This window comes from Gadus morhua, chromosome 10, assembly GCF_902167405.1.
Source record: "Gadus morhua chromosome 10, gadMor3.0, whole genome shotgun sequence".
Taxonomy (NCBI): domain Eukaryota; kingdom Metazoa; phylum Chordata; class Actinopteri; order Gadiformes; family Gadidae; genus Gadus; species Gadus morhua.
Window position 1 is genome coordinate 10,256,169 of NC_044057.1, and position 72,089 is coordinate 10,328,257.

The following is a 72,089-nucleotide window of genomic DNA, read 5'->3' on the forward strand; positions in this document are numbered from 1 at the left end:
ATGGCCACTACCTAAAAAATCATCCAGAATCATAACCTATGTACGGTATGTTAATTGAACCAACATACATTCATTTCATGTTTTCCATGCTCAAACAGCCACATGAATGGTCAGTATTTTTATCAGTGCAAAGGGCTCACATACATCATCATTCAATGAAGTCAAAAAACTGAAAAACAGTGGCCCAACATTAAGTGCAACAACTCAATGAACTCAAACCCAACAAGCAGTTGTAGTAGTTGTAGTGGCGACTTAAGTGGATATCTTTAATGACTGATATCGCTTCTAAGCAAACTAGACGCATGGGTTTGCCTTCGAATTCTATGAATTCTTCTCATCTTTCTTGACCGAGTTTTCTGTAACTCGATCAATTATTATTATTATTTTATTTTATTTTTTTATTATGTGCGGGCCTGACTGAGTGAGGATGCGGGCCGCACTGAGTGAGGATGCGGGCCGCCAGTTGCCCATCCCTGGGCTATATATTGAGATGGCAGTGTGTGAAATACCCGTCAATATTCGGGGATGTCCTCATCCCCAGATTGTTCTCGATATGCAGTAGCCAGCTAGGCCATAACATTACAATATTTCATGGATGCAAGCAAGCCAAGACAATCAATCTATATCTATAGCCTACATGAAAACACACACACACACGCACACACACACACACACACACACACACACACACACACACTTCACTGATTGGTTAGACAGCCTTCAAACTTAGTGGTCAAGCAAAGAAGAGGGAGGGGCTCGTTCTGCATTCCTAATGGCCGGAGCGAATAACCAACAGCCGGAGTGAATAACTTATAGCCGCGGTTTTGCACTTTTACCGCGCCATTCTAGGGCCAGTTAGTGGCCTTCTCGGCTTTCCATAGCCAACGGCCACGGCCAGATGGCCTAGTGTGAGAGTGCAGGCCAGAGAACAATGGGGCCATTTGAGCACGGTTGGGTGTGAAAACGGCCAACGGCCACGGCCAGATGGCCTAGTGTGAGTGCACCCTGAATGTACAAAAATTACAGAGGTCACTGATCGGATGTGCTGTTCAAAAATAAATGCACTATTAAACTATGCCTTGTGCTCCGTCTCTATTGTTTTGTGTGATTTGACCGGCAGTGTATACAGGAGCGATTTGCTTCCGCGTTATGGGGCCAAGACACGGCCTAGTCCGTGACGTACCGGATGCAGAAATATAGAACTGATACCGTAATGCACCGCTTCTTTGTCTTTGGATCTTTTGAATAAATGGATCAATACATGATGAATCACAATGATCGCAAGCAGAGGACCGTGAGAGTTATTGAGCAGCAGATGAACCAGTCCAAAAATCGGACACGTTAACGGAGCACTGAACTAGGCCCTCTCGGATGCCATTTGTTTCACTACGACTCCTTTCAGCTGCACACCCCTCTTCCCCAGCGAGATAACGGCTAATAAAACGTTTGAGGTGGCGTTTTGGAAAGAAAAAACGCACATTTTTTTAGGACATGGCATGAAGGTAATTATGAGCCTTTGATTGATATCCAGACATTTTTTGCGGAGACACAATCCTGTTCCCCACTTGTATTGGAGTGGACGGCAATATCTACTTCTGGGCCACATGAAATGACGGACCCCCGTCCACAGCCATCTTTAACAGCTGCAATACCAGGCTTGGCCTCTGAGCACTGGTGGATTGCGGAAGTATGCGCCGGTCCTGGGGGCCTGGTAGACACACACATGTGTTCGAAATCGTTCCCTATACACTCGTTCCCTATTCCCTATATAGTGTACATGATATAGTGCACTATATAGGGAATAGGGAACGAGAAATCGGACACTACGCTGAACATTTCTAAACGTCATTTGCGTCAGTAAATGCGCCTGGTATTTGTGTGACGTGATGCGCCGACATCATCTAAACCAGGGGTTTTCAAAGTGTGAGAGAGTGAGCCCCCCCTCAAAGAAAAAAATTCAGCTGAGCCCCCTATCTTAATTATTTTACACATTTTAAACATCTCTGATCATAATTTTAAAACATTTGAAACATACTTTTTAAACATATTTTTTAAACATTTTAAACATATTTCTGAAACATTACAACATCTTTGTGCGTTTTTAAACACATTTCTTAACACAATTTAACAACTTTATCTAAGCATGTTTTAGCTTAACCTTTTTTAAATACATTTAAACATCTTAATCTGTGTAAACTGCCAGTTTACACAGATTCCTTCAGGGTCCCCGACTGAATTTTCAGAGTCTAATCAGATCTGCTTTTTCTGTCCAGAGATTCGACTCTCGGCGGGGTTTGTTTACCGGCGTTGCTATGGTGACCTAAATTATTATAAGCAACTGAAAACGATGCCGGTTTGAAACTAAAACTGTGATTCTGAAAAAAGTATAAATGCTATCACCGTTTGGATAGTATTGAAGATACAAGTGTGTAGATTTGTTCAATGGTTTGAACGATGGTAAACGGTTGAAAAATGAATGAGTTACGATGTCTAGAAGTAGGTGTATCAGAATGGGCAGACGTCTTCCATGAAAACAGCTGAAAACGAAGCGGTATGAAACTAAAACGGTGGTTCTGAAGAAATTTTAAATGATATCGAAATTCTGTTTGGATATTATTGAAGATACAAGTGTGTAGATTTGTTAAATGGTTTGCACGAAGATAAACGGTTGAAAATTGATTTAGTTAGGTTACTTCTACAGTTGAAGTACGACTGATGATTTGAATCATCGACTTTCAGGTTTTTCTTCGGGTTTATTTTTTTCTCACGTCGCGCCCCCCCTGAAGAACTCTGGCGCCCCCCAGGGGGGGCGCGCCCCACAGTTTGAAAACCACTGATCTAAACAAACCGGGCTGGAGTTTGTATTGATGTTGAATGTTACATTTCCTTGTTCAAGTTTTTTTTAATTAAATTTGAATGTTAAATATTCTATGTTAAATCCCAAATAAATTGTTGACATTTCTTAACACAAGCCGGAGACTCCATCATTAAATGTATTCGTTTTCGCGGTTATTCAGCTTCTTCTTCTCCCCTGGAAAAATACAACCGCATTGCATTGTGGTATACGGGAGTAACATGTAGGGAACATCGTATGTACCCTATTTTAAGTCCACTATATAGTGCCCTATATAGTGGACCGCTGAGAATTCGAACACCCTACAAAATGGCGTGCACCCTATTTAGTGCACTACATCCATGATAGGGAACGATTTCGAACACAGCTACCGCTCGCTCTCCTCGCTCGTACACTCACTCGCTGACGTCACTCACACACACACATACGCACACTGCCATTCTCGCGCACACGCATACGCTACTCGTAACACATGCCTCGTTATTGCGACGCTCATGTTTTTTTCCATCTATTTAAAGTTAGGCTATTAAACATGTTGCATTCTATACGGCCTGATTATGTCATTATTTAAGCTACATAGCCTAATAAGAAGCGCTAATAGGATATTTGACTAAACCAACCAAACTTGTTGAGGGGTTTTGCCTACCGGCAAGCATCCTCCAACTGCAATCTTTGGTTATTTATTTATTTATTAATTTAGCTATACTTTAATAGTATTCTTTCTGTTCAAATGTGTTCAGTGTTCCAAATTATTTGCTATTAAATGTTACTTTAAAGGGGTCCTTTATGCTTTTCGTTTTTTTCCTTCTCCTGTTGCGCTTATTATGTTTTGGGGTATATAAATGGTTGGCAAAGTTACAGTACCATAAAATTCCCACAAGGGGGAGTAAATGACTACCGCAAATCACTGTTACCGAGCTGCCTAGAAACGGCTCGTTGGGATTCTCTGCCATGGTTTACATAGGAATGAAGAGGCGCCATTTTTTAATCCGTTGTCCATTTTATCCCAGTAGATGGAGGTACTGCAACTTCAGACCAGTAGGGGGAGGTACGGCACCTTTTGGGTGGTTGTAGCATAACGTGAAGAAGAACGAGGAGACCAATGGAAATGTGACAGGAATCTCTGCATATAATCTATCTGTGTGCTGTTTGACCGACGGCGGTGAAGATGTTTTCTAGTTTTGTATTTCCATTGCTTTTGCTCTTTAGTTTTTATGATATGCCTTCTGATGCGCAGAAGAAAAAAGAGGTAAGGTTTACTTTTTTTGTAATGAATTCGAAACGTTCAATCGTAACCCAGCGAATTCGATTATATATTCCGGATATAGATTACTTCCAACTACTGCACATCAGAGCGCGACCGTGTGTAGTTAATATATAATCTATAATATCATTAGTTATGGAATTCAAGTCAACTTCATGTTTGTGTTCAGATAACACTGACCTATCTGTATATTTAGTGGTCTAACTCAGTTTATATTTGATCTACTCGAGTCCGAGCCTAGATTATTGATACACACATTCTGAGGAATGCAAAGCAGGTTTTGAATAATTTAGCCCTATCCTTGGTGATATGAAGATGTGTTTTTACGTAAGGTTACCATTAATGTTCATTCCAGGTGAGGCATGACGCTTGGCCGACTTTACCACCGCGGTGAAGTTAGTTTGATGTTGATTATTCGACAGATATTCAACAGATATTCGGCCATTCATTTCCTATGGGAAATTGCTTTTTGCTCAATAGCTTCCGAGTTATTTTATCTGAATTTTTTAAAAATCCCATTCATATCCTATGGAAAACGGCTTTTTGCTCAATAGCTTCCGAGTTATGGAACCATGAGGCCCCAGACCAATGTTGACCTGTCCTACTATGTGGTACTAATGACACACACCTCACTAAAAATTAATATTTTGCACCTCCAATTTTATTTAAATATTTTAAGAATCCCATTAATTTCCTATGGGAAATTGCTTTTTGCTCAATAGCTTCCGAGTTATGGGACCCAGAGGCCCCAGACCAATGTTGACCTGTCCTACTATGTGGTACTAACAACATACACCTCACTAAAAAAAAATATTTTGCACCTCCTATTTTATTTAAATATTTTAAGAATCCCATTAATTTCATATGGAAAACGGCTTTTTGCTCAATAGCTTCCGAGTTATGGGACCAAGAGGCCCCAGACCAATGTGGACCTGTCCTACAATGTGGTAATAACAACACACACCTCACTAAAAAATAATATTTTGCACCTCCAATTTTATTTGAATTTTCTAAAAATCCCATTAATTTCCTATGGAAAACTGCTTTTTGCTCAATAGCTTCCGAGTTATGTGACCCAGAGGCCCCAGACCAATGTAGACCTGTCCGAATATGTGGTACTAATAACACGCACCTCACTAAAAAATAATATTTTGCACCTCCAATTTTATTTGAATTTTTTAAAAATCCCATTAATTTCCTATGGAAAACGGCTTTTTGCTCAATAGCTTCCGAGTTATGGCCCCAGACCAATGTGGACCTGTCCTACAATGTGGTAATAACAACACACACCTCACTAAAAATTGATATTTTGTAACTCCTATTTTATTTAAATATTTTAAGAATCCCATTAAATTCCTCCAAAAAAACATCCAATAGGAAAGATGCTCACAGCGTCTATTGGAGACGTAGTCGGGTTAATACAGGAGTGAATCGGCTGCTGGAGCACCCCCTTTCCGTCTGCAGACGACGCCGAAGGGTACCTTTCCCGTCTGCCACCGACGTTCAAGTGCCTTGGCCAACCGTCGGTATTTGATTATTCTCGGAGTGAGACTGTGTTGGTCTGCATTGGTCTGGGGTTTCTGGGTCCCATAACTCGGAAGCTATTGAGCAAAAAGCAATTTCCCTTAGGAAATGAATGGGATTCTTCTTAAAATATTTTAATAAAATAGGAGGTACAAAATATAAATTTTTAGTGAGGTGTGTATTGTTAGTACCACATAGTAGGACAGGTCCACGTTGGTCTGGGGCCTCTTGGTCCCATAACTCGGAAGCTATTGAGCAAAAAGCCGTTTTCCATAGGAAATTAATGGGATTTTTAAAAAATTCTAATAAAATTGGAGGTGCAAAATATTATTTTTTGGTGAGGTGTGTGTTATTAGTACCACATATTCGGACAGGTCTACATTTGTCTGGGGTGTCTGGGTCCCATAATTCGGAAGCTATTGAGCAAAAAGACATTATCCATAGGAAATTATTGGGATTTTTAAAGAATTCAAATAAAATTGGAGGTGCAAAATATTTATTTTTATTGAGGTGTGTGTTGTTATTACCACATTGTAGGACAGGTCCACATTGGTCTGGGGCCTCATGGTCCCATAACTCGGAAGCTATTGAGCAAAAGGCAATTTCCCATAGGAAATGAATGGGATTCTTAAAATATTTAAATAAAATAGGAGGTGCAAAATATTAATTTTTTGTGAGGTGTGTGTTGTTAGTACCACAAAGTAGGACAGGTCCACATTGGTCTGGGGCCTCTGGGTCTCATAACTCGGAAGCTATTGAGCAAAAAGCCGTTTTCCATAGGAAATGAATGGGATTTTTAAAAAATTCAAATAAAATAGGAGGTGCAAAATATTTATTGTTAGTGAGGTGTGTGTTGTTAGTACCATATAGTAGAACAGGGCCTCTTGGTCCCATAACTCGGAAGCTATTGAGCAAAAAGCCGTTTGGAAATTAATGGGATTTTTAAAAAATTCAAATAAAATAGGAGGTGCAAAATATTTATTGTTAGTGAGGTGTGTGTTGTTAGTACCATATAGTAGAACAGGTCTAAATTGGTCTGGGGCCTCTGGGTCCCATAACTCGGAAGCTATTGAGCAAAAAGCAATTTCCCATAGGATATGAATGGGATTCTTAAAATATTTAAATAAAATAGGAGGTGCAAAATATTAATTTTTAGTGAGGTGTGTGTTGTTAGTACTACATAGTAGGACAGGTCTAAATTGGTCTGGGGCCTCTGGGTCCCATAACTCGGAAGCTATTGAGCAAAAAAACGTTTTCCATAGGAAATTAATGGGATTCTTAAAATACTTAAATAAAATAGGAGGTGCAAAATATCAATTTTTAGTGAGGTGTGTGTGTTGTTATTACCACATTGTAGGACAGGTCCACATTGGTCTGGGGCCTCATGGTTCCATAACTCGGAAGCTATTGAGCAAAAAGCCGTTTTCCGTAGGATATGAATGGGATTTTTAAAAAATTCAGATAAAATAGGAGGTGCAAAATATTTATTTTTAGTGAGGTGTGTGTTGTTAGTACCATATAGTAGAACAGGTCTAAATTGGTCTGGGGCCTCTGGGTCCCATAACTCGAAAGCTATTGAGCAAAAAGCCGTTTTCCATAGGAAATGAATGGGATTTTTAAAAAATTCAAATAAAATTGGAGGTGCAAAATATTATTTTTTAGTGAGGTGTGTGTTATTAGTACCACATATTCGGACAGGTCTACATTGGTCTGGGGCCTCATGGTCCCATAACTCGGAAGCTATTGAGCAAAAAGCAGTTTTCCATAGGAAATGAATGGGATTTTTAAAAAATTCAAATAAAATTGGAGGTGCAAAATATTAATTTTTATTGAGGTGTGTGTTGTTAGTAGTACCACATAGTAGGACAGGTCTACATTGGTCTGGGGTGTCTGGGTCCAATACCTGGGAAGCTATTGAGCCAAAAGCAATTTTCCATAGGAAATGAATGGCCGAATATCTGTAGAATATCCAACATCATACTAACTTCACCACGGTGACTTTACCCAGGTTTTGAATGTGCATTAGCGACGGGTACCATTGTGGGACACTTGTCAGGCTAGATACATTTTAATTTCCCCGGATTTTCATATGGTTGAAGGTCACCATTTATATTCAGTTTTCTAATAAGACAGTTAGGCTACACATATTATGCAGGGCTCTCAAGTCTCACGCATTCGGCGTGAGACACTCGCAATTCAACCCATGCACACGCTCGCACGCCACACTTCGTATTTCTCACGCAGAAAAATTGCCAGTATAGCGCCCACCAATTTGCGTCGCTATTTAACAGTGGAACAGGTAGGAATCAAATGGATTCCCTGTACGTAGGGTAACCAGACGTCCTCTTTTGCCCGGACAAGCCCTCTTTTTGTGACATTTTTTTTAAAAAAAGTGTCCGGGAGGAATTTCAAAATCGTATTTGTAATGAAATCGGATTTCATTACAAAGCCTCATGCATGTTCGTTCACATTGAATTTGCGTTGCGTTTCTCTGGGTCGTTCACAAACTAGTGAGGCTACACCCTCCCCTACTCAGTTCTGTTCACTTTGCATTGTTGGAAGTGAGTAGGGGGAGTGGTTAAGTAGAGCCTTCAGATTGGACGGTTTGACTTTAGAGATACCGTATTGTTTCATAGGGACAAACGATAACAAATTTCTCCTACAGGGGATTGATGAAGTTCTATTTATTGAACAGAAAGAAACACTTGTTCATACTTTACACACTTTACCACAGCATTGGCCTACTGAATGCAACAGATATATTTTAAGCGTTGGACTGAATGCCACATAAATATAAATGTATGTTTTTGCACGTTTGCAATGTTTAAAATTTCAGGGAAAATGATATGCCTCTACTGGTGTTGCTTAGGCCAATAGCCTTTTGAGGCAGTGTTGTTTCTGAATATTAGTGTTAAGGGCCAATTATGCTTACTATCCTACATTAGTCAACATGTCTCTGGACACATTGTATGCAGTCACATGTTAATATCCCACACATGTTAATTCATTTTGCTCTCAGAAAGTTGCAAGACACTGACCGATATGTTGCGGAAAAAGGTTGTCCAAAGGAATTGTTATAAACACAATATGCATTGTTGGATAATGGCCAGCACATTAAACATGTATTTAAATATAAAGTACACATCTTTACGTTAGAAATTAGCCGTTTTGGACTCACCTGGTCAGAAGCTCAGATTACCCCCCAGTAGATTTGTTGATACTGAGAAGAGTAGTAGCTAAAATAAACCACAAATGTAGGTCAGAATCTATCACTAGTAGAAACCATTTCTATTTAATTGTTTGTTTCCCGCAGACGTTGCTGTCTGAGAAGGTTGGTCAGATGATGGAGTGGGCGTCGAAGCGCTCCATCATCAAACTGAATGGAGACAAGTTCCGTCGTTTTGTCAAAGCTCCTCCCAGGAACTACTCTGTAGTCATCATGTTTACAGCCCTACAACCTCAGAGACAGTGCGGGGTCTGCAGGTAAGACATGAGTACTGAAGTAAATAATGGGATTGCTGATAACTAACACTTAAAGTAATATTGTGTTTTAAATTGATCAGACAGGCTGATGAGGAGTTTCATATATTGGCCAACTCTTGGCGTTACTCCTCTGCCTTCACCAACAAAGTTTTCTTTGCATCTGTTGACTTCGACGAAGGATCGGACGTCTTTCAGATGGTAAGTCGATGTTCAATCAACCACTATATATAATTTACTCTTAACAGTGTTACCAACATGGTACTGAAGGGCTGCTTTGCAAATGGTATACAAGTACACTGGGAATGGACAGTATAAAACAGTGACATCATATTTTTGAGGCAGTAGCAGCAGTAGTAGTAGGAGTAGTAGCAATATATATTTCCCTAATCTCTGAATGTATGTTTAATCCTAATTTCGATATTTCTTTTATAGTTGAGTATGAATTCTGCGCCCACCTTCCTTCACTTCCCGGCCAAAGGGAAACAGCGGAAGACGGACAACTACGAGCTGCAGGTCAGAGGGTTCGCAGCGGAGCAGCTCGCCCGCTGGGTGGCCGACAGGACCGACGTGCACGTGAGTGGAGAAACTGAAATCATGTGGATTCACATGAATTGGACTAAATTAGTTTGGCGACACAATATTCAGAAATGCATTGCTTGGTAGGTACACAATTCTCAATTAGGAATGTGAAGGCTTTGTAGATAGATAGATGGACAGATCTTTATTTTCCCCTTTTAGTAGCTACTGTGGCTATCCAAGTGGCTAACATTACGTTGTCTTGCATTTATTTAACATTCTAATTCGACCTTACGGTGAACTCACACCGAAAAAGGCACTCCGCAAATCCATACGAAGTCAAGACGCGTTTAGAGGCCAATCTTCATTCATAAATTCTCGTGGAATTTCGCTTAATGCTTTGTTGTGAGAGCCAATCAGCGTCCGGAGTGAACCGCAACATTGAGGAGAAAGTGATTGTTGCCATATACTGACGCTCTATAATATAATATATATATATAAGGGGTGTGATGATACACTCAGCTCACGAGGACGAGACGAGATTTTAAGAAAACTACAATGACAAAATATATGACTGGACCAACAGACTTTTATTTAACCGAGTTGCACAAGCATTTTGAAAGGTTTTATTATAACTCTTTACATACATGAAATTGAAACTAAAACTAAAATTTATAAAAGAGTAAAATCAATTTAATTAAATAATTCTCTTTTTTTCAAGTGCAAACAATATTATGTGCGAAACCAAATCAAATTTCTACTCCATCAATACAGAGAGCAAATAGTGCAAACAGAGTCTGACCAAGTATGTCACTGACAACTTGGTATTGTCCGTGTCATAGATGTATATATTAACTAGATGCCTCGTCCGCGGTGCTGGCCAATGGAGTCGAACGTCACCACTGCTGGCGGCCATCTTACCACAGTAAGCTGCTCACCAATAACATTGGGTTGGTAGTGATTCATGTACTTTTTAAATAACCATAGCTTGCTCAATTTTCGACCGATTTTCAAACGGTTTGGTTTGTTATCAACGTCAGAGATGTAGGTATGACAGTACATACTTATGAATAATTGTTAGTTTCTAAGAAAAATAGAATAATGTTCTAAAATGGGTACAAGATTTCCCTTTACAAATATATATCAAGAAAGGCTGCATGTTGAAATCCCCACCCTGTACAGAGATGTATTTATGTAATTATATATAACCATGTGTTTTCATATGAAATGAACATTAAACAGAACAGATAGTTGCAATAAATACACACATGCACAAGGTATTCATGTTATTTATGTTAAATCAATATATGGTCTACTAAAACTCAAAAAAAGCTAAAGTTTGTAAGAAACCAAACCGTTTGTAAATTCATCAAGATAAGAGTATTAGCGTTTGTGCAGATCACTGATTTACGTCCACTACAACAGATTCCACCAGAAAGCTTTACTGTGGTAAGATGGCGGCCTATGGTGACGTTCTAGACGCCGCCGTAGGGCATCTAGTTTATATATATATATATATATATATATATATATATATATTGTCCGTGTCTTATCAGTCACTCTACTGCCATTCATCATTTCCGCCGGGTACCCAAAATGTTGCCAAACAAATGATTTAAAAGTGGCGGGGGCATCTTCGACGGTAATGCGGGTATTTTCCGACGTCATTATGGCTGCTTCCCCTCCTTCTCCTCGTGTGTGTGTGTGTGTGTTGACAATCAATATTGACCTTGTATCATATAACGTTCACCCAAGAACATCCGGTTTGGGTTCACTGGCTCTTGAATGATTAATTAAACTAACCCAGTGGTGATAGATGGAACCCAATGGAGATAGTACCCAGGGGTTTCCCAGTTGTCTAATTTTGTTGACACTATCTTCCAGAGATGTGGACTCGAGTCACATGACTTGGACTCAATCCATGATTTTGATGACTTCAGACTCGACGTGAAAAAATTACGCATGACTTGTGACTAGGGTTGCCGCGGTATACGGTATTACCGGTGTTGAGGCCAACACCGTTTACTCGGTGTTGCACACCGGCAACACCGAGTTTTTTTTTTATTTTTTTTTTTTCGGTAATAAAAAACTAATTCAGTAAAAATGAATAATATATAATTATAATTAAGAAAATTAAAATGTAGAATAGGCCACAGTTCTGCTCTGTGCAGGAGAATTGTAGCGCCGAGAATTGACGTGCTTTCTTACAAGACCGGTAACCATAGCAACGCTGGTAAACAAACCCCGCGAAGCCCAAACCCTACGTGAGCTCCCCGCGCTACGGCCATCCGGAGGCGCACAGAGCTTTTGGCCGTGATATTATGATGTATACAATTATATTATACTATTATATATTTAAGCAATAGATCACGCCAGGCTGTGGTATGTGCTCATTATACCACTGTTAAGGGGCGTTGTCCGGCCCCGACGCGCAGCGGAGGGCCGGCGACCCCCTTCACAGTGGTATAATGAGCACATGCCACGGACTGAAGTGATCTATTGCTTTTATACAACGGTTACTATTATGGCGAAACGAAAGTCATAGACACACTACATTTAAAAAGAAACCAAGAAAGTCAAAATAGCCGTTTAATTAAAGAATACAAAAAAGTAGTCCCTCCTGGCTGCCGCTATGCGTCGACGGTCGCTATGCCACACACTTTAGCGTCCCTCCGAGAGAAGGCTCCGATAGAGCGGTTCGCCGGCAATTTATCCTATGGAGCAGTTCCCTCGCCGTGTGCCTAAGCTTTGGTTAGTCTCTCCATCGCCTTGCTCACTCCCGGAGTAACAACATTTAGACGCTCTCCATCATCCAACATATGTTTTACTTTGTAACTGTTTCTACTTCCAGGCGTGGAGTGATATGCAAACTTTCACAAAATGATCGGGCGTCATAGCAGTTATGTATACGCTCATTATACAACAGTTGGGAACCAATCAGATCGCTGGATTTAGGTCCCCCGTTGTATAAAGAACGTTATAAGACGCCGAGAATTGGCGCGCTGCCAGCCGCTGTCATCGAGTGTGAGAGGAGAGTTGACGGAGAAGATGGCGGTTGACCTATAGTTTAAAAGTTAATACCGTTTATACCGGTAATAGGGCTGTCACTTTTTCCAAAAATGAAATTCGAACGAATTTCGAATGTCCATAATTAATTTGAATACATTCGAATACATTTGACCCGAATAACACCAGTTTCGAACCGCGCCTGCTGCCTGCTATTTCGTAACTCTGCTTATGTCTCTTCCGCTCTGCCTCCGGCTCACACACAGTCTCTGCCTGCCCCCCCCCCCCCCTCCCTCCACTGACTCACGTCACTTTTTGAAACATGAGCCGTGTTCGAAATCGTTCACTATTCATTGGGTATTTAAAGTGCACTATATTGTGCATGAAATTAACCACTGAGAATTCGAACACCACTACAAAATGGCGAGCACCCTATATAGTGCACTATATCCGTGATAGGGAACGATTTCGAACACAGCTATGGAGTCCGCCTGCGCATGCAGCTCCGAGGAGCTTGTTTGCAAGCGAAAGTCCAACGGCTCCATAGTATGGAAATGGTTTGGATATAAGTTGTCTGACGAATTACAAAATCACGTAATTTGTGGAGAGTGCTTAAAAACTGTCGCAACCAAAGGGTTGCAATTCTGTCCATAATATTCCGGAGGTGCACACAGCTTTTGGCCGTGATATTATATATTATAATGTTCTCAAATACGAGGCGGAGGCAGTGTCTAGTCCACGGTTTATTCAACCATCAAACTGTATTCAATTCTGAACGGTAGGAATAGTAATTGTAAATCGAAACGGTAGGTAGGTATAGTAATAACGGTAACTCCACAGTAACTTCAAGGTTTCTCACTCCGCGAGACCCAAACATAAAACATTAAAGGTCCCATGACATGAAAATCTCACTTTATGAGGTTTTCTAACATAAATATGAGTTCCCCTAGCCTGCCTATGTTCCCCCAGTGGCTAAAACTTGCGTTTGGTGTAAAACGAGCACTAGCTGTTCTGCTCGCCTTTGAAAAAACGGAGGCTCAAGCGCGCTGATTTGGAATGTCTTGGTCTGTCACAAAGCATCTAAGCTCCTCCCCTTACTCTTCCTGGCCCGCCCAGAGACGTTGGCCCGCCAATGAGACACGACCGTGCGAGCGCCACATGTGTGTGTGAACACACACACTGTAACGCAAGTGTTTCTTGTCGGTTCTTTGACGTCTCTTGTATTTCCACAACGAGACTGTATTGGGGGTTATCTGAGCCATGGTTGAGAAGGAATTGGGGGAAAGGAACTTTGGCTTTGACTCGCTGAAGTACATGAACTGCGAAATGCCTCCCGTGTTTTCTAGAATATTTACAGAACACGGCTAAAGGCTATGTGCGCCACGCCATTGCGATACATCCACTGTAAACAACGCATGGTACAGTGGCTGCACGGCAGAATTTCGGGAACGTCTTTGAATACTGTGTTAGTTGCCCACTAATACCTATATTAAAGAATACATAAAATAGCATGTCATGTCCGCCCCCCCCACGCAGTCGTTACGGTTCATAATATTTCGGAGGCGCACAAAGCTTTTGGCCGTGATGTTATATATTATAATGTTCTCAAATACGAGGAGGAGGCAGTGTCTAGTCCACGGTTTATTCAACCATCAAACTGTATTCAATTCCGAACGGTAGAAATAGTAATATCAAATCTGCGCACGGAGCGCGCACCCCCCCCCCCCCTTCGACAAATATCGATATTTATCTTATATCGATATTGTGCTTGAAGATATCGAGATATGACTTTCGGTCCATATCGCCAAGCCCTACCCCCCCGCCCCCCCCCCCATAGAACACGACAAAAGTCTTGATTTTTGATGTTGCTCTTTTTATTTCTTGTGGAAATCACGTATACCTACTGAATTCATAACAGCACAGGATAAAACACATCTTTGATAACACATTTGTAAACACAACAAGAGGAAGCTCCGACACACAAGTGCGGCTGTCTTTTACACATTAACAATAACTGCTCGGAGCGCGATATGCGGAGCGCATGTCGACCATGTGAGGCCTGTGAGGCCGACTGTGAGGCCGACCTCCAACACGGCATGCTGCTCTTTTTATTCCTTACGGAAAGAAAATGAGACTTTCACATGCCTCTGAATTCATGTAGGCTAACATAGGAGTTTAAAGAAAAAAACTCAAATAGAACATTTTTAAATAAAGAAAGGAGTGCGCCGATTTTAGCTAGAACAAGGCAGCATGGCCTGACTTAATTTCTTAGATTATTGGCCAGAAAAACAGGTCTGTCGACTTGGTCTGGATCGAGTGCAGCTCTCTTTTTATTTACAATATTTCCTGCTGAGGAGAACACGCGCTCGGAGCGCACAGACGTTCCTGGCACACAAAGGTACTTACGCGCCAACTTTGAAAGCTGTGGGTACAGTTGACAACCTGTATCTCTCCACCAACTGAGCGGGTTTTTATCTGCGGAGAGAGTCTCCTTCAAGTAGTCTCGCAGCTCTCCGTTACCGCTGCAGTTGCTTCTGTCAGCCGTGCTGTATAAGTCCCCAAACAGGCTGCCCATCGCGCCCAGCGCAGCAGCTGACTTTTCTCCCTGTCGTGTGCGATCCGTGTCGGTCTCCGTTTCAGTGAGCTCGTGTGAGAGGCTTTCAGTCACAAGATGTTTCTGTGCAGGGGAAAGGTGGACTAACCGGGAGAAGCGGGGATCCAGGAGGGCCGCTTTATTGAGGAGAAGCCGCTCGCCGCTCTCTTCTTTATAGCGCATTTTTACAGTTTGAATGGAGAATTACACTTCGAATTCGAACTTTTCACCCCACCTTCGAACGAATATTCGAACTTTGAATAAAAAGTGACAGACCTAACCGGTAATACCAGTGTTGACACGAGCGTATTACTCGGTGTGAAAATGTCCACACCGCGGCAACCCTACTTGTGACTCGACTTAGACTTGACTGCTATTGACGCGAGACCTGACTCGGACTTCGCCTCCTTGACTTGTATTGACTCGACATGTCTTGACAGGGCTGTACAGTGCGACAGTTTTGATCGCATTTGCTATTGTAATATTTAGCGTGCGAAGATAAATACAAGTCCACTCGCACCGGTGCGAAAGGGTGAGAAGGACCCGTGCCGAAAAAAAATACGTCTTTCTGTACGGCTTTCAATGGCACCACTAAGCACGAGTGTGTGGGAGCATGATGGGAGCGTTGAATGTTGGGAAATGTATTTTGAGTTATAGGCTCGTCTGTTCCGCTCGACTACTAAAAAACGACATTTCCCGAACATTCACACGTTGAGGAAGAGGCTTTGTAACGGTCGCGGGAAATTCACTTTTTAAGCAAAACAGAAAAATGAAAAGGTATTTCCCTGTATTCGGAAGTTCTTCTTCATCAAATAAAGATGGAAACTTATAAAAAGAATCCATGTATGGAAGAGATTGACTCGGCGACCACAAGCACGGAACCGGCACCTTCGGACGAAGCCGACTCCACCCATGACTCCGGCTGAATCCGAATACTTAGTACATACTATTTCTGTTCAGTGTCTACTACTTGAAGGTACTACACTTCACAGTGTAGTACGGTCTACAGCTATGCGTAGAACGCCTCTGAACGCTTCCGAACATCGCCGAAACTCCACCGGATGTTTGGAGTTGACGTATCTCCCCTCAGATGCCGGCAAAATTACCTTGATAAGTTACCTGTTTTCCGTCTTGTCATCGTTGCTATTAAATAAAAAATGTCTCTTTTTACTTAATTACTTACTTTACTATTTTACTCTTTTAAATGTCTCTTTTTTTCGCCGCTTTCTACGACATCTTTCTGGTTGTGTCGGATCAGCCATCTCTTCTTCGTTCGTTACCAGACTCCGGTTGCATTGTGGGATAGCGTAGTGAACTCCGTGGTTTACTTTGGCGGTAGTACGCATTCGGAAACGTCTTCCGTACTACACAATGCGTACTGAGCTTTCGGACGCGCTATATTTTTGGCGTACTACAAAATGCATACTATATAGTAGTCAAGTATGAGTATTCGGATTCAGCCTTCGTTTTGTAAATATTGCCTCGAGGTAGGGGAAAGGACATCAGAGGTTAATAAATAAGTGTTTGTTAAATTTGTAATAATTACTTAATTTTGTTGAATGTGTTCACCACTTCTGGCTGCCGATGTGGTGAACACATTCAACATAGTCACTTTACTATTTAATATGTTCATTGTCACTTTACTGTTGTTAAATTTGTTCATATAGTGTTACTTTTGTATATACGTCCTATTCTGTTCATATAGTATTTTTTATTTTTTTGACTGTAGTATACGTGCTACCAAAATTATTTTTGTGCTACTGAATTTTTTCACTTGCTAGCACCAGTGCTACCATTTTAAAAAGTAAGCGTACAGCCCTGCTTGAGTCAAAAACGTGTATTGTTTTAGATATATAACATATTTCCCGCCTGGAGGGCTAGACACCCAAGAGGCATTCACATCCGTGAAGATGAAAAGAAAACAGCGAGTGAAGACAAATCTACACTTCTGTGTTTCCCCTATGGTGCTGAAATATGGCCGCCGCTGCTGAACTTCTTTTTTTTAACAAGAGGAGAGGAGAGCTTCAGCTTATCTCTTTAAAATACGAATGTTATATTATTTTGCGCTACGCAAAATAATATATCATTCCGTGCGCTACGGACGCTGGATATGCGCTTCATAACCAGGTCAATTCACACACTTGTGAGTAAAGCATATAAAAGGAGAGGAGAGCTCCGTCTTAGCTCTTTAAAAAACGAATGTTATATTATTTTGCGCTACTGACGCTTCATATCCAGGTCAATTCACACACCTGTGGTTAAAGCATACCTATAAACGGAGAGGAACTTCCGTAATGTTACAAATAAAATGGCAGATTCTGCAGTGAAACATCGTTGCGACCAGGCCCGGTTCTACGGGGGTGCATAGAGGGTGCAAACAAAAAAATTGTTTGCACCCTCAATTGAAAAAAGGAGGGATTGAAGTTATTTTTTATAAATATGATAAAATTAATAAAATACTTTGAAAAAACAAATTGTAATTAATCTTGTGACAATTTCCATTGAATACTGTTCATTTTGTTCACTAAACCGATAACGTTATTATTATTATGACAGGTGCGCGTGAACTGTGGCCCGGCCAGCGGCCGGCGTCGTGTGCAAAATGCGCGAATCCATGCATATAGTATACCTATGGCGCGCACGGCAGTGACATCAAACTTCTTCGACAGCAACAATTAAGCATTTAGCAATGGATATCCGAAAATGGCTCAAAAAGAGTACCGTAGAAGTATCAACATCAGACATTAACCAGTCCAGAGCAGGGAGGAGGATGGATCCTGTGCCCCCCGGTGGATCAAGTATGCCACTCTCTTGGAACCTCCTACAGTCTCCACTTTCCAGCTTGTTGTTCGTGAATACTGGACGACATGGGACAGTTTGAGAAAATGGCTGCTGAAAGCCTGTTGTCTACATACTGGTAGGCTGCACAAGTTACAATTTGAATGACATTGTAAAATCATTTGTTCTCACAAAGCTATGTCAACAACAGCTTATTTTATTAATGGATTAAATGTATTCTGTTCATAAGAACCCATATTTGCCAGTTCTGTTTTTATTGTATTTATTTACAATCTTGTGAACTTTAAGAAAGGCACTATGTATTACTGATTACTTTTTGTGAAAAGAACATTACTAATTGGGTTTTATCTGTCAGCATTAAAAGTTTTGGGCAGCAGAATAAGCACTTATTGACATTAAGTGGTTCACATACAGGTGCATCTCATAATATTTGAATATCAGGGACATTTTTGTAATTTAATTCAAAAGGGAAAAGTTCCATATAATCTAGATGTATTAGACATAAAGTGATATATTTCAAGCATTATCTTGTGATTGATAATGTACAATTATTTGATATTTAGTGGTTCACTTATATAAATACAGAGAATGTTTTATTGTTAAGTTACAATGTGGATGACAATGTTACATTATTTGGTCTCACAAGGCTACAGTGCTGCTTGAAAGTATTTTAACCTCTTGAGCCTTTTCGAATTTGATTTAATTTAACCATTATTAATTCATTTTTATCAATACCAGTATTTTTTTTATATGAAATAACAGATGTGTGTTTATAAATTCTATATTTTTATTTTCTGAAAATCAATTGTTAAAACAAATTATTTGCCAACTTTTGTATGTGCAAAAGTAAGTGAATCCTGCACTGCATTGCTTAAATCGAGCAGGTAAACACAATCAGGTGGGACAAATGGAGTGATGAAATGGACCAATGTAATGAGAGATCTTTAGGGAAGCAATTGGGCGGCACTAGATAAAACAGGTCAAACCAGGTAGGTTTAGGCTCACCAAAGTGAACCCATTCAGGTTAATCACTAAATGTGTCCCACCGGATTGTGTTTACCTGCTCGATTTAAGCAATGCAGCACAGGGTTCTCTAACTTTTGCGCACACAAAAGTAAGCAAATTGCAATTTGTTTTATTTGAATCTTTAACTACAAAATTAATTTCTGGAGATTTTTTTTTTTTTGAATTGATAAACACACCTGTTATTTAATGTTAAACATACTGTTATTGATAAAAATGAATTTATAATGGTTAAATTAATCATTTCTAATTAAGCTCAAGAGGTTCACATACTTTCTAGCAGTACTGTATGTCAACCACAGCTTATCTTAGTTATGTATCATGTTTATAAGAACCCATATTTGCCAGTTGTGTTTTGAATGTATTTATTTACAATCGTGTTAACTTTAAGAGGCACTATTACTGATTACTTTTTGTGAAAGTAACATTATAATTGAGTTTTATTGTTAAATGCAAGACGGAGAGGCAGTACAAGAAGCCATGACATTTACTGGTTCACTTTGGTAAATAGAGAAAAATGTTCAAAGTTTGAAAGTGTTCTTTCCTTGTTCGGCTAAAATCAGTTTTATTTTTAAGTTACAATGTGAACGACAATGTACAATTATTTGCTATGTCAAATATCCTGCCACAATTTAATAAAAAAATTGTTATTTTTTCATTGCAGTCACATGTTTTTTTTTCAGTGTAGAATTCTGTTCTTTTTTACACCTCACACATATCAAAAACCTATTTCATATCCAAAGCTTATATCAATAATGTATCAACATGTCAGTAGAACTACCAAGAAGTGCTTGTCTATCTACTGGCAGAAAGGCCTGTGTAAAAAGCGAAGTCTGAACTGAAGCTGGGTAGCTGGTTTTAGTACTGGACTGGTGCACCCCCTGTAATCTCAGATTCTGTTCTGGAACCGGGCCTGGTTGCGACACAATTGACACCTCTAGTTTAATGTAGTAACCTAGAGAACCAGCTACAACATTGTTTTCATCCAAACGAGCCGTCTTTAGCGAACGGTGAATTGCATTGGCTTCTATGAGCTGTCGGCTTTCAGCCGCGAGTTTAGGGACCGTCTGCAAAGTGCAAAACTGAAAACTAAAAAAAAATCAATAGCGTCGCCGTTATTGACTCTAGAGCCCCAGAACTTGTTCCATAGATGTATGGCCTCTTTATGGTCCTACTACAATCTTTAGTTTTTAAAAATATATGTCTTCTTATTTCTGAGGATTATTTATTTAGCAACAATTTCAATAGCGTCGTCATTATTGACTCTAGAGCCCCAAAACTCGTTCCATAGAGGCAGGGCCTCTTTATGGTCCTAGATAGATATAGATAGATATATACTTTATTAATCCCGGGGGAAATTCAAATATCCAGTAGCAGCCGAAAACACGCATAAAAACAGTGCAGATGGATGTGCAAAAATACAGATATAAATAAATATAAATAAATAAAATGTCCATTGTTGTTATCTATTGTCCTCCCTGCCTTTACTGGGAGCTGTTGTACAGTCTGATGGCCAGGGGGACGAAAGAGTTTTTTAGTCTATTAGTGGAGCTGGACTGGGACAGCAGTCGGCCACTGAAAACACTCCTCTGCCTGGTGAAGGTGTCATGCAGAGGGTGGTTGCCTACTACAACCTTTGTGATGGAGAGGGGAGGGAGTGGAAAGATGCATTGGTTTGAGGCACAGACCTTTTCGATTGTTGTAGTATTTGTGTTATGTGATGTTTGTTAAATAAATTTAAATAATTGTTTTAAAGATTATACTTGGATTATGTTCAATCTCTCCATATTTCCCCTGCTCATTACTGTGCACAGATGTACTGTATGTACACCCTTCTGGTCAGTGCTTAATTTGTCAAGTGGGAGCTCCCGGAGCGCTGAGGACGAGTAGAAAAAAAGCGGCGGCTGGGGCTGTGGTGGGCGCTTTCGAACAACCCACACTTATTTAGTCAACATCGCAAGAAATTAGCCTACTAAAGCCTCGTGAATGGGGATGTACCCAGAAAAAATAGTAAACATATGTTAGGTTGGAGAGACACACAGCCACACGTTATAAAGTTTACCGTTGCTAACTAACAGTTGAGGAATAATGTCATGCACTCGCAGGTGCGTCATTGAGTCATTGTATTCTCAACACAACAAAATACACCAAGTCCTTGAAAATGGATCTCCGTCGCATCAAAAGATGAAAACGAATAGATAGGCTACCTCAAAGATTATAGTAGGCCTAGTTAGAACAACAATCTGGCATGACAACTTGGCCACGTTAACAAATAGATACATATTATTAACCAGAACAATACCAGAATACCACAAAAACCATAATAATAATAAAGTTCATTTTGGCCTTCTTGCCCCTCTTCTCCGCAGCCACTTTCGCTAACTCCTCGCAGATTTATCACACATCACTCAACCGACTCGCGTCACTCCAAGTCCAACCTCTCTTGCTGCACATCTGAACAAAACACACACACGCACACACACACACACACACACACACACACACCAGATCCAGCTGGCGGAGCGCACGTCAGAGCTTCCGGAGCGCGCTCCCCCTCAAATTAAGCACTGCTTCTGGTGCTGGCAGACGCATAGAAACCAGTGGTGGCTCGTGATAAAAAATGTTGGTGGGGCACAGTAATAGACAGGGGGTCTGGGGGATGGCCGTATACCTATTTACCTACTATTCATTCAGATTCATAGCCTACATCCTGATTTGCAGGGCCTGGACAAGCTTACACTGCATATACAGACCCAACTTTATGGCCATTCCACCAGCCATTGCGATTTGACCCATTTACATTTAGGGCATTTAGCAGACGCTTTTATCCAAAACGACTTACAATAATAATAATAATAATAATAATAATAATTCATTTTATTTAAGGGCGCCTTTCAAAGCACCCAAGGTCACCTTACAGGGCAGTTTAAAAACAGAAAACGTAATCAACAATCATAAAAAACACAAGAACAAGATACATTGAACAATTTACATAAGTGGGGTGAGATGGGTTAGGTGGAATATGTGAGTTTAAAAAGATGAGTTTTGAGACGAGACTTAAAAGTGGAAAGAGTGTCGGAATTACGATGTTGTAATTGTATATTACAATAAGTACATTTGTCATAAGAGTTCATCAATATATCGCTGTCGGTACAGAAAGGATGTTCATAGAACCAAGTGCAAGTACAACAATCGCTAGGCTAACCAATTCCCTGTGTTACAGCCATGATAGCAGCTACTGCAGTTGCTATACAGTGAAGTACTATAATACAGTGTACAATGGTGGCCAGAAGGGGGAGGGTGGCTATGCAGTATTGAGGTGGACTCTGAACAGGTGAGTCTTGAGTCTTTTTCGGAAGATAGTGAGCGACTCTGCGGTCCTGAGAGCGGCAGGGAGCTTGTTCCACCACTGAGGTCCCAAAACCGAGAAAAGTTGTGACTTTGCTGAACGGCCTTTGCTAGCTCTTAGCAATGACGTCCAGCTGAGGTAGTTGAGCGGAGGGATCGAGCTGGGGTGTGTGGCTTTAGCAATGCTTGGAGGTAGGCAGGGCCAGTTACATCGACTGTCTTGTATGCCAGTACCATCGTCTTAAATTTGATGCAAGCTACTACAGGGAGCCAGTGGAGGTCCCGGAAGAGGGGGGTCACATGGGAGAATTTCGGTAGGTTGAACATGAGGCGCGCTGCCGCATTCTGGATGCGCTGCAAAGGTTTAATCGCAGAGGCAGGAAGTCCAGCCAGGAGTGAGTTGCAGTAGTCGAGACGGGAGATGACCAGTGATTGGACTAGAAGCTGAGCTGCTTCCCTTGTGAGGAAGGGCCGGATTCTGCGGATGTTGTAAAGTGCAAATCTGCAGGATCGGGCCACCGCAGTGATGTTTGCGGTGCAGGATAACTGATTGTCCAATACCACACCGAGGTTTCTGGCAATTGGAGAGGGAGATACAGTGATGTTCTCGACGGTGACCAGTAAGTCCATGTGTGGGAAATCTTTCCCTGGGATTAGGAGGAGCTCGGTTTTGTTGAGGTTAAGCCTCAGGTGATGGGCAGTTGTCCAGGTGCAGACGTCCGCCAGATATTCCGATATGCGTGTTGCAATCAGGGCTTTATCAGATGAGGGGAAAGAGAGAAATAGCTGAGTGTCGTCAGCATAGCAGTTACTTACATGGGTTACTTGGGTTGGGTTCGAGTTGGAGGGCTCAGGCCAAGAATGTCAAGCATCTCCACCGCCGAACGTTAAAGGCAATTGCTACCAGCCCACTCCAGCACCGAGTTTCGGTTTTGCCCAGTGTACCCAGGTGTTGGCGGAGTGTCAGGGAAGCTGTTGAGGAACACATCAAGTGCAGGCTTGAAGGTAGTCAAGGTTGTGAGGGACTTGATGTTAGGAGGGAACACGTTGTACAGAGCTGATGCACGAGAGGCGAAGGAGTTGAACCTCAGGGTGTTGATGCTGCTGTGCTTGGAGTTGCCCAGTGGTCTAATACAGGTAGTACCGTGTCTGGAGGTTTCCCGAAAGATGAGGTTGACGTTGTTTGGGAGGATGTTATGTTCAATCTTCCAGACAAGGATGATGGTGTACCTTTCCCTCCGTCGCTGCAGGGAGTACAGCGAGAGGCGTCGGAGGCGATCCCAGTAGCTGAGATCACGAAGGCCCTGTATCTTGACAGTGAAAGATCTTTGGACTGCTTCGATTTGAATGATGTCGCGCTGCAGGTGGGGCGACCAGAGCGGACAGCAGTATTCGAGATGCGAGTGCAGTGATAGGAAAAGCTGTGTGATGCAATTACCGAGCCCAGAGATCTGGTATAAACAGAAGAGGCCCCAGTACAGAGCCTTGAGGGACACCAGTTTCAAGCGTGCAAGGTTTGGACAAGGTGCCATTCCATGTCACTTGATAGGTGCGGTTCGTCAGGTAGGATGTGAACCAGGAAAGAGCAGATTCAGCGATGCCAAGTTCGGCAAGAGTGGCAAGAAGGATCTGGTGGTTCACAGTGTCAAATGCTCCGGACAGGTCGAGGAGAATGAGAACCGATGAGGGACGAGGCTCTGGCAGCACGGAGGGACTCAGTCACCGCAAGGAGAGCCGTCTCGGTGGAGTGTGCCTTCTTGAAACCTGACTGGTGAGGGTCAAGGAGGTTGTTAGATGAGAGATAGGAGGACAGTTGGTTAGACAGGAATGAAAGAAGAGATACTGGTCTGTAGTTCTGGATGTCGGTGGTATTAAGAGTTGTTTTTTTGAGGAGAGGCTTTATTCTGGCAGTCTTGAAAGACGCTGGAACAATGCCTGAAGTGAGGGAGGAGTTGAGGTGAGAAATGGCAGGATCTCGCTTGAGACATCCTGGAGGAGAGAGGAGGGGATAGCGTCAAGGGGGCAGGTGGTGGCATGGTTAGATGTTATTATTCGGTTGACCTCTTCAGAGGTGAGAGGGCTAAATTGGGTAAAGACAGAGGAGGGGATGGGAGGAGGGAGAATGGAGGCAGGGATAAAAGAGGAGCTAATGTCCTTCACTTTCTGGGTAGGTAGGTAACAATGTCATCAGCAGTGAGGCAGGAAGGAGGTGGGGTTGAGGGAGGGTTGAGGAGGGACGAGAACAGGGAATTGTTGATTTTGTTCCGGTAGAAGGCAGATTTGGTTGTTGACACACAGGAGGTGAAATCTGAAAGAAGGAAAAGATAGTGAGATAGATCATTAGTGAAATCTGATCTCTTCAATTTCCTCTCAGCTGCTTGCAACTTTGTTCTACAAGTCTGCAGAGGATGGGACAGCCAAGGAGGGGGGGGTGAGGATCGTGCTGGTCTGGAGTGGAAGGGACAGAGGGAATCCAAGGAGGAGGAGAGGGAGGATAGCAGAGTGTCTGAAGATTCATCTGTAGATAGTTTAGAGAATCGTTCGATAGAAGGTAGTGAAGACAGAACAGTAGAGGGAGAGAGGGATTTGAGGTTACGGCGAGTGGTGACAATGTGGGGACTAGAGAGGAGGGGGTAGAGGATTTCAAGGGGAGAGAAAAATCAACAAAGTGATGGTCAGACACAGGGAGCGGGGTAACGGAGAGAGCAGAGGTGCCGCAGGACCTGGTGAATATTAGGTCAAGCTGGTTCCCGGCCCTGTGTGTGGGAGGAGAAGGGGATAGTGTTGAGTCAAAGGTGGCGAAAAAGTTGGTTAGTTCAGGTGAGTGCAACTTCTCTGGCAGGATGTTGAAGTTGCCGCGGATAACGAGTGGGGTGCCATCCTCAGGAAAGCGGCTGAGGAGGGCATCCATCTCATCTTAGAAGTCACGGAGGGGACCTGGAGGACGGTAGATCACCACAATGGAGAGCTTGATAGGAATGGTGACCGTGACAACATGGAGTTCAAACGCAGATCTGGCCAAGTGTTCTAGTGGTAGGACCACATGACCCATTGTTGTTATTCTGATATTGAGACAAATCATGATCACTGTCCTATAGCGTCCATTTTTTGTGAGTCTCGATGTCTACTTCAAATGCAGTTAGAAATATGGGACAGTTGCTTCATTTTGTTTATATGCTACAGGCCGAAAGACTAAATTAATAGGTAACTTACTTGCTCCTTTTAAGTATAACATTGCTTGGGGAGTCCAATTCCTCCACTGAAAAGGGTGGAAAGTGCTTACAACTCTGCTAGTTAGCGATTTATCTCTTCTCTACATGTAGTTGTGTTGCGCGAATGCTGCTGAGGGAGGTAGCCTATTTGATTGATTTGCTGAATTGTCCAATCATGTGGTGATAACAAAAAAGAAAAGCGATACCACTGGCCTGGGGCGCACACTGGTGCGACCCGAGGGCAAATTTTCTTGCGCCAATGAAAAGCTTGATAGATTGATAGACAGCAAATAGTTAGCGAGCTTACATTGACTTCAACGTGGCTGGCGCCCCTGACTTGGAGGAGGGCTTTATTTCGAATGACCAATAACAAGCCTAGCCCAAATCATTGACGTTCAGACGCATTTAAATGGTTGCTGGCAGTGACAAGTATATCACACAATTAAACGATAAACTATGTATTTTTGTGGATTTATTTTGTATTGATAATAGTTGATTAATTGTTGGCAGATATATTCAAATTAATTTTTCATGGAGGGGCGGCGCCCTAGCGCCCTCTATAGACCCACCGCCACTGATAGAAACCTCCCTGCAGGGTGCGCTTTGCGAGCACACAAAAAAATTGCGAGCGGAAAAAGAAACATTTCACCTCCGCAGCTGCAACTCCATCCTAGGGGAAACACTGCACTCGTATCTTCAATAATATCTAAACGGAATTTCAATATCATTTATGCTTTCTTCAGAATCACAGTTTAAGTTTGATATCGGCTTCGTTTCAGTTGGACTCATTTCCTTACTCAAAATTGTGGCATACTGTAACTGACATCCACTCAAGCAGTCCTTTCAGACATCCATACATAGCTCATATGCCACACTAGTCAAGGCGCAGCTTTACCAACTTTAGGATCACAGTGGTGCCTTCCGTAGCCTACTAATACAATTCAAACCCACCGTCCACTCTCACTTCACCTCTGAGACACCATAGGATTTCGGCACATGCGAATATCACATTTGAAGGCAGAAACAATGAACATATAACTATTGATAAGAAATTACATTGTACATTAGAGTGATATGTTGAAATTATGATCAATAGCCTAATAATGACATTAAGTAAAAATACATGGTGACTTGTTCAGGACTTGTTTGGGACGAAGTTTTGGACTCGGACTTGGCTTTGGTGTGACTTTGACTTGGACTCGACTTGCCTTTCCCTGTCATGACTTGGGACTCGACTCGGACTTGACTGCTAAGACTTGGGACTTATTTGGGACTTGCCAAACAGTGACTTTGTCCCATCCCTGCTATCTTCTCATCAATCGTTAACCTGGTGTCTTTGTGTTGATGTCTGCAGTAACCCTGACTGTGTTTGTGTCTTTGGTTTGATGTCTGCAGTAACCTGAATGTGTTGGTGTCTTTGTGTAGATGTCTGCAATAACCTGACTGTGTTGAGTTGTATTCGTGTCTTTGTGTTGATGTCTGCAGTAACCTGACTGTGTTTCACTGTGTTTGTGTCTTTGGTTTCTTTGCAGATCCGTGTGATTCGTCCTCCCAACTATGCAGGGCCCCTCCTCCTTGGCTTCCTCTTGGCAGTTATTGGTGGATTGGCGTATCTACGGAGACACAACCTTGAATTCCTCTTTAACAAGAATGTTTGGGCCTTTTCTGCACTCGTAAGACCAGACAAACACCGGACCAGGATGGAGGGTTAAACCCGCTTGTAACTGGGGGCCAACATGTTGGTTTGTAACTGGGGGCCAACATGTGGGTTTGTAACTGGGGGCCAACATGTGGGCCTGTAACTGGGGGCCAACATGTTGGTTTGTCACTGGGGGCCAACATGTTGGTTTGGAACTGGGGGCCAACATGTTGGCTTGTAACTGGGGGCCAACATGTTGGATTGTAACTGGGGGCCAACATGTTGGCTTGTAACTGGGGGCCAGATGTTTGCATTAAATCAGTATTATCTGAGCATTTGAAACTGAATAGAAGTCCTGGGAAGATAAGATTGAGGTTAATAGGGTATATTAGCACCAGTGAGAGGCTTAGCGTTGCTCCGGGCAAGCTCTATACTGGGTGATCAACGAAAAAAAATGTCTGATGGCTTATTTGATCTGTTTTCATGCAGAAAAAGACCCTTGGTTTAATTCTTGCCGGACTTACACTTTAAAGTCATCTTGTATTTTTCTCTTTCAGTGCTTTGTCTTGATCATGACTTCAGGCCAGATGTGGAACCATATCCGAGGTCCTCCCTATGCTCACAAGAACCCAAACACAGGACAAGTGGTCAGTGACCAGGGTCAGGGGGAGAGGATATGTACCTATTAATCGTAACTTTCAATATACTATCGAAGTATAGTATTTGCAAAATCAAGATTTGAGTGCTGGTTATTTTTTTGTTTTCAGAGTTACATCCATGGAAGCAGTCAGGCTCAGTTTGTGGCTGAGACGCACATTGTCCTGCTGTTCAGTATCCTTGATAAATTAAGCCCTTAATATATAGAGGCTCCCTTAAAGCAACTCTTATTCACTGTCATTAGAAATGAAACCCTTAATACAGGCCTATTCAACTAGCGGCCCGCGGGCCGAATACGGCCCTTCTTATTTATTTTCTGGCCCGCGAGAGGTTGCGTGTCCAAAATATGTGAGGTCAAAAATTGTTATAATGATGCAATTAGAAGTGAAAAAGAAAGGAATGCGTCTGCTTTATTCCATTTAGCAGTTCTATATATATTAAGTTAACACTATTTTAAGTACGATTTACTTAATTAGATTAATTGACATTATAAGTTTTGTATGTGCGGCCCATGAACCACCAGTGGTTTTCCTTTTTGGCCCACTTGTTAAGGAGGTTGAATAGCCCTGCCTTAATATATAGAGGGTTGGCTGGGGGCCAACATGTTGGCTTGTAACTGGGGGCCAACATGTTGGTTTGTAACTGGGGGCCAACATGTGGGCTAGTAACTGGGGGCCAACATGTTGGTTTGTCACTGGGGGCCAACATGTTGGTTTGTAACTGGGGGCCAACATGTTGACTGTAAGAGGCTCCCTTAAAGACCCCCTTACAGTCAATGTTATTAGAAATAAATCCATTAATATATAGAGGCTATCTTAAAGACCCTCTTAGTCACTGTCATCAGAAATGAACCCCTTAAAGGGGTAGTTCGGAATTTTGGACATAGGGCCTGATTCCCAAGTGAGCTTTGGTATTCTTTATCACTGGAGACAGTTTTCAACACATTTCATTCAGTCCTTCTAGTTGCAGAGTTCGCTCGTGCTAGGCTAGCGCACGTCAACGGGCAATGCTAGCCTGCTATTAAAAACAGTGTTACCCACTCCACAGTACACCCGAGGTAAATCAATTATAACGACAGACTATAAACTTAAATGTCTGTTTATAGAATAATGTTAGAAATAAAACCAACCTTGCATTGCATTGCATTTTGAGGGAATTGCTGGGTCACAGCAGCAGTGTTATATTCCTGGTAGTAGGCTCCATGGTAGTAGAGTACGGCAGCGGCGGACTGATACCTAGGTTACCGGCTCTAGTTTGTTTACCTGCCGCTGTCATTGCTACAAACGCAGAGTACAATAAACTAAGGAATTCTATTAGCGTATTCAATTAACAAGATATGGCCACGTTTGGAGGACTTAGCGATGCATCTGCTTTTGAAGACTATTATGAGGAATTTGTTGTATCCAACGAACCGTACATGTACCAGCCGGTGTTTTGATGTCCAAGCCAGCAGCAACAAGCCACAGTTGAGTCCTTTCTGGATCTCGCACTGGAAATTGGTGGAAACTTTGTGGTGCCCATCTGTAGCGTATATTTCTACAATTTCTAAAAGCACACTGAACCACCATGTTGCCTAGTCGTTCGCTTCTGTCCCACGCTTCTCTGTTTACGTTCTTGTGTCGTGATTCGGTTACAAAAGTAACCGGCGCATAGTAAAATTCCGCTTCTGCTGAGAAAGTAGTCCCTCGATGATTCATGCGATGCAAGGTTAGTTTTATTTCTAACATTATTCTATCAACACAGACATTTAAATCTATAGTCTGGCGTTATAATTGATTTACCTCGGGTGTACTGTGGAGTGGGTAAGACTGTTTTTAATAGCAGGCTAGCATTGCCCGTTGCCGTGCGCTAGCCTAGCACGAGCGAACTCTGCAACTAGAAGGACTGAATGAAATGTGTTAAACTGTCTCCAGTGATAAAGAATACCATTGCTCACTTGGGAATCAGGCCCTATGTCCAAAATTCCGAACTACCCCTTTAATATATAGAGGCACCCTAATGCCGCGTTTCCACTGCAGGGTGTGGAACGGATCGGTTCGCAAAGGTGCGGTAGGGAGGGGGCGGTATAGCCCAGCTCAGTTCCAAGGTCGCGTTTCCACCGCCGACAGTACCCTTTAAGGTAGGCCGGATGTCGATCGCCGCGGCAGCTACGTAAACATCGTAAACAACGTCTTCCTCCCCAAGAATGCAGGCGCCCATGCAAGCGTTTTACGCGACATGTTAATTGTAAAGAATAATACCTCGAGGCTACTGTTTGTTTGTTTTTATCCCCACGTCGCCCGGTAGTGATGATTCTATCAACGGAGGGGTTGTGTAGCTAGAATTTCCCGGGACCCTTTCAGGCGTCTCGTCTCGTTGTCAGTACCCCAACGGAGGAGTCCTGAAAACGAGGCCAAAACGGCTACGGCTAAGTCCGGGTCAAACCCACTTTTGGCGGTGGAAACGCAACCCGTACCGCACCTTTGCGAACCGATCCGTTCCGCACCCTGCAGTGGAAACGCGCCAATAAAGACCCTCTTACATTCTGTCATAAGAAATAAAGCCATTAATATGTAGAGGCTCCCTTAAAGACCCTCTTAATCACATTCATCAGAAATAAAAGCCCCCATTTTAAATACTTTAAGTACATTAATTAACCATTACCTAACATTATTAAAGGCAGTAATCAGCATTTACTTAGTTAATGAACTGTTAACTAGTTTAGTAATCGTTAGCTAATGTTGTTCAAGTTAACTAAGGTAATGGTGTCATGTTATCTTAAGTAATGTATACATTTTTTAAAGGGCTAAGGTTAAGCCTAACCCCTATGCTAATGCTACATAAAAAGGCCTATTATTTCATTAACTAACTTTATTTAATTGTGAATTGATGTACACATATTGAATAGCATTACCAAGGATCATAATCTATATTTTATCATCAGATTTCCTACCGACAACTATTTCAGAGCGTCTGGGTTCAGGCTATTGTACAGTTAACATGATACCAATAGCCTCATACCATGAATGAGAATATTAATAACCTCATGAGAAGGTGAAATTATGATGTTGTTAGTCTTTAACGGTTTCTGTAGATGGCGCTGTCACCATGGGCATGGTGCTGCTGTGTGAGGCCGCCACCTCAGACATGGACATCGGAAAAAGAAAAAGTGAGCAGGCGCACATGGGTATAACTGCTGTTCAACAGATGTGCTTAGGGTCACATTCCTACTAGTAAAGTGTCAAACTGAATGTTCGCATATCCATCCATGCAAATGTCTTCTCTTCTTCTACCAGGTAAGTACATGAATCTTCGGTGAAGCAAATCCACCATCACTAGATCTCTAGATCACTGATGATCGATGCTCTAGAGGAGATGAGGGAGGAGTTGGACTTGAAGCTGTGCTTGACAGAAGATGCCTCATTTAGTCTTGGTGCGCTTAGTTTGAGGTGCAGGCAGGGGCATTGCCTCGAGGTACGGAGGTCGTCTCAAGAGCAGAGGAGAGTAAACATTGCTTGACAACAATGTGAAGTCTCTTAAGAATCCTCAAGTTTCCTCTGTCTACCAGGAGGCCTTTCAGGCTCTGGTCCTCCCTGTCCGAGTGTGGTCGAAGTGGACCACACTCCCTGACATTATCCGTACAGTGAGCCTCCCAGCCTCAGGTATAGGGAGGGAAAGTAAAGCTTCCCCTGCCGAAAATGCATTTATTAGAAGTGGCTGTTTTCAGATGAATTTTATAGTCTGTATTGCAACAGGTAAATCAGCATTCCAATGTTTGAAAAGGTATATCTTGCATTGCTTTGCATTACGTTCCTCAGAGAAAACGCAATATTACACTTTAAGTTTTATTTTTAGGGAGGGGTGCGCTCATGATTCGCTGGCCTCCATGCCTAGTGATGTTTTTTAGTATTGTATTTTTGTAATTTTGCGTCACAGCAGTAGTCAGCAAGATTAATATGTTTGTGTGTGCGTGTGTGTGTGTTTCAGTACTATGTGTAGCAGGTATCGGCCTTGTGATGCTCTTCTTCAGCTGGCTGCTGTCCATATTTAGAGCAAAGTACCATGGCTACCCCTACAGGTATGTGTGCAAACACTTGTTCATAATATAGCCAGTGAACAAATGGGATTGAGATCCTTTTTAAATGTAATGAGCTTAATTCTTGGTAAGTATGGAAATAGTGTTGTGTAATTATGATTTGGTTTTGTGATTTTTTTTTATTTTTTATTTTTTTGGGTTTCAGCTTCCTCATGAGTTAGATCTGACCCGGCGTCTCCTGGTACCAGAGGTTGGATCTGACCCGGCGTCTTCTTGAACTTGTCTTCCAGAGGTTAAAGTGCCTTCAATGCCGTTCTTACCCAAGAGAACCAATAACAGCCTTTCAACGTTCCCAATCCAGGTCGTCCAGTTTGTTTGTCAGCAGCAGAGCAGGGTTGGCTGATTATCCACAGACTCTTGTTCTCATTTCTTTTTTGAACTGTCCAGGTGTTGCGCCTCGATTTCTTAAACGATCAAACGACCCATTCCTTCCGTGCTTCCATGCTTCCATGCAAGGAATCGTGTGTTATTTTGAACTCTAGGCTTGATTCGTTAAGTTATTTTATTTTTGAGACTCCTCTTTTTGCCCCCAGGGGTTGATTTTCGTTGACATTGTAGTTTTTGTCCTGGTGTTGCGCAACACATAATTTGGAGGGAAGAGCATTTTATGTCAAATAAGTGCCATCGGCTAATATTTTACCATCAGGTATTTTCTTATAGATGTCAATGTATATTGTTAATTTAATTTGTTGTCTTTTCGGCCAATACCCAATAATTCAACCACCCTAAATGTCCTTTAATTACCATTTTATAAGCAAGGAAATGGAAAGAATTAAAACATAGTAGTACAATCGTTTTTACTAATTCTACATAAACCCTTGGTCTTCAGGGTTGGCTAAGTAAGAATCTGTAAAAAAAAAAAAAAAAAAGAATCCAGGCCATTATTTTGTTTTGTGTTTTATTCTTCAAATGAGAACCACAAGACCAATGATAACCGTCTATTTCAAAATGCTTTTAGTGCCTGTATGTGTGCTTAACAAACACTTTTGCATTTGTTTTGACATGTTGTACGATTTGGTCTCAGGTGACATTAAAAGATAATTGCCTTTCCAAACCACTGTGTTTTATTATGTAAAGTTTTGCTAATAGGATTCTTGATTGGCCTCAAGTAATGTGTGCCGGTGGGCAATAGCCTTTCGTTTGCAATGATACAAATCCCTAGTGTACTATAACTCTGGAATATGATGCATTATTCTTTGAAAGGTGTAACCCTATGTTTCTGTTAGCTTAACCTATGATAAATAGTATTTTATATTGTGATAAAGAGGATGCTTAGGGTTGGTTTATTCCTAGCAACTTGCAGATTAATCAGTTAATGTTGTGTAGCAAATACATTTTAGACTTTCAACTGGACTTGTTTTTGTGATGAAACCCGACCAACAAAACGAAACAACGTACCGTGAGGTAAGAAACACTAGGGCTGTTTCCCAATGTCAAGGAAGCATGCTCAACGGCCGCCCTTTTAAGGACGCTACGTCATAGAACGCCGACAAGCACTGTTCCAATGTTGAGGACGCTCGAAAGCCGCGCCATTTTTGCGTCCTTTGTTTTTGAGAATTCCGAGATTTTTCAAGGATGCATCGCTGCATCCTAGACGAGCCAAAGCGACCCACAATCCTCTGCGTTCACTGGGCGGGTTCTTGAAAATGGCAGAGCAGTACACGTTCAAATGAAGTGAAGTTATATTAGTTTTCAGAAATATTTTGTGCCGTATTGCTTTTTATAGATTCATCATGTTAATGCAAATAATCAAGCCTAAAGACCTGTGCCACTTTTCAAACGTTTTTGCAACTTAATGATACGTTGCTATATTTTGCATGGACGTAGCTGGTGTTAAACACCACTGTCACCAATGTCAATTTACTCGCTCACAAGATTACATTATTTATGTATACCTATTTATGTTTGTGTTGAATCGTTTTTTTTAGGGTCAGCCCAGCAAACGGAGGCTTTTGTGCGCCTTAGGGTGGCGCGCAAACATTTGTTTACCGGTGGAAGGGATAGTGCCACTATCCAATGTTGTAAAATTAATGCACAACCGATCATTTGCATTGTTTGTAATTTTGAATGAACGTATATAATTGTATTTTATATGATATACTTATGTGTTCAAAGCACTGGTAGATTGTAGGCATATATGAATGAATGAATCAGATCAGTTAAATAATATATCCAAATAAATACATGTTTATCATCTCTTTCTTTGTCTCCCTGCATAATAGTAATCAACCGTACTGTAAATGTGTTGCATGAATTAAGTACTCAGAACATTTCACTTAGTTTTATAAAAATTGAATGGTTTTTCCTTTTAATAAAGACGATTCGATCAACCGCAACAAAGCTTTTGTGACTTCCCCAAAGAGGCTCCATGCGAAGGAGACATGACCACTTTCATAACAGACAAAAGTCAAATAAATATCAGCTTGATTGCTGCCATGTTTTATTCATAAGCGCACATGTGTTTACAAGCGGACACGCAGTATTAAAAAGCGGAAGCGGAAGCGCTTCCACACTACCAAGTCGTTCCAAAGTCTGAACGTTACAAACGCTAGGAAGCACTCGAGCTAGCACTCTAGTCTCATCTCCATAAGACGCGACTAGCAAGGACGCGTCCTAGCAAGGCTGCAGCCTTCACTTTGGGAAACAGCCTAGAGCCTGAGACATTGTGCGGATAGAAGTTTGTGCTTTACAGGGCCATGCAGATTATGAGGGGCAGGGGCTCTGACCAAAGCCCCCCTTCAGACCTTGCAACTCGTCCACTAAAAGATCACCCAGCTTGAAGTACCTGCTGACACCTAGTGGTTGAGCTTCCTGGAGTCATGTTGTTAGAATGTGGGTATGGTCGACTCTTGGTGGGAGAGCCTCATCCTCACCATCTTCAGGAGTCTCCTCAGGAGCCCCGATACATAGTGCTGTGATTGGTCAGTGCATGTAGGAGGGATCCACACATCTCGGAAATGTAACACGAACGCTTCTCACTTCCCACTGTCGCTGCCGTCCAATACTAGGCGGGGGACTTTCCCCCCCCGACTCCTTGTTGAACTTCACCTGTATGTTATGTAGTTCAACCTTGGCGTGCTGAGCCTGATTCCAGAACAGGAGTTCTTTGCAGTTACTTGTGTGTGAGATAATATATTAAGTCGGCTTTCACAACCTCTCATTTTGTTAGTGTTTTTTCAACGACCGGACCTGCAGGACTGTGAAAGGAGTGGGGAAGATCCGGCAGTCCCCGTCTCCTCTGGGGCCAGCTCTTCGGGAACAGGTCCCTGGACTCCGGATGCCCCCCAGCGCCCAGCTGCTGACCAGACACCTCAAGCTCCGCCCAGATCTGCACTAATTACTTTTTACCAGCCACACAGAAGATGGCATATTTATTGTGTGCTTTGTATATCAGTTTCTCGTATACCATATGAAGTGTTGACCGTCTTGTTTTATATATGCACCTGGAACAAAAACAATTCTCCTATGGACATCAACCGCTTTGATTAGAATATCTCTAGACAGATTTGCAATGTTTTGAAATGGCTGTCGACATAAAGCAAATCTTACAACTAGGAGGTGATGCAATAATCGGGTATGTTAATACTACCAGACTCATTCGAGTTAATTCATAATTTTAGTGCAAAGAAAAACCAAGATTTCGTATTTCATGGACGGAGGTTCAAATGGGATACATCAATAATTTTGTTTGCAACATTCAAGTTTGAGTTCATATTTCAAATAAGATGTTAGGATACTTTATGCACCTATTTGTGAATACCATATGCTCAAGTTTCATCAGCCTGAGACACCACAGGCTAGAACACATCTGCATAAATTGTGCATTAATAACAGTAGAGAAAACCCCTCTAATTGTTGTCTATGATTTATTGGAACACACCCATTCTTAAGAGTAATACGTTTCACATCTGAACATCCAGAAACACCTGGAGACATTTGGCTGCATTGCATCTCAGGAAACATCAACCTCAGCACGACACAGATCAGCTGCATTGATACCATTCTCAAATATGAGTCAAAGTAACACAAAGCAAAGAAAGAATCCTTTGAGTGATTATTATGATAATGCCTCGATAACTAATGTATTGGTAAAGTATCAGGAAGAACTATGGAGCCTGGGTGGTCCCCAAACCAACGGCATTAGCATACGCAGACAGAAGACTCACCACCTGTTTAGTCTCCAGGGTCAGTCTGGCTTCAACCAGCCAGTCCTGAACCACTCGTCTGGCCTCTCCTCTCAGCTGGTTTACCAGCTTGGCAGCCAGCTCGAGGTCCCCCTGCTCCAGGCTGTAACTGGCATAGGAGAGGATCTTAAAGGGGTCCAAGTCCTGACTGCTGATCTTAGCGGGTGGGGCCTCCTGCCTCTCCTCAAAGAGCAGCGCGGCCTGGAGGTAGGACAGGAAGTACTGGTACAACGAGTTGTGGGACTCGTCCACCAGGGCGACCCGGCGCGCCAGGGAGCGGAGGGCGTTGAAGCGCGCGCGGAGCGACTCCTCGCTGTAGACACCACGCTGCAGCGACTCCTCCGGCAGTGCGGCGGCCAGCGCCACGGCGAACTCGTCCTGACAGCTCTCTCTGATGGCCTGGGCGGCAGGCTCCAGGGGCCGGGTCAGGGAGTCGAGGCTGGAGCTCCTCAAAGTGTAGCCCAGCGCCTCCACCGAGAGCCACAGCTGGTGGGCTTTACGAGCCTCTTCCTCTGCGATCACATGACCTGAGTGCCACATGAAGAGCATGGGATCAACCATTAAAACACCTTCAACGGTGAAAAGCCCAGACTGCATTATACACATTCAACTGATTTTCCATCTTCGTACATTTGTGGAGATAGCTCACCAAAAAAACACTTGGACATCAAATATACGAGTAGGTGTTAGGAGAATTGTCAATGTATGCTGAACAATAAAGATGGCAGATGACAAACAGAAAATAAACCTTTGAAGGCTGTGTGTGTGTGTGTGAAGCATAGAGATGGCATGCATGAGCCCCTTGATAAATTAGTGAGATAGAATGCTATTAGAGATCAATACATTAGTTCTCCCATTGAAGACCTTTACCCCACATAAAACAATGGATTCATCTGGGTTTGAACATTGTTGGAAATAATTTGGAACAAAACTAAATATATAACCTAGGTCCTCCTGGTTGTCAGTTATTTTGATGCAGTCTTTCAAGAATCTGCTTGAATGATGGTTGCTTTGTGAGCCTATTCTATATTATAATCGTGTAGTACTTTACTGTCTTTGTTTATATGTTAAGCTATATATATCAAATCATTTCATGACATAAAACAAAAAAATGTATGCATAGAAGCGAGAGGCCTGCTGGGTCTTACTGTCGATAGCCTCCTCCATCCCCTTCAGACGGGCGTAGGCAGCGTTCATGTCCAGGGTGAAGTTATCCAGTTGCTCTTGGGTCAGCTGGCGGTAGCGCGTCTCCTGCTCCATCATCTTACTGCTCAGCACCTACAGACAGTACAAGGTTAAACATGCCACGTTTTAACCAATGACAGCAACAAATTATCAAACAAAATGTTTGACGGATGTGTTCCGATCCCATTCCGGTCAGACCCTCCCTCTGTGAGCCGCAATATCAGAGTTCAGAGACTTGTTGGGGAGTTAGGTCGGAGCTGTCAGCAGTGTCGACCACATTGCTCTGAGGATTGGGTGCAATTCTCATAATTGCACCAAATGGATCCAGAACATGATGCCAACTTTTATTTACAATTAAATTGATAATTGTTAAATGTAGTTTAAAATACTTTTGCATTTGCCTTTCTAAGGATGGGATAAGCGATTCATATTTCAAAGGAATATTTTTTTGTTTTGGCATTGTCACACATGAATTAAGGGTTGATAAGAAAACGTTTGACCAAGATAATGTTCACATTTCAATTCCCAAATAATTTCAATTGAAACAATGGCCTGTATACGATTTTCTCACATTAATTATCTAATTCCTCTCACTATATTTCATAGTAAAAGACCAGATCATGGTTGAATGAGGACATTAAAGCTTATTTTAGGGTTAGGGTTTATGATACCTTCAGGTCGTCCTAATACTAACCCTAACCCTGACCACCAGTGATACCTTCAGTTCATCCTAACCCTAACCCTGACCACCAGTGATACCTTCAGTTCGTCCTAATACTAACCCTAACCCTGACCACCAGTGATACCTTCAGTTCGTCCTAATACTAACCCTAACCCTGACCACCAGTGATACCTTCAGGTCGTCCTAATACTAACCCTAACCCTGACCACCAGTGATACCTTCAGGTCGTCCTAATACTAACCCTAACCCTGACCACCAGTGATACCTTCAGGTCGTCCTAATACTAACCCTACCCTGACCACCAGTGATACCTTCAGGTAAGCCTGTCCAGTGGGATTTAGCCTCTATCCAAATCATAGGTGTGTGTCACTGGACTTGTTATTTATAAAGATAATGCAATGTTGATTGTGTAAAAGAATACAGACTTGGATAATCAATATTAGTTTTAGTAATGAGGGAAGATGTGGTTCGCTCGTCCACCCAAGATTGAGGGCATAGGAGCGAGGAGCGCTGTGATTGGATAAAGGGATTCCTCAGCCTGGTACCAGACAGGTTTTGGGAAGTTGGAGATGCATTTAGATGTTATTGCACCTTACATTTAGTCATTGGTGAGGATTCTGTTTTTATTATTGATCTGGTCTGGTTGAAGGTTTTCAATGATCCGATTAACAATGCAATACCCTGCATAGCAATGCCAGCTTAAATTACCTCCAATGAGACGCTCATCTAGAAGCTGTGTTTTACAAGCCCTTCTAACGACGAGTAGCGCCAACAAACATCTGGAAAGAGACCACCATCAGACCTCCTCAGCCTCTGCCTGTAGCTCCTGCTCCTGGACCTTCAGGACGTCTCGGAGGTGGTCGGTGTGGGCGGCGGCCTGTCGGCGGAGCTGCGTCCTCATCTCCGCCTCCATCACCTCCCTCAGCTCCACCTGCTGCAGGAGTAACGGGTACGGCCGTCAACGTCTTGAAGTCAGTTTAGAATACGCATTTACAGAGCAAGCTTCCATAAGCAGATCCTCTTGGATCCTCAATCCCCACCTTCCTCTCTTGTTCTAGCCGTGCTCTCTCCAGGTTGTGTTCCACAGCCAGACTGACGGCCTTCTCCAAGGCCTTCTGGTCCTCCAACTTCTGCTGCTCCAGCGCCGCCTCGATGTGAACCTGCTCGCGAACCCTCTGCTCCGCCATCTCCCGGTTCAGTTGGTCGATGCGACGGTGGGCGTGGGCGATCAGCGCGTTGAGATCATCAACGGACAACGTGCCGGCTGGGGAGAGATCCCAGACTCAATACAGCGAGGGATGGACCTATCACAGAGCAGCGTGCATTTGTATATAGGGTCCTCTTACACAGTCCTTTCCAATTGGCCTGGATCTCTGGAGTGATGCTGCTCAACTCCCTCTGGAACTGCTGCTTGGCCTCGTTGACCAGTTCACTGTACTGGGAGACGATCTTAGCTTCCGATTCCACAGACTGCACCTACACACACGTCACATGACATTAAAATACAGACTGCACCTACACACGTCACATAACATTAAAATACAGACTGCACCGAGACACGTCACATGACATTCAAATATAGAGACAGCTCTCCTGAATCTATGGCTTGAATACATTTTGTTTTTGTATAACAGGGGGGACAACATATTCCTGCAATAAATACATGCACATATTATTGGTTGGACTATTAACGGTTGTAACAGTGATTGTAGGCCGAAACATAGATTATCACATTCATCTGATCTTTCCTCACGATCCGCGAGCTGCCCGCCCCTTAAGCAGGCCATCAAAAAAAACTGTCTCTGTAGGCAGCCTATGCTCCGAGATTGCACACAAAAAAAAATGGTACTACTAACCACTCAAAACCAAAATAAATAGTATTCCAACCAATCACCGACAAGTGGTTGGTGGTTTTGCGCTGCGTTCATGATAGATTTTACTGGATGCACGAAACGCGGTAGGGAGGGGCGAGCTCGGTTTGTTTGGGATCTTGCTTCAATACCAACAGAAGTGACGTCAACCCGCTGATACAACCCTTAAGGATATTAAAATACAAAAGAGTTTAGAGAGTCTGCACCAATACTAGAATTACCGTTATGATTATTTTGATTTACAAATTCTGATGAACTTTTGACACACTTCCATTGTCAATGTTCAACCCAAATTTTATGGTGCCATTATAACAAGCTTCAATCTTAAATATCTAGTAAGCCCACTGTTTCAGATGGAATTCAACACTTTGTGATTTAAATAAATGTGCTTTAGGCTGAGGTTTAGGAAAGAGTGAGTTATCGCCATTTCTACGACGCACGTAAACGTCATGCATGAAAAGCGCCCCATACAAAAACCTTTTACTATTTGTTTCTGGGAAGCCTGAACACTCGGACGCAGACTTTAAACACAGCTGTAAGTAACTCTTAAAAAAGGGTTTTAATAACTATTATTTATCGCTTTATCGATTATCGCTGCCTGTATGCTTTTATTGGTTGTTTCTACTTTGCTATTACATGCTTTTAGTTTGGTACTCCCGAACCGGAAGTCCGCGACTTTGCATGGAGCGATAATATGTTACGGTCAGAGATCAATATGGCTCCGCAATTGTAAGGATTTCCCCGTATGTGTTAAGCACCTGGCTAGAATTGGGAAAACGGTATGTTGTAAAAATATGTTTTATGTGATCGTTTATGAGATATGTGTGTTTAGTGGACTTAATGTGATAGTTTATTCTCCATGCTAATATTTATGTTGCTTTTCATACTAACTTCAGCTTCTTTAGAGTATGTATGCGGTGATGCTAAGCGAAAAGGTTTATTTGAGTCATTTCAATGGTTAAGATGGTTTATTTGTTTCTAAGGGTGAACTCACACTAGGCCATCTGGCCTTGGCCGTGGCCGTTTTCACACCTAACCGTGCTCAAATCTGCCAGTGTGAGTGTGGCCAGTCTGGCCAGGCCAGGCCAATTTGGCAACTTGGGAGAGGTGTGCTACTACGGTACGGGCCGCTACGGTACAGATACTAATGAGCCGACACGCGCACACGCACGGCTACGCAACCTGAGCTGGATGACGTATAGTCCATGCGACAACCATGGACATAATAAAGGCGATGAGCCTTCTTTCCCATTAAACGGTAAACAAGGCGTCAAGCGATGTTTACGCTTGTTTGCGTACTCGAAAAAATCAGCAGTGAGAGTGGTCTAGCTGAGAACGGCTCCAAATAAGCAACAGACACAGCAAAGTGTGAGCTGTGTTCTCTGTGTTGTTGTCCATTGTTGTTAAAACTCTGACTGGCGGCAGACTTTATTATGGTCCATGCAGCAGACGCTTGGACTAATGTACAAAATAAGGAACGAATAGCAACGTTTGCTACAGTCCACTGGGTAGGCTGGTAACAATAATAATAATACATTTTATTTATAACGCACTTTACATCAACTCAATGACCTCAAAGTGCTACAATGCACATTAAAAGATAAATAGACAGTCTGATAGACTGAACTATCCAGCACACATCTAGGTGGACACGCCCACTTGTGATGTCATAAGGGGCAGATTTTCAAAAACGGCTTGCAAGGCTAATCACACTCACACCTGGTGGCATGTCATGGGACCTTTAAAGAAAATACCTTAACCACGGGTTAGGTGAATTCTATTGGAGGGGGACAGACCTTATCAACGGCCCGGTCCAGGTCCACCGTCATGCTGTGGAGGTTCTCCTCGGCTGCAAGGACCATTGGGCGGAGCGCTGCCACCCTGGAGTCCTTCGCCGATTCCACCACTGCCCGGAGGGAGTCCAGAGAGGCTCTGCTCACAGGGGTGACATCAGAGGTCACATCAGGGGAGAAGTGATTAACACAACAACTGGAGTCTTGCTGTTGAATCAAAACCATGTAGAGGAACCCATATTATATCTTCATCATATTTTGCTTAAGTAAAACGATTACTAGTTTTTATTGCGCGCCAGGGGTCAAGATGTTTTGTACCTGGCCTGCACTAGAGCTGCTCCAGCCTCTTCTACGTTGCGACTTCGTGCACATACAGCATCTTCTAGATCCTTCCAGTGGGAAGACCTCTGCTCAGCGGAGACCTGGACATCATAACCATCATCATCATTCAGGGCTGTACGCTTACTTTTTAAAATGGTAGCACTGGTGCTAGCAAGTGAAAAAATTCAGTAGCACAAAAATAATTTTGGTAGCACGTATACTAGTCAAAAAAATAAAAATACTATATGAACAGAATAGGACGTATATACAAAAGTAACACTATATTAACAAATTTAACAACAGTAAAGTGACAATGAACATATTAAATAGTAAAGTGACTATGTTGAATGTGTTCACCACATCAGCAGCCAGAAGTGGTGAACACATTCAACAAAATTAAGTAATTATTACAAATTTAACAAACACTTATTTATTAACCTCTGATGTCCTTTCCCCTACCTCGAGGCAATATTTACAAAACGAAGGCTGAATCCTAATACTCATACTTGACTACTATATAGTATGCATTTTGTAGTACGCCAAAAATATAGCCCGTCTGAATGCTCAGTACGCATTGTGTAGTACGGAAGACGTTTCCGAATGTTTACTACCGCCAAAGTAAACCACGGAGTTCACTACGCTATCCCACAATGTAACCGGAGTCTGGTAACGAACGAAGAAGAGATGGCTGACCCGACACCACCAGAAAGACGTCGTAGAAAGCGGCGAAAAAAAGAGACATTAAAAATAGTAAAATAGTAAAGTAATTAATTAAGTAAAAAGAGATTTTTTTTATTTAATAGCAACGATGACAAGACGGAAAACAGGTAACTTATCAAGGTAATTTTGCCGGCATCTGAGGGGCGATACGTCATCTCCAAACATCCGGTGGAGTTTCGGCGATGTTCGGAAGCGTTCAGAGGCGTTCTACGCATAGCTGTAGACCGTACTACACTGTGAAGTGTAGTACCTTCAAGTAGTAGACACTGAACAGAAATAGTATGCACTAAGTATTCGGATTCAGCCGGAGTCATGGGTGGAGTCGGCTTCGTCCGAAGGTGCCGGTTCCGTGCTTGTGGTCGCCGAGTCAATCTCTTCCATACGTGGATTCTTTTTACAAGTTTCCATCTTTATTTGATGAAGAAGAACTTCAGAATACAGGGAAATACCTTTTCATTTTTCTGTTTTGCTTAAAAAGTGAATTTCCCGCGACCGTTACAAAGCCTCTTCCTCAACGTGTGAATGTTCGGGAAATGTCGTTTTTTAGTAGTCGAGCGGAACTGGCGAGCCTATAACTCAAAATACATTTCCCAACATTCAACGCTCCCATCATGCTCCCATTCACTCGCGCTTAATGGTGCCATTGAAAGCCGTACAGAAAGACGTATTTTTTTTCAGCACGGGTCCTTCTCACCCTTTCGCACCGTTGCGAGTGGACTTATTTATCTTCGCACGCTAAATATTTCAATAGCAAATGCGATCAAAACTGTCGCACTGTACAGCCCTGTCATTACGAGGCTGTTTTGTTAAGAGTAGAAGTTCAATGTTACAGGTAAAATATACATGCATTTCCTATGCGTTTCTATTCAGGACGCGTTCCCTTTTAAGACGCGCGGTTCCAATCGGCCTATCGCGTGACTCCAGGAAGTAAACTCTCAGTTGCGTCTAGCTGGTTCAGTGTGCCGTTCAAATCTGTAAAATCCAGAACAATTTAATCACATCTGTCAAAATCTTGTGCTTTACATAGCATCGTTGGTATGTATTTTGATTTAATTTTAAGGTACTAATCACTATTTTGAAAAGTTTGTATAGTTTTCATTGCAAGACAGTTCAAATGTGCTACGGCTATACGAATACCATGTTAGTTCACACGTGGGTCATCATTTGACGACGCTCATAGTGTTGAAATGACCAAACCAAATGTTTTTCACAAGTAAATATTCTTGTTTATTAGTTTGAGATGAGATTTCTGATTTCTCTGCCTTTTTATTTGTGTGTTGCAGTTTCACCTTTTCCCATATGCGTCCATTAAACCTGTGGAAGTGAGAAATACGTTTGCAGAGTCTTGGTGTTTTGGGAAAAAGTTTAGCTGGCCGTCAGGGTATTAGCAGACATACCGAGGATGGCACAGAGACCTTTTGGATTATTGTATTGTTCAATCTAGTTCACGCCAAATCATTGACGGTTACCTGGCATTAGTCCACGATAATTAGGACATCGACTTATTGTGCAATACATGGACATGACCTCGATCATTTGTTCTGACCTCAATATTGCCTACTGTTAGTTATGATATAGAAAAACAACCTCAAAAATTCACGTCTGCAAAACATGGATGATTTAAAGTATCCTCACTTATCATAATCCCTGAAATCCACAAACTTCCATTCGTAACACTATTTTACACTCATAGGATATTTAGACGGGCATAACTTTGTCTAGAACTACATTTTAAATGACGTTACAATTCCAACATCGGAATATCTTTGAAGGCTTGTCTTAAGGCTTGGCTTGTCCGTTAGTTGAGACCTCTGGTTAAGGGTCGACCTTGTTACTTGAGACCTCTGGTCAAAGGTGGACCTTGTTAGTTAAGAACTCTGGTTAAGGGTGGACCTTGTTAGTTGAGCCCTCTGTGGACCTTGTTAGTTGAGACCTTAGATCAGCTGAGGTAGGCGCATACAGACAAAATTATACGCTTCATCTACAAATAACCTTACACTAATAAACAATTTGTGCTCTAGTAAACTTAAAAATAATCATAAACACAAAGCATAGTTATGACTGGCAGTGTTGTGCCTGAACGACTTAATTGAATGATAGTTCATGAACTCGTTCATATTTTGGGCGAACGTGAACTGAACGTGTATTACTGCCTGATGAACGTTACTGTGAACTTGTTCATACTGGTGTCTGTGTACGGCACGCTCACTCGGTTTAACTTGATTCAATAGGGGGGTTATTTGTTTATCAACACGGCGGATGCTCGCTCAGAACGCTGTGTTGTTTGACCAGTTGCCATGGTTATCGCCTTGTGGTTAATTTGCAGTTGCGGTGTTGTCAACTTACTGTTAAATTAAACTGCAATCAGAAAAGGCGGTTATATGCTATAGACCAGGGCTCTACACTAACTTTTTTTTTCAGGAGCACTCGTGCCTCTAAGTTAAAAAATGTAGGAGCACAGGGGAAAAAAATGGGGGCACAATAGGTTTTTGTTTAGAACATTTATTAGCGTGCAGAAATTGCACACACCAACAGCAACAACTTACTCAAGCAAAATTAAGACAAATAAATAGACAAGATTACATTTATGCTACACAAAACAGCACCAATTTCGGCTTCCACCGTACCAGGGTTATTGGGCTGGTTGCGATTTATATAGAAATCGGGACAGCGAGAATGCCTAGTGGACTCGATGTGTTTCACCACAGCATCGCGTTTCAGATTAGGGTTCCCCGTTATAAACAGAGAGGAGCTTGCCATTGCCAATGGGGCTTCCTTACAAAATGTACAGAACATTTTCATGTTCTTAGCATCATAAACTAGCCACCCGAAATCCTTCAACCAGTCGGGGGTTGAATTTGGAGGCTTTATCGACTACAGTAACAGCATTAACTTTCTCCACGCAGTCTATTCATAATATTGTAATGACCACGGAAGAGGCAGTGAATGAAGTATTGATTAGACAGCGATTTAGATACCTAATAAACCGTGGAACTCACAAGACTGGTAACCATAGCAACGTAGGTAAACAAACCCCGCTAAACCCTCCCGTAGCGCCTCCCACGCTACGGCCAGCCGGAGGCGCACAGAGCTTTTGGCCGTGAAATTATGTATACAATACAATTATATTATATTATATACTATTCTATATAGAGCTCGGGGAGTCGCAAACGGCAACAATCACTTTCTCCTCCATTCTGCGGTTCACCCCGGAGTGCACTGCAGGGAACGGTTGGCCGGTTGAAAACTGATTGGCTGTTACGTTACGCACGTCACTCAGTGGCCACGCTGTTGAACGCTGATTGGCTGTCATCACGCGAATGTCGCGGCAAAGTTTAAATATTTCAACTCGAGCAAAAGTGGCGTGCTGCAAATCCACCTGAAATCCACGTGAACGCGCTCGCCCGTGCCGGGCAAAAGTGTCGCGCTGCAAATGGAATCGTTGCTTTGTATGGAATCGTTTCGTCCCTTCGCGTTTGGTGTGAACGCACAGTATAGTGCGCTGTGGAGTAGTCACTCGCACGCATGCTCCTGTTTTGTTTTTCTCGTTCGCACACCGAAATATTCGCTCGCAAATGAGAGTGAAATGGGCGCACTGTAGAGCCCTGCTATAGACCCTATAGTATCTGTTGTATAAAGGCAGGGACGAATTTCAAGTTATAAATATGTACACTTTATGTTGAAAGAATAGACCGTCGCGTTTCCGATTGAAACAAATGGCGCGGTGATTATTCTTCAAAACGAGAGCTGTTAAATTGGGAAAAATGAATTCATCAGACAACGCGGTTATATGCTATAGACCCTAGACGATCTGTGGTATAAAGGTTGAGACGAATTTGAATTATAAATATGTACAATCCATAGCTCAGCGGACTAGAATACCTCCTAGAATCATTGCTTGATGGCCGGAAACGGAAAGGGGGGCTGTTTACCTTTGGTTGTAGTCTTTTCGCTCGGTTCTCCATCTCAATAGCAGGGCTAGAACCAAGCCAAAAGACTACAACCAAACGTGAAAACCCCCCCTTTCCGTTTCCGGTCAACAAGCAATGAGTCTTCCAACATAAATCAATGGGATTTACAAAATGCGCTAAATGTGCAATAAAACACGATAGAAACTGTATTTCGCTACGATACTTGATTCAACCACTCTACTTCATCCTAGACAAACCACAAAGGGGGCTCAAGGTTGAAAATACCGGAAAAAAATAATAGCTTACAGCAACATATTGAAAAAAAGAACTATGAACTACCGTAATTTTCGGACTATAAGCCGCGACTTTTTTCCCATTTTTTGGTTCTGAAACTTATATAACGGTGCGGCTAATCTATGGATTTTTACAGCTAACGGCCACTAGGGGACCTCCTAAATCTATGGATTTTATAGGTTACAGTCCACCAACTTTAACTCTATGGGCTCTATGACCAGTCCGATGGCAGAGAACAGCTGATTTGGAACGGAGCAACAGCTGTTCGCTTTCACGGGGAAAAACTAAGGAACTTCAACCTACTTAGGCCTACTAATTAACGTTCCAAAAGCTATTAAATCTTCAACAAAATATGCAGATACTGTCAAAATCGGTTCCAGGGAGTATATAGGGATTATTAATGTTGTTGTTTTTTATGGTGTTTTTTTCTGGAACGAGTATTCGAATATTCGCTCGGAAAAACCAACGAGTAGGTATTCGAAGCCTGAAAAATGGCATTCGGGCCAGCCCTAATGGTAATTAAATATTAAAAACACCTGCGGCTTATAATCCAGTGCGGCTTATATATGTACACATCATTCAATTTAGCTGCTGCGGCTTATGCTCCGGTGCGCCTTATAGTGCGGAAAATACGGTAGTTAATTTTTAACCCTTAGTTAATTTTTTTTAATTATGAATGTTTAACTGAACTACCGGGAGTTCATTTTAAGATTTGTGAACTGAACTTTGAACTAGTTCACGTAGAAAGTGAACTTTCCTAACACTGATGATTGGTGATGAAATTTCATAAATAACGACCCAATCCCAACACCACTCGTAGAGCGGTTTGCATTACAACGCCTCTCTCTGGAACCCAGGAAATAGGAACCTTAGGACAACCTGGTTCCACTACAGGAACCAGGGTCTAAAACAAGTTTCCCAGACATTATTTGCATATTCACATCGTAACTGGTGTAAATAGGTATTCAGTATTTCTTGATTCTCTTCTCCTAACCTTTGTGGGTTTTTAGACCACTGACCAGGAGACAGACCATTAGGGAGTGAAGGCCCGCACATGGCAGCTGCCTTCATCTACAACACAGACCTCCTCCTACACTCAACCTCCAGCTCATTGAAAGGTTGCACCGCGATCACACTGCCTGAATGCAGCCACTATCTTTAGTCGCATATAATACGCTTACAATTTAAATATCATTTATCGTCATTATTTCTGGAAAATAAATCATCCAGCAAAAGTAGGTATCGTGGCAGGTTAGTAGTAGTACTAGTTGTCAAGACTGTTAACCACATGATAAACAACTCAATATCCAAGTCAAGCCTATGGCCTTTAATAAACAGTTTTTCAAAGGCCAGACAAACTGACAGTAATTGATGTGCAGTACCTCAGTCTCCATCGCCTCCTTCAGCTTCTGAGTGTGCTGCAGAATTGCTTGGAGAGCAGCTTCCTGAGCTGCAATGGCCTGCAGTGTGGCGGTGGCTGAGCTGGCCAGGGAGTCCTCAAGCTTGTCCGACACAACTATAGAACAAAGATAAGGACTCATTATGAATCACACACACACACACACACACACACACACACACACACACACACACACACACACACACACACACACACACACACACACACACACACACACACACACACACACACACACACACACACACACAGCCTACACGTGAGTGTGTCCTGGTCAGCCTGGTCTTGCTGGGCTATCCTAGCGGTGACTTCTTCAGCCGGCCGCTCCTTGAGAGGTTCTTCTGGTGCCGTCAACACGTCTCCTGGTTCTGAAGGCTCTTCGCTGCTTAGTGCCGTCTCTGGGGGGCTATGTTGATGGCATTCTTCACACTGTTCTATAAAAACGCAACATATATTTATTTCAATCTTGCATTCAACCCAAGTGTTCTATTGGGTGGGTCAAAGCACTGGCTGTAAATGAAGGGCGGGGTGACGCCACCGTGATAGTAATGATCTCCCATGCAGACTGTGATCATTAAAGAGCCAATGAACCCACCATTTCAGCTAGAATACCCACTCATACCACTGACTTGACACTGGCACTTATACCCATCACCACTTTGTAAATTCTTATACATTTTTAAGTATCTTTTACTTTAGTTTTTAATTTATTTATTCTATTTTATCATTTTTTAATTGATCGCTTATGTTCCTGCTTGTTTATATGGTGTTATATATATATATATATATCTCCTTTTGTTCATTGTTCATTGTTATTGCCTTAATGTATGCACCTTATTCACCAAGCCAAATTCCTGATTGGTGTAAAACCCTTCTTGGCAATTAAATCCTTTCTGATTCTGATCCACACACACACACACACACACACACACACACACACACACACACACACACACACACACACACACACACACACACACACACACACACAGTCTTTTGAAGTCTATATCAATGTTTGACGCGTAACACAAATAAACGCTGATACACCCTACACCCCAGCACTAGTCGATTAGACCCACATTTCTTCTGCAAGGACGACGCAGAAATGCTGACTGACCCAACGGGTCCAGTCAGGTCACGTTCTGATGTGACCTGACTGACTTCTGATGTGCGTTCTGGATAGTGTTGGGGAGTAACTGAATACATGTACCGGCGTTACGTATTCAGAATACAAATTATAGCTAACTGTATTCCGTTAGTTACAATTACATTTTTAGAATACAGTTACATACAGTTTTTGAAATCAATGAATTACATGACGATAATTCTATTTCAGCAGTTTATTCGTGCTTTCACACCAACAGCATTTAGTGCGCACTGAACGAGTTTGGTCCCATGGTTTGGTACGTTTGCGTTGGTGTGAATGCAACCACCTCACTTTGATGTGAACCAAATCAGCCGACCGAGAACCTCCCTGAACAGCTGGTCTCGGTTCGCTTCCAAACGAACCCGGGTACGGTTCACTTGAGATGTGAAAGCGAATGCACCTCGTCCGATCCAGTTCTACAGAGCATATGCCTCTTTGGACGTAACGGGCACCCGCTCAGCCGCGCGCATTATGGGAATTATTGTTTGATTAGCGGTAACTTCAAGACTAGCAGCCAATTGTCGGACCGTCTGGGAATTTGGACAGACACCCACATAAAACGTATGCTGGAAAACATACATAAAAATGCAGATGCATTTAACACATGAGCATACCCTTATAGTCTTTGTTCCACTAGAGCAAATTATATAAAATAGTGCACTTTCAGTGCACTATTAGACCCACAAACTTTTCAACACATTCAGCCAGTTTGAACAGAAGAACACACCAGAATAGGCCTGTTTAGTAAGCAGGATTTGATGCCGCATTCCTACACTTTTAAAAAGCAATTCAATGTGGAAGTAATCCAAGTATTCAGAATACAATACTCAGAGTGAGTGATGAAACGGAATACGTTACATATTACATTTTTGGGCATGTATTGTGCAACTGGATATATTTCAAAAGTATCCTTCCAAACACTGGTTCTGGATCACGTTCCAATGAGTGCATCGGAAAAGACAATCAGATGGCGTAACTTACCTTGTTGACGATCGTATTATAAGACATATGACGACGTTTAAAAAAATTATATAGTTTTGGGTTCACTGGCTATTTTAAGTAGACAGCAGTTGTTTCGATCTTTTTTACCATCTATAATTTGGTGAGCAAAGAAACTGACATTAAGTGATGCATCCATCCCCAACTGCTGGGAAAAACAGGAAAACACCCTTTGGGAAAAACTGATAATTCAAATGAAAACAACACAAGGAAGAACATAAAAATAAATGATGTGATAAGAAATGGGTGCATGAGAGAAAAAAAACAGGAAATCAGTGTCGGTAAATTGACGGAATACAGATGTTGAATATAAAAGGTATAATATGTTACATTTCTGAATTCAAATATCTAAAACCTATTAGACCCATGATATATTTTGGTGAGTTGTGTCCTTACATCATCTGATTGTTTTCCAGAAATGCACAAACCTATCCGTAGTTTATTCACAGTAACGTTCCGCTAAATAACGGCCGCATGTCTACGGCGACATCTGACTTTTACCCCCAACCTCAGGGGAAATTAACCAAAACACACTTAATATCGATGTAGCTTACGATGTTAACCATGATGTTTGACAAGTGGCTCTTGCCGTCACCGAGCTAATGCAGTGTTCCCACTAAAGACTCTCCTAAAGTCACAGAGCTAATTTAGTGTTCCCACTAAAGACTTTCTTACAGCGGGGTCATTTGCTTTTGTATTTTTTTATCCGTCCGAAGAACAATGCCGTCCACAGTGGATTGTGTTTCTCATAAATGTTTTTTTTACTATTTCTTATGGGAAGTAGTATATATTTTATTATATTATAGGTAACCCTAACCCTAGGTTACCCTAGAGTTAGGGTTTCCCCTCACCCTTACCCTAGGGTGAGGGTAACCCTAGGTTACCCTAGGATTAGGGTTACCCTCACCCTAACCCTAGGGTGAGGGTAACCCTAGGTTACCCTACCATTAGCATTAGCCCTAACCCTAACTCCCACGTTCCCTACTTCACCAAACAAAGTATTTTGTTACTATTTTATTGAGAGACCGCTAGCTGCAGAAATGAAATATTATACACTTAGGATCTAAAATAATTAAAACACCACATAAACCAATGAGCAGAAGAAAAGGGGAGAAGTGATGGCGGCGGTGGCGGCGGCGGGGCCGCAGGCAGACGGGGGTTTAGTGGTTCACCTTTGGGTGCCTCCGTGTCTTGAGGAGCTGGGACCGAAGGGACCTCGCCCATAGCGGAGATGATGTGGGAGGCCTCTGCTGAAGCCTCTGGAGGGACACATGTCATTATGGGACCCACTACTACAACTCTGACATGGTGATGCATCGCAAAAACACAACGTGTTGCCGGAGTGCTGGAAACACACGGCTCAAGGCAAAACATCCAGGAGCCAGGTGAGTGTATCCAAGGTTCAGCCAGACGCCTCCACTAAAAAGAGTCTGAAGTAATGTGCTTCTAGCAGCTGTTAGGGACTCTAGACACTTATTCGTGTGGTTGCAAAGAAATACAAACCTTGTTATTCTGAATCTCATTAGCTCTCACACTTATGTTATCTTGTTCTTGTTTTTTGGTATTTATTCTCTTCTGATGTTTGTAGCAGAACCTTCGCCTCAACTTCAAAACGTACACATTGAGATGTGCGCTTCTTATTTTCTCTCAAGGTACTTTATAATTATTAAAGTATTTATAATGAAGTCAATGGGCAATGCCCCTCACTCTCTTCATGGTCAAGCCCCCTATGCGGAACAGCTCCATGCTGTGGTAGCAGGAGCTTGCCTCTGGGAGCAGTAGGGCCGAGCTCTCTGAATGGCCAAAGATGTGCGTCGCGACGTAGGTCGCATTGGTGGCAACGTAGGTCGCAGTGGTCGCTGTGTTGGTCGCTCGTCTGGCTGCTTTCAGTCACTGTGGACGCTGGCTGGCTTGGTCGTTCAAAGTCTATGCGCGGTTGTTAATCAGTTAATTTGCATGTTATTAAAAAAGAAAATGCGAAAGTGGAAGTACCAGAAAGCCATGCTCTCTGGCAAAAGCTACCTACTGGCGCATTTCCACTGCAGGGTGCGGAACGGATCGGATCGCAAAGGTGCGGGTCGGATCGCGTTTCCACCGCCAAAAGTGGGCGTGACCCGGACTTTGCCGTACCCGTTCCGACCCCATTTTAGGGACTCCTCCGTTGCGGTACCCAAAACGAGACCAGACGCCTGAAAGGGTACCCTGGAATTCTAGCTACACCCCCCCTCCGTTGATTGGTCGACAGAATCGTCACTTCCGGGTGACGCGGGGATAAAAACAAACAAACAATAGCCTCGAGGTATTATTCTTTACAATTAACATGTCGCGTAAAAAGCTTGCTTGGGCGAACAAGGAGGTGGAGACGTTCGTCTGCATTCTTGCGGAGGAAGACGTTGTTTATGATGTTTACGTAGCTGCCGCGGCGATCGACATCCGGCCTACCACAAAGGGTACTGTCGGCGGTGGAAACGCGACCTCGGAACTGAGCTGGGCTATACCGCCCCCTCCCTACCGCCCCTTTGCGATCCGACCCGTTCCGCACCCTGCAGTGGAAACGCGGCATACAGCTCTTTATTGCTAAATTTATTTAAATTTTTTCTATTGAATTAAAGTTTAAAATGGTGAAATCGTTGCTCGATTAGTATCAATAAAATATATTAGTTGTAATTTGGGGCGTATTCAAATAATGTATTTTATATATTATATGTAGCCTATTTGTTTTGTTAAATGTCATTAAGCCTAATAAGGTATATTATGTACAAAGTTCTTCGTTATAGAGTGATATAGTTTAAGATAAGTGTAACAATTGGAAGTCAATGCCACAGTGGTACAAGTGGTAGTGACGCTAGGTTAATAATCAAGAGGGAGGGCGGGTGTTCGATTCTCTCCACTGTCAGATATATTTTTGCTATTTTAGTCCAACTTATTGACGCAGTCGGCCTCTTTTATTTGAACATTTTAGTATGATTTACTACGATGGTATGATAATTATTCGATGTAATGACGGGTTGCGACGCCTGGCTGGCCGCGGCAGGCTGACCGACTATGATGCGACCATAAAAGCGTTGCGACCCTTTTTGCAGCAAATAGGTCGCAACCAACCAGAGGTATGGCTGAATGAGCGACCTGTGGCAGGCAGCCACTGTCACCATGGCTGCTACCATAACCAAAAGCCTATGTTATCAGTTAACATCTCATTGAACAGAATAAATATACGTGCGTCAGTATAATAAAAACATGCATACAATAATATATAGCTTTTGTGGGGAGGGGGCTGATTTGTAAGGCATTGAAATGCTCATTATGTAGGAGTGGCAAATTGTATCAGTGGGCACATCAACACAGATGACAAAACAACTGTAAACTGTCATACAATTGTTAATCAACTATTAATATATAATCCATCACTGCATTACTAATTATAATAAACACGCCCATCCTGGCCTATATACTGTATATCTAACCAATATATTATTTTATGTAGGCCTATGTTTTTATTATACTGACACACATATATTTATTCGGTCTAGTGATCGACCGATATAAAAATTCGAATATCGGCCGATAATATCGGCCGATATTCAAATTTTTTACGTGTATCGTATCGGCCGATACACGGCTGATTTTCGCCGATATTTTTTTCGCCATAATTTACAAACAGGCGTCCACACAGGCAGCTCCGTGTTACTAGTGACGCTGCAGTTCATTGCAGACCATGCATTGCCCCTCCCCCACTAGAAGAGTGCTGGAAGCCTGCTCTACAAAACGGTAAGTTTTAAACTTAAAGAAAGTGCGTGTGGGGGGGGGGGGAAATGGAAACACGAATGCCAAATGTATGCTCTATATGTGCTTTGCTTGCAACTATAGCTAAGCAAGTTTGTGGGTCTAAGTGGAAAATGGGAATGCGAATGCCTCGTCTATAAAACGGCTTGCCATTGTGGCTATATGTATTCATGCGGTAGCTGTTACGAACACTGGTCATAGGATTAAGTAATACCGACGTTGTTCCTTGGTGTTTGTGTGAGTTTTATTTAGCCACCTGGCTGAGGTTTGGATGCGTGTGGTGTGTGTCGAGTCCTGCACGGGACCCGCCCCCGCAAAGTTCAGCACTAGATCCGGACCCGTTCATATTTGGCCCGTTATCCGACCCGTGCCCGCGATAAATCACATACAAGCTAAACATCATTCAAATGAATGAGCTTTATTGTTATCTCGTTCTCCATTCTTGAATCACAAATCCAGCCGTGGAAAAGTCTCTCAATCGCAGCTCTCGATGCCGGGATGGAGAGAACATTCTGCGCAATCGTTGCCAAATGTTTTCGCATGCTCCTTCCACCACAACAAAACATCGATCTCCCTTCTACCCGTTGCAGTCTCTCCCTCTCTCCCTACTTAGAGCGGGGGCGGAGTTGCCATCGCAGTGATATCAGAGCGCAGCCCCCACTCAAAAAGAGCTTTAATGATGAGAGATATGTTTTATACGTAGTTGAACATTAATTTGTGTTAACGTTTATCATGTACCAGACATAAGTGCACCGTGTAGGCCTTACTTGTGTTTAGAGCCGTTTGCTGCCGTTATCAATCCAGTTCAATAGTGGTTGAGTTATTCAGTCAGCGTCAGCTACCAAACAGAAGTTTGTGCGTGTGTGTGTGCGTGTGCGTTTCACTCATTGGGACACACACGCTTATCAAACTTGAGGAATGTTTTATACTTGGTTGAATATGTATTCATTTTAACGTTGATGCCGTTTAGATTATATCTGTCTCACAATATGTCAGCAGGCAATGCATAATCAAGTCAGTGTTGTAGATGTTGAAGGAAGCCTTTTACCCTTGCACAGTTAATCATATGCATCCATCCATATGATGCATTTGCACACATAATTTGGGTGATATGAATCTAAGATGATTGCACAACAAGATTGACACTGATCTGTGCTTTTGTTTATTATTTTAAAGAAATGGCAGAGCGGAAAACAAATCCAGTGTGGCAGCATTTCACTGAGCCTACTCTAGAAAAGGCTCACTGCAACATCTGCAATTTGTGGGGGAATGTGAATATTATGCACAATTCTTATATGAACAATAAGTTGTTATTTGTTCTGTATTACTGTTTACATTTTCCTGATATTCTTGTTGCTACTGTGTGCAATAGTGTCATTATTTTATTTATGCTTAAATTAGGGCCCGACCGATATTGATTTTTGAGTGCCGATGCCGATTATTTTCAGAGAAAAATTACGATTACGATTTAATCGGCCGACAAAACAAAAAAAAGCCTATAAAACGTAGTTTTTGAAACCTTAAATATACTTTAAACACTTTTGACGAATATGTGAATTGAATGCAGAACCTTTGAGTGTTTTAGAATACATTTACAGTCAAAAATTAGTGTAATGTAAAATAAATAACTAACTCCCAATGTGCTGCGCTCGTGAGCAGTGACTAACACGTGCGTACTGAGCAGTATGGTCTCACCGTTAGAGTCTAAAGTATAGCAAATTAACATGGCCTGGGACCTAAAGAAAAACAGGCACAACATGCTTAAACAACGCGTCTTGTGTACATTGGTGAGGTGAGCGCGCAGCTGCCTGAGCGAGCGTGCTTTCATGTTGTACGGTAAAATTCAATCTCCTCTTTTTCACTCCAGCTAAAGTTGTTAGTTAGCTAGGCGAGTAGGAGCGCAATCTGCAGGATACTAAGCGCAATAACATTTCTAAAAAATAAATAAAAAAAATAAAAATAAATCGGTTGTAATCTTTTTGGCAGATGTTGATTATTTAAAAAAAAGGCTAGAATCGGCCGATTAAATCGGCAGGCCGATGAATCGGTCGGGCCCTAGCTTAAATATTTATTTGCAGATTTCTTTTTTTTTTACTTGTTCTACCTCACCTGTTTTTAATATTTGTTAAATATTGTTTATCTACTTGTTCTTACTTGTTCTACCTCACCTGTTTTTACTATTTGTTAAATATTGTTTTTTATATTGAAGTTCGATAAATGTTCCTTTTTTTTAAATTGAGACTAGTAACATTTGTTATCAGTGTAATTTTTATGATTGAGGGAGCAAAGCAGTATCGGCTCTAAATAAGAAAAAAAAAAAAAAAAACGGCATCGGCGTATCGGCTAAGGCTGATGAAAAAATATCGGTATCGTATCGGCCCAAAAAATCTGTATCAGTCGATCCCTAATTCGGTTCAATGAGATGTTAACTGATAACATAGGCTTTTGGTTGCGACTGAAAGCAGCCAGCTACAGCTGCTTTTTACAGCAGCCATGGTGAATGTGATTGGCTGCTTTGGTCTCTCATTCAGCCATACCTCTGGTTGCGACCAATTTCCTGCCGAAAGGGTCGCTTTTATGGACACAAATTAGTCGGTCAGCCTGCCAGAGCCAGCAGCCAGCCGCAGCCAGCCAGCCGATACCAGCCAGGCGTCCCAGCTCGTCATTACGTCGTATGATTATCATACCATCGTACTAAATCATACTAAAATGTTAAAATCAAAGAGGCCGATTGCCCCAATAAGTCAGACTAAAAGAGCAAAAATATAGCTGACAGTGGAGAGAATCAGCACCCGCCCTCTTGATTACTACGCTTGTACCACTGTGGCATTGAATTCTAGTCGTTACTTATATTAAACTATATCACTGATGAAGAACTTTGTACATAATATACCTTATTAGGCTTAATGACATTTAACAAAACAAATAGGCTATATATATTATCGAAAATATATTATTTGAATACGCCCCAAATTACAACTAATATATTTTATTGAGACTGGAAAATATCAAAATAATATTAGCAATAAAGAGCTGTAGGTAGCTATCGCCAGAGAGCATGGCTTTCTGGTACTTCAACTGTCGGAAAAAAAACGTTAATAACATGCAAATTTAACGACCGCCCATAGACTCATCATATTACTGAGCAGACCTGAACACATCATTTTTAAGCTAACTAGCTCTATATCCTGCCTACTTTAACATGGATTTAAACACTGGATTACTATTTTTAACTGACCAGACTTTCTACACCGTCCGGTTGTGTGATTACTACCGTTGCTTTGAATGACTGTTGATGCACGAGGTGCCGACTCCAAGCCCGTCTGCACACCGTCTGCATCAGCAGCAGCCTACATTGTTTTTGGTTGGACTAGACAGATACAGAGTTGAAGGAGTTTTTTTAACCCAAAGACAGTGAAGATACAACACTTTTATATAGGCCTACAGTCCGGTGTTAAGATATGACCAAAATATAAGCTGTGGTCGAATGAACCTACATCAGGTCAGACAGCATCCTACATCAGGTCCAACAGCACCATACATCAGGTCAAACAGCACCCTACATCCGGTCAGACAGCACCCTACATCAGGCCATACAGCACCCTAACCCATCAGAGGACACAGGTTGACCTGGTCTTGACCTTGGCTAATTAAGGGAGTCAGTCCGACCCTCACCTGAGGGGGACTGCGGCGATAGGTGGAAAACAGATCCACATTTGGAGAAACACAACCAGGGAAGATGGAAGAGACTGGTCTGCAAAAAAGCCAAGAAGATTACTGCACTTGTTTCCATTTGTTTGAATTGTAGGATATAGAGGAATAGGGCCCCTACGGGGTTTAACTTGTGTCATTTAATGGCAGTTGCCAAACTGCTTTTACGCCCTTTTCGCCACCTTCTGGATTGGGGGGGTTAAGTTCACAACATAATGGACCATGATGTTACCCTCCCACATTGCAACAGCAGTCTGGGGTAAACACTTCTGCTCCTGATAGGGTCTGAGGGAGCCCTTAGCATGCTCCCTTATAAGCATGGCTAGCCTTAGCATGCTAGCATGCTTACGGAACATTGAGCATACGACAGTTGGCTCGTGTCAAGCAGTGAAGCTGTAAGACAACCTATGGTTTCATTGGATTCTGTTTTACAATGTTACAAAATGACATTCATGATGGCAGCATGTTGTCTTGTGCTCCTTCCTTACCTTCTATGTTCGAGGCAGGGGTTGTCGCGGCCGTCACAGATGGAACTTTCTTTGCTTTATTCTTGGATGATTTGGCCTCCTCTAGCATCAGAGAAGGTGGCTGGGCCAACTCCAGCTGTACAAATGTTCCAAACAATGAGTAGAGGTAAGGCTGAGTCCCAGGGGATTAACACTGAGCAGGAGGTGGGCTGCGACCGACGAGGGGACATCATTAGGAGAGTATTCAATAACAAATATATTAAAATCATCTAAACTATTTTGCAAAGACAAACACAGCGTTTCTGACAATATGATTGGTTAAAGGTCCCATGACATTCTATTTTATGTATTCTTTAATATAGGTATTAGTGGGCAACTAACACAGTATTCAAAGACGTTCCCGAAACTCAGCCGTGGTGCAGAGTTACAGCCACTCCGAGCCAGTCGCACATTGAGCTTCCCCCAAATGCGCTGTTTTGGCGTCTGTATAGCTATAATGCAAATGAGGAGGAGCGAGGCAGGTCAAGGAGGAGGGTGGGGGTGTGGCCCTGAGCAGCTTGCAGCCACGGTACCATGCGCTCTGTTTACAGTGGATGTATTGCAATGGCGAGGCGCACACAGCCTTTAGCCGTGTTCTGTAAATATTCTAGAACACACGGGAGTCCTGGAGCTCTATACCTAAATATTATCATATAGCCTACATAGATATCTATATCATATAATATATATTATCACGGCCAAAAGCTGTGTGAGCCGATATTATGAATCTCAAACGACCGCGTTGGGTTCTCCGAGGTTCCTGGTTCTTCCACGTCCACATCAATGTGAAGTAGACTGAACCGCGACAAGTAGGAGAAAGGGATTGTTGCCGGGCAGCGCTTAGGCACCTCCGCCTCCGGCGGTGGTCCCTCAGCGGGGCTCAAGCGGGAGACATTCGCCGCCAACAATCCCTTCCTCCTCCATGTCGTGGTTCATGTTCTTGAGGGAGTCAAAGCCAAAGTTCCTTCCCAATTCATTCTCAACCTTGGCTGAGATAACCCCCACTACGAGTCTCGTTGTAGAAATACCAGAGACGAGAGTCCGACGTGTTATGCGCCATAACACCAAAAATAGAACAGTTATCCAAATAACAAGGAAGTGTACAACACTTGCGTTACAGTCCTGGAGCTCTATATCTAAATAATATCATATAATACATAGATATCTATATCATATAATACATATTATCACGGCCAAAAGCTGTGTGCGCCTCCAGACGATATTATGAATCACAAACGACTTTGTCGGGTTCTGCGACGTCTCTGGTTCTTCCACTTTCTCCCTGCTGCCGGCTGCCGGCCGCCGGGCAATGGTGCCTCGCGGCAACCGGCGGCATGTCGCAATTCATGTACTTCAGCGAGTCAAAGCCAAAGTTCCTTTCCCCCAATTCCTTCTCAACCACGGCTCAGATAACCCCCACTGTCTCGTTGTGGAAATACAAGCGACGTCAAAGAACCGACAAGAAACACTTGCGTTACAGTGTGTGTATTCACACACACACGTGGCGCTCGCACGGTCGTGTCTCATTGGCGGGCCAACGTCTCTGGGCGGGCCAGGCAGAGTAAGGGGAGGAGCTTAGGTGCTTTATGACGACATAAATAAAGACATTCCAAATCAGCGCGCTTGAGCCTCCATTTTTTCAAAGGCGAGCAGAACAGCTAGTGCTCGTTTTACACCAAACTCAAGTTACAGCCACAGGGGGACCATAGGCAGGCTAGGGGAACTCATATTTATGTTAGAAAACCTCATGAAGTGAGATTTTCATGTCATGGGACCTTTAAGGTGTAGAATATTGGTGTATTTTAGTGTCTCTCTTTTGTTCACATTTCTAGTCTAGGAACAGGCCAGGGCCTCTCATACTGATACAAGGTGTTATCCCCAACATTCTGCCATTGTTATGTCTCAAGGTTGAACCTGGTCCTCCGGGACATAGCCAGGGCCAAATACCTTATCAAGGCTGAGAGTGCGTCTGTTCACGTGTTATTCATCTATCCCCTTTTTGTATTATACTCGCCCCAACCCTTTGGTTCGACGAGTAGAGGGTTTCGACAGCCAAGGAACAAGTCATCGACCACCGGGTCCACTATAGATTATCCAACCTAAGTCTGTATCTCGCTGTACATCCTGGAATAAACCATCTATTCAACCCTCTAATCCAACCTGTCAAGCTGCTTTGATTTCGACTTCAAGAATTACTACTACGACTGAAAATACACAACGCAGAGTCTGTCCGAACAGTTTAGAAATAAGCTGAAATCTAACAATGGTTAGAATAAAACAGTGAACCTCTTTGAGGAAAATTGACAGAACAATACATACATGCCCTAAACCATGACTAGCGAACATTACAGTACAGATTTTTTACTTTAACCGTTCCATGCAAACTAAATACAAGAGCAATCCTTTTATGTTGATCGCACAAGATGCAACATGGTCCCTCCATTCCCTTGTAATCATAATGCGATTGCTTTCAAATAAACTGCGACGGAATAGCATTAATTCATACCTGTTTCTTGGTCGGAGTGGAATCCAAAGAGGTAGCAGGCCCTAAAGCCAATCCAAATAACAAATCTGAGTACGGAACATTCTTCTCCACCGTGGTCCGGAACTTTGAGTCCCATTTAGCGTACAGGACCGTGCCCCCGATTCCACCTCCAAATGAAACCAAGCCTGCTGCAACTATTTTAGCAGCTGAACCACTGCAGAAGAAATGAAGAAAAACAGATGACATCAGAAAAGATGCAGGGTAAAAATGTCTGCATAAAATGAATCAGAACATTGTGGCCCTGGTGAGCGGGTAGCCGGAGTAGTCCCCAAGATTAACTTATTTCTATAACCCGTTTACTCAAAGAAAGCATGAGGGTGTTCTGGTGATTTGAAAATCAATGATAAGGCCGCAGATGTGATTATTTATAGCCTATGAATGGTATGAGACAAAAAAAAAAATGCATTCATTTTATTTAGTGGTGGAGGTGTGCTTTTGTACGGACTTACCCAGTATTCCCTTCTGTATAGGGTCGAGAATGTTGAAGAATGATCCGCGGCCCTCTTTGGCAGAGTCGCCTCTGAAGATGGAGAAACACAAATAATAAATATTCAACATGAGCTAAATAAATAAATGACTAGACGCCCAAAAAGAATGACAAGCTGACGCGTTATTTATCATTTGTAGATTATTTGTATATTTCCCTTTTATTTTGTATTTATTAATTAATTTCATTCAAAAGGTGAGTCCCTAAAGGGAGGGGAGGGGTGTAATGTCCCCACCTAGCCAAATTTCAACGTTAACACAAGTCGGTTTAAGTAGATCCTATGAGTAGTCATTTTATCATTTTGGTCAATGCCTTCAGAGGGTTTTTAGTGTTAATAATGTTTGACCATCTTTTGCAGCTTGTATTCACTTCTATTTATCAGGCCTCTTGTATTTTGGTCCCAGTGACACTGTGGCTACCAGTGACCCCTGCATGGAAGAAGGTCCCTGGCTATGCATTCTGCTATCTGGTTATCTATACAAATACAATTCAATTTGGCAGCAGCTTAGTTCTCATCGATATAAAATATGAGGACGTCATGTTTTATGTCTCCATGTAATCTCTAACGGTACCGCAGTGGGCATTAGCACCAGGCCTTTGGACGAGGCTCTGCTGGGTCAACGTGCTAGCGAGCAGCGATCAGGCTGACGTTCTACAAAATAATCAAAGACTTACCCGGGCTGCAGCATCAGCTGCTCTTACACTGAGTCGGAGCATTGTATTCACCTTCAATTTTATTCTGTTATGGGTTAAATTTCTCAACAATAATATATCATTTGCAATCTTTAGGACACACGTCCGGAGGGGGACACTGCCACACACGCATGCGCAGTTAAAGATATCAACCTGACGTCACCAGAGGCGTAACTTGTCTTTGGGAGTTGGTTCCGTTGAGTCAGAGTAGGCGCTTACTTCCGCAACCCACCAATGCTCAGAGGCCAAGCCGTCCACTGCCGGGACTCTAAATCGACGCCACTTCGACCTGGGCGGGACTTTACGTCCTACGTCACTCGCTATGGGTGTGCATGTGTGCGCATAGCCGTTTGAACTCCCTTGCACTACAGATTACGAGCGTCAGTGTCGTACGCGATGGAGGGTGGGTGACATTCCTACAGTCTGTGATGATAGGCTATATTTCTACAAATGACTTACTATTACTAGCGATTAACATCACGAAACAACACGAACTAAGCTAACATTAGACTATAGCCATACCAGATAACGCCATACCAGCTAACCCTAACTATTTCTATTAAACTCTGAACCATTTTGCAACAGGCAACTGTGTGTTGGTGCGTCTTAATGCTTCCCACGTCTGCGTCTGCATCTTTCCCACTCCTGGCTAATAGTTTCAGCTTTTGTACTGTATATCAGAAATGATCACCCTGTACCACACTGCTGACTTGTTGATGTTTTGTGAGCACTCACGCATTTCTCTAGGTATCTTAAGTTTCCTACTGGAGTCATCAAAACTTTGGACTTTGTTATTGTAAGAAATATTGTGTTGCAAAAACACTTTGTGTCTTACCCTTAGCGTTACCCTAACCTTAACCCCAGTAACATTTCTTCATCATAAACTACAAGTTACGCAAAATGGCATACAAACATCCAGTCCAATATGAAAGAAAAAAGCTAGCTTCATTAAGGAATCGAACCCCTTATCCCCGCGTTAATGAGTTGTTCTCTGACCACTAACCCATCAGGTCTTAGTACATGCGATTCAAGAGTTAAAGGCCCACTATGCAACTTTTTTAGCCAAAATTACATTAAGTATGCAGGTTGAGAGTTATGCTGATGGTTCTGCATCCATTTCTGGGTCGATTGGTGGGTGTGTCATTTACCCATGTCGCCTCTCCGGTGAAAAAGCGCATATGCAACTTGCTCTGTTCGGACCGACACAATCCGGATGTGACGCAGCGGAAGTATCCTCGAAAATGTAGTCAGATTGTAGTTTCGAAAATGCTTTACGGCACAGACACACACCCAAACATGGCACCGGCTAGATATAAACAGCCAGTTGCGAGGCAATTGTTGCATTCATCATGGATCAATCGACTGATAAGGGACCCAAGAGGCGACCGTCGGTGGAACAAAAGAAGAATGGACCAGAAAAGAGATCAGACACGAGTGAAAGGGGAACTATGCAACTTTTTTGGCTTGATTTACCTTAATATAACAGGCTAAGAGTCATTGCGATGGTTCTATTATACATTTTTTTTCGATTGTTCGTTGTTTCGACTCACCCTTGCGCATCTTGGCGGAGAAAAGGAATATGTTTCTGCCGGCGACCCGCCGCCCACTCTCGCGTGAGTCTCGGGTCTCGCGAAGTAACGAATTGCTTTACGGCACAGACCCCCAAACACGGAACCAGCTTGATATAAACACAAGTCACTATGGGATTGTTATAATCATCATAGATCAGCCGAATAAAAAGAGACAGAGAAACCCAATGTCGGTCGGAGGAACAGAAGAAGAGAAAAGGGAGACTGACCGGCAGAGAGGCCAGACACGAGTAAATGTTGGGCAAGCTTTTCAGGAATAGCGTGAACTGAAAGAAAAAGAAGACTGCAAATCAGACGCCGACCCGGCCGTGTTGCATTTGAAATTGAAAGTACCCTTGGGTGGCCTTTGTCTTCGTGGTATTCTTGATGTTGATAGTCTCTATACAAATGTGTTTGCTCAACCATTTTGTTGTGAGCCCTGTAAAAATTGTTTTCTCGACCGTTTTGTTGTGAGCCCTGTATGTTTCTAGCTTGCTTGGTTGCAACCATATAAACACCTTTGTTTCCATGGGTGTTTTGCTGTTCGTCTGTCTCGTCCCCCAGATACAGACTGAATCCCCGAATCCAGGTTCTTGTTTATTTAGATTATTATGTTGGCCAAACCTCTTACACTGATTGTTCTGTTCAACCTAAGATAAAACAATTATAATCTAGGATATAAATTCTCCCCGTCAACTATAAAAAATGATGGATTTATGTTTTTCGCAATACAAATACACCCTTTTAAAAATGTATAACCTTGCCTACACTTTATGGACATCTACTTCGGACATGGCTCCATGCATTCGCCGGCTTCTTTGAAAACAAATGCACATGGCTCGCGTAGAAGTGCATGGGGAAGGGTCGTCAACGAGTTGTTCCGACAGTGTTGTGAAATATCTACTACGAAGCTGTAGGGGGCGCTGTGTAGAGAAATGTGCGTGCCAAAACCAAGAAAATAGCGAAGAAATGCCCGAAGTTGCATAGTGGGCCTTTAACCACTTGACAATCTTTAAACTTCGGTTGCCTAGAAATTGTAAAGACAGTGATGTGTGTACATTGTGCAAGTATCCGTCACTCGCGATGTGTGTGCAGTCCAAAATGAAAGAAAAAACCTTGCATCACTAGGGAATCGAACCCCCAATCATCAGTTGGTCGTTGGTAACTGTAAACATAGAGATCGCATTTTGTTTAACTGCTAACTAACAAACGGGTTTATGCGTTCACTGAACAAAGATTATGGAAATAAAAGACCACCTTTCCATCAGAAAAATCATCAGAACCGTTATTACCAACCCATAGACACTAAAGCCAAAACCTTTCTCACATGCACACCCATCGCGAGTGACGGCTATGCGCACACATGCACACCCATAGCGAGTGAAGTAGGACGTAAAGTCCCGCCCAGGTCGAAGTGGCGTCGATTTAGAGAGTCCCGTCCACTGCCAGCTGTTTAAGCTGGCAGTGGACGGGGGGCAAGTTTATTTTTTGCAGGGTGGTAGCGGGAAGCTCGTGAATATTCATGAGGGAACTCATCCCTCATTGGCTGGGACTTGGCTCGCAGGGACTTTGTCAGAGGGCTTGTGAAAACAGAGGGCTTGTGAAAATCACGAACGCAAATAAATGAAACGTTGTTATAAATCAACACAAATCATTGTATCAATAGTGTGACACATGTTATACAGTAGTTGTTTTTAGACGAGTTAGCATTAAGAGCTAACGTTTGTTTTGGCACTTACAGAAAGGTAGCTATAGAGTTGCCGTGTAGTAGGTGGATTGATAGGTGAAAATCAATATTAAAATTAATTTAGCCCTACGCGAAAATATTCTATGGATAGGCCTACAGATTTTATGGCCCTTCTTTCTATAATGTAATTGGTTGTGGGGTGTGGCAGAACCACTATGAACAAATATCAGAAATCATACGGTTTATTCTTATCCATCTACACCTAACCTCCAGCAGCTCCATCTCCTCAAAGTTGACATGGGTCTGGCAAATGTTGCAAGCTTTAATAAATCCTGCCATTATGCTCACTACTTCTAGAAACAGAACAGAATGGAATCTTAATGGAAATATCAAGACATGGATGGACAACAATTAGAAAAAAAAAAAAAAACTTGGAAACAATCACCAGCTGCCGAAAGCACTGCGATGCGCTATAGGGCTACATAACGTTATAAAATATAATAAATAAATAAAATGATTTACTACAGTAGCCCAGGCTGTGACACATAACAGTTTCACAGGGGCTTTTAGACGAGTGAGCTAACGTTTGTACTTACAGAAAGGTAGCTATAGAGTTGCCGTGTAGTTGGTGGGTATCATGTGTCCCATTATTCGTGTTGATTTATAACAACGTTTAATTCATTTGCGTTCGTGATTTCACACAAGCCCTCTGACAAAGTCCCAGTGAGCCAAGTCCCAGCCAACAAGTCCCAGCCAATCAGGGATGAGCTTCCCGCTACCACCCTGCAAAAAAAAAATTCGCGGACGGGGGTCCGTCATTTCATGTGGCCCAGAAGTAGATATCGCCGTCCACTCCAATACAAGTGGGGAACAGGAAAAATGTCTGGATATCAATCAAAGGCTCATAATTATCATTCTACCCTGTTCTAAAAAAATGTAAGTTTTTTCTTTTCAAAACGCCTCCTCAAGCGTTTTATTAGCAGTTGATGTTGGGTGGGCAGCTGAAAGGAGTCGTACTGAAACAAACGGCTCCTTGCTATGGACCTATTTTGAAGTGCACGGCTCCATTAACTTCCGAATTAAATTAAATTCCGAATTAACTTCCATTAACTCCATTAACTTCCAAAATCTGAGATTTGTCCTTTTACTTAACATGAATGGCGTTGAACACGGATATATAACACACATATCATTGAAATAGCTGTAACAGGCACGGACGTATTGATTACCTGAATGATTATGGGAGACCTACGTAATTTTCATGATATTGTTAATTGTCGAATATTAACATTTCAGTTGCGTTGGTAGGTATTTCATTTTCATTTGCTTGTTTAGCTATGTATGACAGGGTTATGGTTTGCTATGTATGACAGTTGACAATGTTGGTGTATTACAATTCATTATTTGGGTAGGCTACTCCAACTTCGTTGCTGGTAGATATGTAAACATTTACTTTTATATAAATTATTGATTGCATTTTTCGTAAATAGTTAGTTGGAAGGAATCTGTTTCTTAAGCAATAACATTGAACTGATTTTTTTAGGTCTACATAAGTTTACTATGTTACTATGGTATTATATGGAGCAATCTTACATATTTATGAAGTTTCCAGATCAATAAAGTTCTATCTCTTTTTATTTGAACTGCCTGTATGTCCTCTTGATTATAGTATTACAGTGTGTACCTTGGTTATCAGCTATCATAGAATGGTGTCCAAATGGCTGCATGTGTAAGAAATAGGATTTGAACCAAGTGTTACAATAAAAAAAGCTTTTATTACAAGACCCCCCACCCCAAATTTTAACAAAACACTTTTTTTGGCTGTTTGGCTGGGGCAGAAGAGTGGAAGGGGAAACAAAGACAGGTAGCCTAAAGAAGAAGTAAGGAAAGGAATGAGAGGAAGAACAGTGAAATGAATGAACAGTGTGATAAACGCAAATGATTACCAAAAAGGTTATAATTACTGATTTATCAAATACGCAGAGAAGAGCATCATCGAATAAAGATTAAGGACCTGGATTATATCTTACAGTATTAAACTGTTGAAATTACAATTCAGAGTGGAGAAGGCTGAAGGCATTGGTCCTCATGCATCACCTCTCAAGGTACGGCCACACCAACCGCGTTGCTCGCGTTAGGGGCGTTGAAAATCGGCATTTTTGCATAGGGAACCATTGGTCTAGGCGCGGTACACGCGTTGAAGCGTTGAAGCGTTGCGTTGGGGGCGTTAGGCGCGGCAGTTGCACGTAATTACGCACGTAAACGCAGTAACGCGCCCAACGCACCAACGCCCGGAGTTCAGAAAATTGAACTTTCAACGCTCCAACGCGTGACACTAAAGGTACGGCCACACCAACCGCGTTGCTCGCGTTAGGGGCGTTGAAAATCGGCATTTTTGCATAGGGAACCATTGGTTTAGGCGCGGTACACGCGTTGAAGCGTTGAAGCGTTGCGTTGGGGGCGTTAGGCGCGGCAGTTGCACGTAATTACGCACGTAAACGCAGTAACGCGCCCAACGCACCAACGCCCGGAGTTCAGAAAATTGAACTTTCAACGCTCCAACGCGTGACGCTTAGCCGTGGTAGCCAATCAGCGTGGAGCTTGACCCGACGTCACTGGCAGAGAGTAGTGAGCTTGCACAGAAGCATACGGCCGACATCTTTCTTTTTTCTGGGTGGAAATAGTAACATAGTTACGCCATTAAATGCGTTTATGGAAACATTTCTAGCGAGAAATGTGCATTTTACTTTCATAATGTTCGCTCGGTGAATGTGAAGGATGTTTGGTTTGATAGTTATGACGAAGAGGGAACGCTCCGTTCACTTGCATGGACAGAGTCTCTGGTTGCTAAGCAACCTCAACGTCTTGGCGGACTGCTTCTCTGCTGATCAACACTACGAATGCTGGAAACACACCAGACACACCATGTGAAGTTATTTAACCCGATTATTGTTATTTATATCCGAGATTATTTAATCTAACCCGATCTAAACTCTATCACCCAAACACGGCGGCGTTTGGGTTTCCTACCTCGGACTCCAGCGCAGCCACTGCCGACATTTTTCTTTATTCTGGGTGGAAATAGTTACATAGTTACGCCATTAAATGCGTTTATGGAAGCATTTTTAGCGAGAAATGTGCATTTTACTTTCATAATGTTCGCTCAGTGAATGTGAAGGATGTTTGGTTTGATAGTTATGACGAAGAGGGAACGCTCCGTTCACTTGCATGGACATGGACTCATCTAGCTGCGTTGGCGCGTTGACGCGTTGGGAGCGTTGAACCACCACACACTGGTCAAGCGTCAGGTTAGGCGCGTTACTCGCGTTGTCCAACGCGAGTAACGCGGTTGGTGTGGCCGCACCATTAGCCGCGGTGGCCAATCAGCGTGGACCTTGACCCGACGTCACTGGCAGAGAGTAGTGAGCTTGCACAGAAGCATACGGCCGACATCTTTCTTTATTCTGGGTGGAAATAGTAACGTAGTTACGCCATTAAATGCGTTTATGGAAACATTTCTAGCGAGAAATGTGCATTTTACTTTCATAATGTTCGCTCGGTGAATGTGAAGGATGTTTGGTTTGATAGTTAGCTCCGTTCACTTGCATGGACAGAGTCTCTGGTTGCTAAGCAACCTCAACGTCTTGGCGGACTATATATCTGCTGATCAACACTACGAATGCTGGAAACACACCAGACACACCATGTGAAGTTATTTAACCCGATTATTGTTATTTATATCCGAGATTATTTAATCTAACCCGATCTAAACTCTATCATGCACCCAAACACGGCGGCGTTTGGGTTTCCTACCCCGGACTCCAGCGCAGCCACGGCCGACATCTTTCTTTATTCTGGGTGGAAATAGTTACATAGTTACGCCATTAAATGCGTTTATGGAAACATTTTTAGCGAGAAATGTGCATTTTACTTTCATAATGTTCGCTCTGTGAATGTGAAGGATGTTTGGTTTGATAGTTATGACGAAGAGGGAACGCTCCGTTCACTTGCATGGACATGGACTCATCTAGCTGCGTTGGCGCGTTGACGCGTTGGAAGCGTTGAACCACCACACACTGGTCAAGCGTCAGGTTAGGCGCGTTACTCGCGTTGTCTAACGCGAGTAACGCGGTTGGTGTGGCCGCACCATCATGCCTCATGCATCACCTCTCAGCGCCTACCCAGCTGCATCTTATTCCATTTCGAAAAAGCGAGCATCTCACCAAGCAAAGTTTTGCTAATGCCTGCTCAAGTTATTTAAATACTTCATTCTATGGATATCTGAAAATATTTACAGATGGTTCTAAAGATCCCAAAGGACAATGTGGTATTGGCATATATATTCCAGAATTTGAAAAAGGATATGGATATAGAGTGGGTGACTTTATCAGTATACTCAATCGAGATGGCCACAATAATAACCGCTCTTAGATGGGTTGTAGATACTAAGTTTTATAACAGATAATTCAATACGTGAAGATTTGGTGATAGAGGTAAAGCATCTTCTTTTAAATATTATAAGCCTTGGTTGAGTTATTCAGTTCTGTTGGATTCCAGCCCACCATGGAATATATGGCAATGAAATTGCTGATAAATTAGCTAAAAGATACTAACCTAATTAGAAGAATTTAACCTTAAGTATATATATATTTTTTTTATTTATTCATTTATTTTGTTAGTTTGTTTTATTTTGTTTCGTTAGTTTGGTTTTTTCTTTGAATTTATTTTTATGATTTAAAGCATCATTTGCCAACGTCCTTGTCACAAACTCCTGTGTAGTAGTCAAGTAGGTGGCGGTATATGGGGAAAAACTATGATCCACCACTAAACTAGAAGAAGAAGAAGATCTCTGCATCCGGTACGTCACGGAATAGGTCACGTGTCTTGGCCCCATAACGCGGAAGCAAATCGCTCCTGTATGTTGCCTTGCGCCACTGAGCAGTTTGCATAGGAATGAATGGGCGGCCATTTTCGGTCTGTGGTCCATCCTTTAATATGTCCATGATTCGGAGGGAGAGGGTCTTTAGGGACCGATTTATTGGTACACAAAAATATGTACCTTTATGTCAGACCACTTCTTTTTTAATTCTGGGAATCTGCGCTCCCTTGCTACTGACAGATGCCGCTTTCACACCAAAAAGAACCGAGAGCCGGTTCCGGGCTGGTGCTAGGGCCAGTTCCAAACTGGTTCCAGCCTTACCCCAGTTAAGAACCGGTTGGTTTCACACCGGCCAGAGCCAGCCATGGAGCCGGCGTGAGCAACGTCATGACGTCACTGCAAACGTCTCGGCTAGTGAGCTTGGACAGAAGCATACGGCCGACATCTTTCTTTATTCTGGGTGGAAATAGTAACATAGTTACGCCATCAAATGCGTTTATGGAAACATTTTTAGCGAGAAATGTGCATTTTACTTTCATAATGTTCGCTCGGTGAATGTGAAGGATGTTTGGTTTGATAGTTATGACGAAGAGGGAACGCTCCGTTCACTTGCATGGACATGGACTCATCTAGCTGCGTTGGCGCATTGACGCGTTGAACCACCACACAATAGGCGCGCAGAAGAACCCTCGCGCCAGTTTCAAACACAACAACAAGAATTTCGTCTTCGATTCAATCCGTGTATGGTTCGTTCTTTGAATATTCCGATTTAAAACAAAATCAGAAAAAAAAAAAAAGAACCATACACGGATTCACGTCCATTGTTTACTTCGGTGTTTTAAAACATGCCGGTCTTCGTTGGTCTTCCTGTTTATGAAGGTACGGATAACTCCGCCCCCTGCCCCCGGCGTAAAAGCGGTTCTAGTTCTAGCCCAGCTCTAAAGTGGGGCCAGAGTTGAACCGGTTTTTAGGGGCCGGAGCCGGTTCTTTGGCGGTGTGAAACCAAAGCCCTGGCCCTAGCTCCGAACTGGCCCGGAACCGGCCCCGATTTTGCGGCGGTGTGATGCCGCTTTCACACCAAAAAGAACCGAGAGCTAGTTCCGGGCTGGTGCTAGGGCCAGTTCCAAACTGGTTCCAGCCTTACCCCAGTTAAGAACCGGTTGGTTTCACACCGGCCAGAGCCAGCCATGGAGCCGGCGTGAGCAACGTCATGACGTCACTGCAAACGTCTCGGCTAGTGAGCTTGGACAGAAGCATACGGCCGACATCTTCCTTTATTCTGGGTGGAAATAGTAACATAGTTACGCCATCAAATGCGTTTATGGAAACATTTTTAGCGAGAAATGTGCATTTTACTTTCATAATGTTCGCTCGGTGAATGTGAAGGATGTTTGGTTTGATAGTTATGACGAAGAGGGAACGCTCCGTTCACTTGCATGGACATGGACTCATCTAGCTGCGTTGGCGCGTTGACGCGTTGAACCACCACACAATAGGCGCGCAGAAGAACCCTCGCGCCAGTTTCAAACACAACAACAACAATTTCGTCTTCGATTCAATCCGTGTATGGTTCGTTCTTTGAATATTCCGATTTAAAACAAAATCAGAAAAAACAAAAAAGAACCATACACGGATTCACGTCCATTGTTTACTTCGGTGTTTTAAAAAATGCCGGTCTTCGTTGGTCTTCCTGTTTATGAAGGTACGGATAAC

The 72,089-nt window shown here is 42.6% G+C and overlaps 2 protein-coding genes across 4 annotated transcripts; one reads left to right on the plus strand and one right to left on the minus strand.

The window, feature by feature from the left end:
* The first annotated feature begins 3,886 nt into the window (after window positions 1-3,886).
* magt1 (magnesium transporter 1) lies at window positions 3,887-33,047 on the plus strand. Of its 2 annotated transcripts, none has more exons than XM_030368075.1 (10): window positions 3,887-4,103; window positions 8,956-9,125; window positions 9,206-9,323; window positions 9,558-9,698; window positions 27,155-27,295; window positions 27,819-27,908; window positions 28,029-28,092; window positions 30,992-31,084; window positions 31,885-31,975; window positions 32,139-33,047. In XM_030368075.1, exons 1-10 carry the CDS (start codon window positions 4,023-4,025, stop codon window positions 32,152-32,154), a joined length of 1,005 nt encoding a protein of 334 aa, XP_030223935.1. In that variant the 5' UTR covers window positions 3,887-4,022; the 3' UTR covers window positions 32,155-33,047. The 2 variants fall into 2 exon arrangements, with proteins under 2 accessions (XP_030223935.1, XP_030223936.1); XM_030368076.1 differs by having other exon boundaries at window positions 30,992-31,066.
* A 2,793-nt stretch (window positions 33,048-35,840) lies between these two features.
* Window positions 35,841-62,463, minus strand: immt (inner membrane protein, mitochondrial (mitofilin)). Of its 2 annotated transcripts, XM_030368180.1 has the most exons (14): window positions 62,225-62,463; window positions 61,512-61,582; window positions 61,024-61,216; window positions 58,500-58,614; window positions 51,690-51,776; window positions 48,629-48,805; window positions 48,337-48,470; window positions 42,027-42,130; window positions 41,712-41,847; window positions 39,391-39,520; window positions 39,085-39,308; window positions 38,847-38,978; window positions 37,326-37,455; window positions 35,841-36,704 (listed from the first exon to the last, which is right to left on the minus strand). In XM_030368180.1, the coding sequence occupies exons 1-14, from the start codon at window positions 62,264-62,266 to the stop codon at window positions 36,100-36,102; spliced, it is 2,280 nt and encodes a 759-aa protein (XP_030224040.1). In that variant the 5' UTR covers window positions 62,267-62,463; the 3' UTR covers window positions 35,841-36,099. The 2 variants fall into 2 exon arrangements, with proteins under 2 accessions (XP_030224040.1, XP_030224041.1); XM_030368181.1 differs by lacking the exon at window positions 51,690-51,776 and having other exon boundaries at window positions 36,100-36,704.
* Between the last annotated feature and the right edge of the window lie 9,626 nt (window positions 62,464-72,089).

What these genes read in the sequence shown, in the direction of transcription:
- immt (XM_030368180.1), bottom strand. Translation starts at nt 62,266, where the DNA reads ATGCTCCGACTCAGTGTAAGAGCAGCTGATGCTGCAGCCCGG. An exon ending in TGGACCGGGCCGTTGATAAG is followed by an intron (nt 39,521 to 41,711) that starts GTCTGTCCCCCT and finishes ACGTGTGTGTAG; the next exon opens with GTGCAGTCTGTGGAATCGGA. An exon ending in GATGGAGGAGGCTATCGACA is followed by an intron (nt 36,705 to 37,325) that starts GTAAGACCCAGC and finishes TGTGGCACTCAG; the next exon opens with GTCATGTGATCGCAGAGGAA.
- magt1 (XM_030368075.1), top strand. Translation starts at nt 4,023, where the DNA reads ATGTTTTCTAGTTTTGTATTTCCATTGCTTTTGCTCTTTAGTTTTTAT. An exon ending in AGACAGTGCGGGGTCTGCAG is followed by an intron (nt 9,126 to 9,205) that starts GTAAGACATGAG and finishes TAAATTGATCAG; the next exon opens with ACAGGCTGATGAGGAGTTTC. An exon ending in CCGACAGGACCGACGTGCAC is followed by an intron (nt 9,699 to 27,154) that starts GTGAGTGGAGAA and finishes GTTTCTTTGCAG; the next exon opens with ATCCGTGTGATTCGTCCTCC.